This window comes from Halichoeres trimaculatus, unplaced genomic scaffold (genome assembly GCF_033239565.1).
Source record: "Halichoeres trimaculatus isolate MK-OKI-2021-1 unplaced genomic scaffold, fHalTri1.1 fHalTri1_scaffold_17, whole genome shotgun sequence".
NCBI lineage: Eukaryota > Metazoa > Chordata > Actinopteri > Labriformes > Labridae > Halichoeres > Halichoeres trimaculatus.
The window spans coordinates 78,853-150,941 of record NW_027437195.1 but is presented as its reverse complement, the minus strand read 5'-3'; the positions used below and the strand labels follow the sequence as shown (position 1 = coordinate 150,941).

At 41.2% G+C, this 72,089-nt stretch overlaps 1 protein-coding gene and 1 pseudogene across 1 annotated transcript; both read right to left on the bottom strand.

Annotated features, from left to right (window-relative positions):
- Positions 1 to 5,855: 5,855 nt before the first annotated feature.
- On the bottom strand, positions 5,856 to 9,367 carry LOC141806425 (gap junction alpha-10 protein-like). Its single transcript, XM_074691955.1, has 2 exons — positions 7,943 to 9,367; positions 5,856 to 5,894 (listed from the first exon to the last, which is right to left on the bottom strand). Exons 1-2 carry the CDS (start codon positions 9,365 to 9,367, stop codon positions 5,856 to 5,858), a joined length of 1,464 nt encoding a protein of 487 aa, XP_074548056.1.
- A 5,304-nt stretch (positions 9,368 to 14,671) lies between these two features.
- LOC141806699 (ankyrin repeat domain-containing protein 6-like) lies at positions 14,672 to 61,457 on the bottom strand (annotated as a pseudogene).
- Between the last annotated feature and the right edge of the window lie 10,632 nt (positions 61,458 to 72,089).

Below are 72,089 nucleotides of genomic sequence, written 5' to 3'. Positions count from 1 at the left end.
TAATATTTGGAAGATGAGCCCAAACTACATGAATTTCCCTTCAGAGATGAATTAAGTATTTTTATCTTATCTTATCTTATCTTATCTTATCTTATCTTATCTTATCTTATCTTATCTTATCTTATCTTATCTTAATTTATTTAACTTAGGTGCAATTCTGCGGGAGTGAAGAACAATTGGCAGCAGCTAAGGATAAAATATGCACCAGGAGCTGAAAGGTTTTTGCTCTGAATTTAAGTTCCCAGGATTTGGTGGGATCTTGATTCTTTTGTCTCTTTTTTTTCTGGTATACCAGTGTTTTGTCTCTTTTTTTTTCTGGTATCCCAGTGTTTTTGCTGATCGATCAAGTATTTTTGGGTTTGGGCATTTTTTCAGTGTGGATTTAATGGTCTTTTGCGTTGTATGGGCCAAGGACCAAAAACTGATTTAAAGACAATTTACAATAGCTTAAAAAGATGGCACATAGGTTATTTTTGTTTGTTTGGGCCTTTTATATAATTTTGGATTGAAAAAGACTGAGATTGGGGAAGTATTTTGGTTGTGGTTCACTTTGGATTTATCATTATGTGCAGGGTGTGCAGGAGAATGATTAGTTATTGATTAAACATGAAACATTTTTCTTTAAACAGTCTGAGGATTTATCTGGTTTCATCTGTTAACAAACATTATTTTTTTGATTGATAACATACTTCTTACTGTCAAGGTTTTCTACTTTTCCTTAAAGTTCCCCCTTGAGTGTTTTTTACGCTGACTTGATAAAGGTTGTGTTGCTATAAGTATTAAAAAACATTGTTTAAGCAGGTAAAATCTCAGCATAATCTCATGGTGGGGGGAACCTCATTTTTAACATGCTTTATATTGAAGAGTAAATATTAAGTGGCTGTTTGACTGTGCAGTGGTCTTATCCTAAAAATAATGCTGTTTTCACACACATAAATGGCTTTCTCATCAGTATCAAGTTCTGTTAAATAACTAAGCCCAATTAAACTAACACAGACTTCAACTCAGCCAACAGAAAGAAGAGGAAAACTTCAAAGACTGTTAAAGGCCGTTTCATGGTGAGGTGCACACTGTACTGTTCTGACCGCACAGTATGAACACACAATATATGCTGGGACATCAGCGCATGACCTTGAGTGGTAATGGTAAAAATGTAAGGACGGATTAAGCCGCTTTATAAGGTACTGTCTGGAATTGCGAGTACATCTATGTGAGGTCTGATGATTAACTCCTTAAGGAATTTTTAATTCTATGTGCAGTAATGCTGCAACCATATTGAACCAACCATATCAACCATATTGTTAACAAGAGCAGATGCCTGTGCCTGATGAACTACTGACTCTGATTTTTAAACTTTTTTTTAATGACAGGCGGCTAAACAAGGCTTTGTGCCAAAACGTGCTGCTGACTGAATAAATAAGGACATGAAATGGCGTGTGGCTCTGAAAGAGGGCGGAGACAGAGAAAAACCCAGAGTTCACTGAGAAAAACCTGCCCCCGACCAGGTTAGATCCAGAGGCTCAGTTGCCAGGGTAACAGACACTGAGTTTTAGTTACACCTCTCTGTGAAACAGGCTTGAGTTTCCCCTCTTTCTCAGGTTTGATTAACCTCCCTTTCTGAAACCAAAAACCCAGAGTTTCCCTTGTTTCAGAGTTAACAGACTCAGAGCTTTCATTAAACCTGCTTTGTGAAACGGACCCCTGGTGTAGAGGATCTGAAGCACAGAGAAAACAAAAAAAGGTAAACCAAAGTCCAAAAGCACCAAGAAAAAATGCATGAATATCTAAAGTATAGTGAAACTTGGCCTGGATGTCTGTACCACAAAGGAGACTGAATGATCTGGCAGAGTCAGGATGGCTGAACCAGGGTTCAATACTGCCAGGCTTCATTAGAAGATCAGTTGTAGGTGGAGACAATCAGCAGCTGCAGGAAATCAGTTGAGAAGGTAGGAGGAGAGAGTCCACAGTCCACGCCTGGCAACACAGAGACAGGCTGAGACAAACATGACATACTAGGAAGGGAAAACAGGAAACACAAAGGGAGAGGCAAAGTCTAAACCTCCAACAGTTCTCTTTGAAGTTAGTAGGGAACATGGTAATACATTAGTTGATCTCATTATATGGACATCTGGAAGTCTGTTTTCCTCTCGGCTGAAGTAATTCTTGGTCAAATTAATAATGAAGAAGCTTGTTTGGTTTGATGAGTATCAGATGGTATCAGATCTCTACGTATCATGTTGTGTAATCTCGATGTACCAAAGCCAATTTTCCAGCAATAAGATGTTTATTTTTCTCTTTCATGAGATGTGAATGTGCTTATTCCATAACTCTATGGTTATTTTTTACATTACAGTAAGTTTCACTGCATTTTCTTAAAACAGATTGGTTTTAATGTCCTTATCTTGTTTCCCTTTTGTTTTCTAAAGATTACGCCTTTTTTTCTTTACTGACAACATGTTCTGGTTTTCTCTGCTTATTTACACCATCATGTCTAAAACCTGATGAGACAAATTCATCCTTTGTCTGTTATACTTCTACTGTTTCCTACCGGAAAACTTTAATCAACCTAATTAAATATGAGGAAACTGATTTTTTATTTTCACCAAAAAGTGAAAGATGAGTTAAGCTCTCAAGAAAACAACTTAACAGCGAACATGGAGCAGTCTGGAGCGTCAGAGCAGGCCAGAGAGAGAAGGACCGCATACTTCACACAGGAGGAGCAGGAGGTGATCATGAGGAAGTATGACGAGGTGAAACATGTAATTAACGTTAAAAGCAACACCGTCGCCGCTGCTAAAGCACGGAAGGAGTGCTGGCAGAAAATTGCTGACAGTCTAAATGCGTAAGTGTAGTGGTGTAGTGCAAAAAAAAAAAATCTTTTGTGCCATTATCATCCTGAAATAACACTGTTCAACATGCACTTTTACTGTAACATGCAACATACTTCTTAGATGAATTTATTCATTTGTTCATTCCTATCGTGTTAACATTTTTTTTTGTGAGACATGTAGCCCATACGAGCCCTACATGAATTCCTGTCACAATTTTAATACAGGCAATAAAATATTGTCATGGAAGAGAAGTGTTGGCATTGAAGATCTTATTAAGGCAATGAGAGTTCTTCATTCCTTTTAACTAGAAAGTGTCATGTACTACCAACCCCTCCCTGGAAAACCGGTAACTTTCATAAAGGTGGTTATCCGAAAAAGAGAGTGGGTCGGGCTCCGATGTCCACGGGATCCTCTAAGAAAGGACAAGCCATCTTTTCGTGAGGGCTCATTGGTCAGTGGGCGGGGTTTTTATAGTCCGCGAGTTCAATCTGGAACCTAACCTGCCCCGGAGCAGGTTAGCCGTTGCATATGTTGCATATGTTGCCATGGAGACTCGCCTCGCTGAGGTGTGATCCCGTGTCGTAGAACAGGGAATCTGGAACCTATCCTCAAAGCTACCTCGCTAGGCAGTAATCCTGCTTCGTAGAACAGGGCCCTGATCTCATGTTGCCAAAGCACACCATCACACAGAACACAAACAGAACAATGAACAATCACAAAAAAATACAGATCAAGACAGCACTTGACATTGCCTGGCAAGTAGGTTAAGTCAGAAAGGTAGACTGTTCAGTACAGCAAGAGCAGATGGAACAAAACTCCTCTTAACACGGGCCCTTCTGTATTCTAGAGTCCTGTACCTGCGCCCAGAGGTAAGGAGCTGGAAGAAGTGATGGAGAGGATGCTCAGTGTCCGCGACTATTGACTTGGTAAGCCGGGCTATTGCTCTGTCGATCAGTTCTGAAATATTAGGTGTAGGCAAACGGATGACTTTGGATGCTGTGTGGGTTATTTTGAGGAGCTTATTTCTACCAACCAATCACCAACGGGATGACTATTTTTGACTGTTCATCTTGTACTGCTGTTTGTAGAAATGTGTTTTATAAGAAAAAGCATCAGCCAAGTTCGTTTCCCTCTGCCAAAGTAACCAATACACGTAAAGGGTTGCCTCAGACACACAAAAACAAAACGGCACAACTTTTAGCTCCTTCTGAAATGTCTGCACAGCGCATGTGTGTGTTCATTTATCCATGTCACCTCTGATTTGTTGACTTGGTTTCAAAGTGTGCACTGTGGGTCTGCGTAAGGCCAAGCAAAATGCTCATGTCACAAAAAAAGGGAAAAAAATACAGTTAGAGGATATAAAACTACTTTTAGTATTGATGAGTGACTTTTCTGTGATTTAGGAGGCTGAGGCATCTGGATTACAAACCCAGCATGCAGGAAGAGCCCTGGTACAGAAATGACAGTTCACCCAAAGGCTTCGTAATAACATTGTTTAGACAAGAGCTAGAGTCACAACTTCTCCCTCATCTCACTCTGTGCAGAGGTGGGATGAGATGAGATGAGATGAAAACTTAAATATTAATTATGTCATGTCATGGAAGTTTTTGACCAAAATGCTGTGACATTTGATCAGTATCAGCATTCACACAACCTGCCTGCTCAGTTTGCAGCACTTCCAGCTCATGACTCACTCAGCTGACAGTCGGTCGGTTGGTCAGTCAGCTGCCTCACAGTTACCAAAAGAGGCCTCATGCCTAAATCAAAGTATTGTCCAGTAAGCTTGACGCCCACTTGGGGAACATGAAGCATGAGGATTCAGGGATGAGTCTGAAAGCTGTGTAATATTGACATCAAGACAGAGATGACGTCAGCAGGTAAGGCTAGCTGAGGAGCTTCTGCACCACATGAGTTCCTACATCAACTGAAGTGACTTTTCTTCTTTGCTGCCTGTAAAAACATAAAATATGCCATGTTACTGTGACGGATGTTTTTCTTCAATCAGTGAAACAGCTGCGTCACGCTTTCTCTCCATCATCTCATCCTGCAGCGGTGTTCAGCAACCAGATCTTTGTTGTCAGACAACAGGAAGTACAAAGTGACGTTGATCTGTTTACAAGTGACTTTATCGGGGCCACTCCACTCTTTAAAGGTAAATTCTGATGTTTTTTGGTTGAACAGACTTTAAGCATTTTCTACCTGGATGATTCAGCATTCCTCTCCCCATGGGTAACGCCTGTACCGTAGACATGTCAACAGTTTTCTGTGGCGTCCTTTCTAACTTTCTACAGTGGGTTCTTCATTGTATTTGTAGCTTTTGGTGGGACATTTATTTATTCCTTTTTTATTTTTCAGTACCTTCAACATGGTTAAAGCAGCCTAGATTTCCTTTTCTATCTTTGAATGTTTTACTTTTTTGTAAATATTATGTGACATGCCATGTTTTGTTTATCTGATATGACAAAGTTTTTGAAGAAAGAAAGAAAAAAAACGGCCTTTTGTATTTTTGTTGAGAAATAAAAACCGAGTGCATGAGAGTCGTCTATGTGTGCCATCTGTGGATGCTGCTCAAATATCTGTTCACAGAGTGTTGGATGTTTTGTTAAGAAGCATTTAATCTGAGTACAATATAAAGTATCATGACGTGGATATAAATGATTTTACACATTTACACTGATTCTCATCAATTTTTGGACTTAAAAAAAGAAAGTATCTAAAAAGCCTGAGTGCCAAAAGCAGACAGATCCTCTGAGGAGCTTCATTGTGTTGTTTCTGCACAATCCGAAACATTCAGCCGACACATGAAGGACAAGTAAAAAACAGCATCCCATCTCTGAGGACCCACACGTGGACGTTAAGGTGCTTCAAATCCAAAACATACTGGGCTTTGGCACTGAGTCCGCTGTCCCATCAAGACTTGGTGGTGGCCTCCATATGACTTGATGGATCGATGTTGACGGCTGGATTGTTGATACGGTTTTTCCCCAGCATGTGACACCAAGGGCCACAGCGGTGTTTGCCTCTTCACTTCTTCATGATAGAGGAGATATCCAGAAACATGCTCTGAAAGAGACATAGGTTACAGTTAGCTGCTGCCTGAAAATAACACCTCTTCAAAGCCAAGATAGCCTTCCTCATCACCAGTCAGAGGTGGACAAAACAATCTAAAATGAAAGATCAAAATCAAGAATTTTGCAGAAAGGAGCAAAAGGAGGGGTCTTATATCTGTCCCTTCTCTCACAAAACACTAAACAAATAACACAAAATCAACAAAAAAAACTGCGTGAGCGTGTAGACAATCTCAGCCTTCTTACTGATGGTGCTGCTGACTACTGCTTCTCTTTATAAGCCAGTAATGATGTTGTGTCTCTAACTGCTTCATAGCCCGAAACCCATCATGAAACAGAGGACAGACCAGGGAGAAGACCGGGTAACTAGCCCACTCGCTGACCTCAACCCCAGGATGTAGCCCTGCTGATTAAAGCGAAGTGCTCGTTTTGTTGGCCATTGTGTGACGGATCATAAGGTCATGCATGGAGCTGCTTTCACTCCTGTGTTGTCCCTTCATATCTAGGCATTTGTGCTTTTGACATGTCTGTGAGTCGGAGATTTCTCTGTAAAGGTCATGAGCTTCTTCCACCCTCATCTCATCACTCTAAAACTGACACACGGTGTGCTTTTACTATAACTATCAAGAGAACATCTCTGATATCTTAACCTCTTTATCTAAGAGAGAATCTGCTGTCATGACAACCCCATAGCCCACTGATTAACCATACTTAACACGATGTTCAAATATTACCAGAACAGGAAATGTGGCCACTCACCTTTGAACATCACTCTCCATTAATTGAATGTTGTTTGTCTTTAAGATCACATGAGCAGGAGCTTATATTCAGTAAAGCGTGGCCATGAGGGGTGCATGGCTCAGCTTGGAGATTATAGCCATACATATGATTATTCATAACCCTTTTATTCATACTAAGCTGAGTCTCTTATGTTAGATGTCTTAACATCAGGTTGAACAGATTGAAATCAAAAAAGGTGAAGGAAAAATCTTATTGAGCAATATCCTCAGGAAAAAAATATTCATTTATTTTGTGATCCTACTTTTTTCTGCTGAAGAGCCACTGAAAATAAAATGATAATAAACATTCTGACTTTTTTGTTAGGTTTGTAAATATGTGACATCTCCTGGGCTCACTGTCTCAGCGTATCTGATGCTTTCTCTTTTGTTAAGTCTCTGATGTCTGAAAACCACTTCAGAGCCGTTTGATTTCTTTTTCAGCTAAAAACGTCAGCTTGCTGGCAATAGGTCATGGGTCTGTGATCTCCAAGAGTTAAGTCTTCTCTGTCCCTCTCCTGCTCTATTAAAGTAACGGCGTGTTTCGCTGGATTTGTCTCATTTAATGTTCTTGGTTTTTATTTCTGTCTATTTCAGGGACTCCTAACCTTTTCAAAGATTGCTGTGCCTAAGACCGGTGAGCACAACAGCCGATCAAAAAACAGTCAAAAACTAATGAGAAAAAGTCCAAGGATACTTTATCTGCTGTGTCTGAATCAGTCTACCTCTGGTCAAACCTTTGTGTTTCCCAAATGAACCAGCCTCCACTGATAGCGCCATCATCTCAGCTTAGTCACCTTGGACATCTCCAACAAAGACCATCAGCAGATCAAACGCTTTCGACTCGAACTGACCTCTGATTAAACCCTCACTGTGATGCAGGAAATATGCTGCTCCAACTGGCTTTGAATTTGGAAGGCGTTGTGACCCTCCTGTGAGAGTTCCCAAACCCTGGTCTGTGGCACTGTGGTCAGTTTTTCTGTCTTAGACTAGAAGCCTGGGGTGACACTGAAAAACACTGGTAAGGTCAGAAATGGCAGACAGGACCAGCTTTGTTCTTAGATTCCACCCATCTGAAAACCAACCCAAAATTAAAGTTCTAAGGGAACAGGTTATAGTCTCTTTGAGGAAAATACTTGGATGAACTATGTCCAGCTGGTCTTTATCAAATCATGGATGATTTGGGGTAAACTCTTCATAGGTTTAAAGAAGTTTGACAGATGCCAAATTATATCCAGACACGTTCATTCATCTCCACTGGACTTACCATGGACATTCTTCGGCCACCAGGGGGAGGCATCATGGGCATGTCGCCCTGCAGGGAGCCCAGTTCATCAGACTCCTCAGAGGTATGTAAGGATGGGCTGGTGGAGCCAGTCATGGAGGACAAACTCTCAGATGGAGGTCTGACCATAAAGCTGGTCTTCCTGGGGTTTGGTATCATGACCTCACTAGCTGTAGAGTTCCTGCGCTCGTCCTCATACTGTTCTCTGATAGTGCAGGGTCTGATGTTACTGCTGGACAGCAGGGCTTCAATGTGGCATGGCTGGAGTTGGAGTTGTTCCACAGTGTGAGTTGCATTGCTTTGGGCTGTTGTGATCCCCTCCGCATTGGACCAGCCCTGAGTGTTGTCCACCATGGCTGTGTGGACCTCTGAACCATCATAGGTTTGGGGGGCTTGGACGGTACAGTTCTGGCTGGTCGTCAGTGGCATCTTGGGCTGGGGGCAGATTAAGCTTGACTGGACCAGGTGAGCTAAGCTGTATTGTCTCTGTGCATCCTGATTGTTTTTGAGCCCAGTGCTGAAGAAAGGGGACTTCATGTTGGCCTCTGGAATCACTTTGAAGGTCTGGGTCAGAGGCCCATTGTGAGGTGACACATTGCTCATTACACAGAGCTGCGGTAAGGACGTCTTCCTCTTGTTCTTGTAGATCAAACTGTCGTCCTCTGTGTACCTCTCCCCGTAAAGAATCTGTTTGATCTTCCTGATGCCCAGGTGGGATATTTCCAGGATGTTTAGGCATAATGACACACCAGCAATAACGATCATGAAGACCATGAAGATGGTCTTCTCTGTGGGCCTGGAGATGTAGCAGTCCACACTATTGGGGCAGGGCAGCCTCTCACACTTATAGAGCGGCTCCAACTGGACACCATAGAGTACATACTGGCCCAGGATGAAGCAGACCTCCACCAGAGAGCGTGTAAGGATATGGATGATGTAGGTTCTCAACAGAGAGCCTCTGAGAGGAGCCTTCTTCACCTTCCTCTGCTCTTCCAGCCTCCTCAGCTCCTTCTCGATGCGTTTATGTGCATCCACTGCCAGCTCAGCATCATCCATCTCATCCTTCAGCTGGGCTCGTTTCCGGTGCCGCTCTTTCTCCAGGGCTCGGATGCAGTAAAGGGCGTGGCCCATGTAGACCAGCGAGGGCGCAGACACAAAGATGACCTGTAGGACCCAGAACCGGATGAGAGAGATGGGAAAGGCACGATCGTAACAGACTGCCTTGCAGCCTGGCTGGTCAGTGTTGCAGACAAACTCAGACTGCTCATCGTCCCATACGTCCTCAGCAGCTGCACCCAGGATCAGCATACGGAAGATGAAAAGTATGGTGAGCCAGATCTTTCCCACGATAGTGGAATGAATGTGGACCTCTTCTAGGATGCTGCCCAGCAGGTTCCAGTCACCCATGGTCAGCTTCTTACCTCTTCAGTGCCACATGTCCTCAAACTGTGGAGACACAGCATCAACATGTTACCCTCATAAAGCAGGACAGAGAACCCTCTGTTAGAAACAGGTTAGTCACTCAGACAGCAAATACTGGGGCCTGCTAGGATCCAAACTGTCAGCTCTTCAAACAGTCCATGAGGAGGTGAAAGTATGAAGGGAGTGAGACTGTTGGTTTGGGACATATAAAGTCTGCAGGAGTCACATACGTACCATAGCTCTGTGCATGTGTGTGAAACGTGTGGTAAAATGGCAGGCTGCTGGTCTTTTTTACATCCCCTTGGTACCATGAGATTTCATCATGTTTAGAAAGGACACTTTCACTGTCCTGCCCCCTAACCCCCTCCCTTCTCCCACACCAACAGTGCCAATGCCAACCAGTACCGTCAATATCTGCCTCTCTGACAGCAGGAGGTGAGATTTGTTTATGGCCTCTCTTTCACATACGGCCTGGTTCTGGAGCCCTAAACATAAAGATGTAACTGAGCCCACACAGAGGCATCACCACCTGACCACAACGATGATGATGATAATGATGGTGTTGATGATGATATGGTTTAACAGAAGCTACTACTTCCATGCAGCTCTTTATTTGGATGTGCTGTGTGCTTGTACATACATGAGTGGCTAGCATCCCTGCTGTGATTATTCAATTCAACAAAGTCTGCACCACACATCGTTCTGTAAAAGCTTTCATGAGAGAAATCCTCTAAAACACTGGACAAAAAGAGAGATTTATATAAAAACACACCACAGGGGTTGGAGTTTGTTTGTTGTTTTTATTATATATATATATATATACACCCCAGGTTCAGGAGGAGATCCAAACCAGAGCTAAAAACCAGTGTAAGTGTCTTTTAACTGTCAGGCGGACAAAAATATTCCTCTGATCTGATTTTTATTAATGTGCTGATTATGCAGCCAGACTTCCAATAAAGATGGTAATAACAGCAAAATTGATTTAAAAAAAAAAAAAAACCTCTGAACTAATCACACACCAGTTGGCGGACTGTAAATTGTTTTTACTTTTTGAATGACAGTTAATCACATTGATGGTACATGTTACACAGTGCTCTCCTTTGAATCTAACACCTGTGTCTGACAGGATAAACTTTCTCAAGCTCTGAGTTCGTCATCAACCCCCCCTGTGCTCATGGATGTGGGACCTCCATGAGAAGTGCAGAGGTAGCTGCTGGGATTGAGTCTGATGACCTGTCACATCTCTCCTCAGTGTTGTTCTGATCTGAGGTTTACCAACAGAACAAATCCTGTCCTTACCAGAAGTGATTTTTAACAATCTTATCTGACTATCAAACACAGATGAAAACACTTTTACAAGCACGCCAGGTCAGTAGTCGGTGTGCTCAGTCTGTCACCTTAAACACCACAGAGGAGGAGTGATCAAGGATGACTGTAAACTCCTGTCTTTAAGCTTTGGACTAACATCTGTCGACTCTCGTGCTGCAGGACAGTGAAGGTTTCCTTTCTGAACATGATGAAATCTGACGATACCAAGGAGATGTAAACAAACTAGCAGCCCGCCATTTTAGCACGTTTCACACACATGCACAGAGCCGTGGCACGTTTGTGACTCCTGCAGACTTTACATGTCCCAGACCAACAGTCTCACTCCCTTCATACGTTCACCTCTGAGGCGGAGGGCTCCTAGGCCCCTAGGGAATCTGCCGGGTCGCCTTTCAGCAGCACTTCCACATTTGGAGTGAATTGAAAAGGGTCAAACACACTGTGGCACTGTGGTTTCTAGGTAATAAAAGACACACCTACTGTTTAGGGTCTGTGTCTGGATTTTCAGACTAAAGACAAGAGGGAGAGATATTTCAATGGGATGTTGGAGAAATAAAACTGAAACCCAGTCGCACCGATACCTGTAAGAGCTGACTGTTCTCATCCAATCAGCTGCTCACAGAAAGCCTAATGGAACGTGAGTGAAACCGTGAGCAAACAAAGCTTTTCTCTGCACAGGATAAAATGGAGCTCCTCTTCCACACTGCTGGCCACTCTGAGGTTTTCAGGGAACACAGTGCAAACTAACCCCATTTACACGCTGCTTACTCTATGACCAGGGGCAGTCTGGGACTGCAGGACTTGGGATCAGCCCTCCACCTGGCTGACTTTCACTGAGCCTCTTTCTGGCTGCTGTCACTGTTTAAAGCCTTACAGAAAGTTTCAAGCTGTGATCACTGGGTCTCGGCTGGCCAGCACCACCTTTTTGGTCTCCTTCCCTGCATGTACACAGTTGACATACAACAGAAATAAAATTGGGAATAACAGGCAAATCCTGTCAGGGTGGGTTGTCACTCTGTAAGGCAGCAGATGAAACACTGAGTGTTTGCAATGGTGAGAAAACTGATGGAAATCTTGTTTCCAATGTTAAAAGAGTGAGTCATCCGCCATCAAGAACTTCAGCATGAGAAGACAAATGTGGGATGAGGCTTTCTTCCATCGACTTTTAACTCTCCTCTGAATCTGAAAGCTCAGCTGAGGACTTGTTGCAACCGTTTTGAGCAGCACTTACATCTCACTGGTAAGGGGTCCCTCTTTGCCTCTTGATGGTCATGTTTAAAGCATCCCTGGAAATGGCTGAGTCCGTGTGACTACCCCATGGAGGAGTTCTGCAGTCTTCTTGCTTCTGTCCCTGACCCCCAGCCCTCATCCCTCGCCTCTCCACAGTCTTTGTCTCCGTGTATCCGTGTGTTGTTTGGCTGGCTGTGTGTTGGAGTGCTCTCCCGTGTTACATGCAGGGTTCACAGGATGTGACAATCGATCCCCCTCCTGACGGGACAATGCCCCCCAACCCCCTCCCTTCTCCCACACCAACAGTGCCAATGCCAACCAGTACCGTCAATATCTGCCTCTCTGACAGCAGGAGGTGAGATTTGTTTATGGCCTCTCTTTCACATACGGCCTGGTTCTGGAGCCCTAAACATAAAGATGTAACTGAGCCCACACAGAGGCATCACCACCTGACCACAACGATGATGATGATAATGATGGTGTTGATGATGATATGGTTTAACAGAAGCTACTACTTCCATGCAGCTCTTTATTTGGATGTGCTGTGTGCTTGTACATACATGAGTGGCTAGCATCCCTGCTGTGATTATTCAATTCAACAAAGTCTGCACCACACATCGTTCTGTAAAAGCTTTCATGAGAGAAATCCTCTAAAACACTGGACAAAAAGAGAGATTTATATAAAAACACACCACAGGGGTTGGAGTTTGTTTGTTGTTTTTATTATATATATATATATATACACCCCAGGTTCAGGAGGAGATCCAAACCAGAGCTAAAAACCAGTGTAAGTGTCTTTTAACTGTCAGGCGGACAAAAATATTCCTCTGATCTGATTTTTTATTAATGTGCTGATTATGCAGCCAGACTTCCAATAAAGATGGTAATAACAGCAAAATTGATTAAAAAAAAAAAAACCCTCTGAACTAATCACACACCAGTTGGCGGACTGTAAATTGATTTTACTTTTTGAATGACAGTTAATCACATTGATGGTACATGTTACACAGTGCTCTCCTTTGAATCTAACACCTGTGTCTGACAGGATAAACTTTCTCAAGCTCTGAGTTCGTCATCAACCCCCCCTGTGCTCATGGATGTGGGACCTCCATGAGAAGTGCAGAGGTAGCTGCTGGGATTGAGTCTGATGACCTGTCACATCTCTCCTCAGTGTTGTTCTGATCTGAGGTGTATGCAGCCAGACTTCCAATAAAGATGGAAATAACTGCAACATTGTTTTGTTTTTGTTTTTGTTTTTTGTTTGTTTTTTATTTTAACTCTAAACTGATCACACACCAGTTGGCAGACTGTAAATTGTTTTAATTTTGTAATGACAGTTAATCACATTGATGGTTCATGTTTCACAGTGCTCTCCTTTGAATCTTACACCTGTGTCTGACAGGATTAAGTCTCTGAAGCTCTAAGTCATTATTTTAATATCAGAAAAATACTGTGTTTTGAACATCATTAAGTAAACTGTGCACAAATAGAAAGTATGGTCTTTGGGTTCAGGGTCTCCCCCTGATGTTCCCTCTCTCATTTGGAAAATGGCTCTGATGGCCGTGAAACAGTTCCCGCATGTGTTTTGTGTTGATGCTGAGCGCTTAGCTCTCTGGGCCACCGTACTCTGGGCTGTGAGAGCGGTGTGTGTGAGTCCTGCAGACTTCTCTGCAGCTCACGCATTAGCTGGGTTGTGTGTACTCAATAACGTTGTTCGACCAGAAGGCATTGCTGTTTGTCAAAATTCTATTAAACCTTTGCATGACACAGGCTTGAGTTTTAAACATATTGAATGGTGACAGTAGCAGAGCGCCTCCCTTAGCGCTCAGAGTGAAGCAATAGTGCATATCACGGGCTTGATTTGAGAGGCCTGGTGCCTGGCTACATAAAATGACCAGCTGTGCCTGCAGGGCCTTTAATTAGGTTTCCATCGCTCTCTGACAGAGTCAATGGAGCATTGATTAGATTTTCCCTTCAGAAGCTGTGGCTGTGGTCGCTGAGGCCAAAAGCCAGATGTCACACCAGGATCATTGGGTTACACAACAGAGGGCTGCTTCATTGGGAGCTCCGCCCAATCGCCTGATGGACAGCTGAGCCTCGAAGGGGGAGGGCGGGACTTTGCTCTGTTTGTTGACTCCAGCTCTGATCTCATCAACATATTATCCTGTGGGCAGCTCCAGTCAGTCTGCTTACACTCAGTTTTACTCATCACACTAACCGCACTAACATGCTCAGACACTTGCCAAGGACGTTCATGTGCTTAGTGTCAGTGCCAAGTGTGTCCCATTTCTCCAACAACAAGGGTGATGTGCTCTTTATTTGCACTCTATCTGTATGCACTTTAAGACAGCAGCTGCCCAATTATAAGTCCCACAATGCATCCCTTTGTTCCAGTATACTTCTTCAAAATCTTTACTGCGAACTGTAAGGTCAAAACCTTAAAGGGAAGAAAAAAGAAACTTTAGATAATCTGATAACAGTATGGTAGCATAACTGTTTGTACTGGGTGTGCAGTGAGCAGGTCCAGCAGTTAACAACTGTTTATTTCATAAAGGGACATGTTTCAGCTGATCATCTTTAGGGTGAAAATAACCACCTTTGTAAACCAGAGCAAAGACCTCAGTACCTGATGAATACCAGTAAGTACATTCATCCTTTGCTTTAGATTTTTTCTCTGCACTGAAACATCAACCAGAGTAAAAACTTGAAGTGAGAGTGTCAGTAGGAGAGATTTTATTCGGGGTCAGGATGCGTTTGTAGTGCTGCGCTCTCATTGGTCCTTAGCCTTTGAAGCTCCCCCTCCAGCACACTGATTCGCTGCAGCAGCTCCTTCCTGTCCTGCTGGGATCGACGTTCCGTCTGCTGCTCCACCTCTACAATTTTTCTCTCATACCAACGCTCCAGCTGGATGGACACAGTCTCAAAGAAACGCTGAGTCACCTGAGAGGAGATGAAATACATGTGATGTAGCTCCACTAAGCTTTAACACTGAGATTATACACCTATTACACTAACTGATCAACACCTGCTAAGAGACTGGTGACATGACTTAAAATGTATACTACACACTGTACTTTTGGATATATACTGCACACTGTACCTTTAAAAACTTTATACTGCACACTGTAGCTTTGGATATGTACTGCACACTGTCCCTTTTAAAACTACATACTGTACCTTTAATTACAATATTCTGCACACTGTACCTTAAACACTATATACTGCACATTGTACCTTTTAATGTTACATTCTGTATATACTATACTATATAATGCTATATATGAAAAAAAAAAAAAAAAAACAAGTTGGCCGCTGAGGAGGTTGCAGGTTACGATCCTCGCGAACTACCATATTGTGCTTGTGCTGCTCAATCTGCCGTATCTGCTGACTGTCTTTCAACAAAATGTGCATCTTTTGCTCCACTTTTTAGCTTAATATTCCCCAATCGACCAGATGACCGGCTCAACTCTACTTTGGTGGAGGTCTCCTACAAGCGGCTTCTGGACAAGACAGTTATAGCACCATCTACATGCCAGGCATGCTTACTACAGTGTTTTCAGTCCATCAGCGTTTCCGTGTAAACGCAGATTTTTTTCACTGCGTTTTAGCATTGTCAGATGAAACGTTGTCGTGTAAACGGGGCCCTAGACTTAAATGACATTTGAGAGCCCCTCCAGAGCACTGAAACAGCACTTTTCAGAGTTCTTAATGACCTTTTCTTAACTGTTGATGCAGGGATGCCTGCTGTGCTGCTGCTTTTAGACCTGACTGCTGCATTCAACGTGGCTGACCACCAGGTTCTTTTATCTCGCCTCGAGCTATGTGTGGGCATTAAAGGTAATGTCCTAAAATGGTTTAAATCATATTTGTCTGAGAGGACCTTCTCTGAACACGCTTCATTAGAAGCCCCTCTAGTCTGTGGGGTCCCTCAAGGTTCTATTCTCGGCCCTGTAATGTTTTCTTTATATATGCTCCCGTTGGGATCCATCTTTAAAAAACATGGTGTCTCTTTTCATTGCTATACAGATGCTTACAAATCTATCTGTCTTTTAAAACCAATGAATCTATGAATGCATTGTTGTCCTGGCTAGAAGATGTCAAATTATGGATGGTGTTCAACTTCTTAAGTCTGAATGACAAGAAAACTGATATTATTGTTTTTGGTTCTCCTGATCTGCTGGATGGTGTCTCTGTAATCTGGGATCTCACTGCTGTTCCTCAGTCAGGAACCATGGTGTCATCTTTGACACCTCTTTCAAATTTGACAAACAGGTAAGTTCTGTTGTAAAGACAAGCTTATTTCAGCTTAGACTCCTGAGTAAGGTAAAGGCATACCTACCTCCTCATGATCTCGAAATAGTTATACATGTGCTCATAAAATCTAAGTTGGACTACTGTAACTCTTTGTACGTGGGTGTTGACCTGTCATCCCTCTGGCGCCTCCAGCAGATTCAAAATGCAGCTGCGCGCCTGCTGACTGGGGGGAGACAACGTGACCATATAACACCCGTTCTGGCCTCCCTTCACTAGCTTTAGGATCCAGTATAAAGTTGCATTATTGGTTTTTAAAAGTCTTTATTGGTTGGCACCCCCATACCTTAGTGAGTGTCTGAACCTGCATGCTCCAGTCAGAGCACAGGTCAACACACCAGGTCCTTCTCCAGGTACCAAGAGTGAGGCTTAAAACAAGAGGGGACAGAGCTTTGCGGTGGCTGCCCCTACTCTCTGGAACAGTCTGCCTCTATGCATCAAGACTCTTGAGAGCTTCAAGTCCCGACCGAAAACACACCTCTTTGCACTGGCTTCTAATAAAAGTTGAGCAAGACATCCATGTTTTTACTTTTTCTATTTATTCAGTCATGTATTGTCTATTTGTTGTTTTTATTGTTTTTATTCTCTTTTAACATGTTTTTTATTTTTTAAACACTTACTTTTAATTGACTATTGACTATTGACTATTGACTGTGCTGCACTTTGGTCAACCTTGGTTGTTTTTAAATGTACTATATTAAAAAACTTGATTGATTGATTGATTGATTGATTGATTGATTGATTGATTGATTGATTAATTGATTGATTGAAATACAATTTGACACACATCTTGAATGTTTAGCTCCAAATGTTCTCTCACAGCAAATAAATTTGAATGTGATGGTATTATACAACCCCCATCATCCGGTGTTCCCTTTTATGATGAATTGCAAGCTTTGCTGAAGGGGTTTGATACCCATGTAGAAACAATACTAAATGGTGATTTAAACATTAACTGGTTAGATTAAAGAAAGACAACAACAACAACAACAACAACAACAACAACAACAAAAAAAACTGAAACAAATTATGTCAAAATTTACACACAGTGCGCCTGTCTGGAAGCATTTAAACAATTTAAACAATAGATCACATGGTAATAAAGAAATTAAAGAACTGAAGTCAAATGGAAAAATCATTGCTGATAAGGCGACTATGGCTCATTTTTTCAGATCAGTTGAGGAGTTGACTCATAATTTTGATTGTGCAATTTGGATGCACAATCTCTATTCTCCCGGTTCTGTCAAAGGTACTCGAGAAAGTTTGGCGGAGTTGGTCGTACAGAGGCTAATCAACTTTTAAATCCTAAACAGTTCGGCTTCAGCTCAAAATACTCAACAGAAACTGAAAATACTTGTTTTATTGAGAAAATGAAACAATCTCTTTATGGTGGTAATGTTGTTGGGGCAGTGGTTCTTGATCTAAAAAAAAAAAGGCATGTGATACTGTCAACCACAACATTTTTCTGGCCAAGCTGTCATTCATCCAATTTTTTAAAATCAGTTGATAGGTATAAGTCCTAAACTTTTTAGTCTTTTTATAAATGATATACCCAAAACATGTCCAGGCACTGGCATCCAGCTTTATGCTGATGACACCTTCATCTTGTTTTCAATCTAGATAAGACTGTGTCCATGTGCTTCTCCACAAGAAAACAGTGTTTACCTAAAAGTTTCTGTGTTAAGATAAAGAATAGAAACATACAAGTAGTTCATGAATTGAAATTCTTGGAGGTTATTTTAGTTCCACAGCTCAGGTCTGACAAACATGTGAATAAAATTATCAAATCACTAAGGACCAATCTAAATTGTTTTAAATTAAATAGATAGTATATACCGACTCAAGCTGCTCAGATATTTATGCATCTCATCATCTTTTGTCATTTCTCATATTGTATAACAGTTTGGGCTCAAGATTCATAGGGGTCATTTACATTTAAAGAGGTTGTAAATCTTTTTTCAGTAAACTTTAGCATGTCATCATCCGCTTTAATCATGTTGAACATAATTATCCAACAACAAATTGTGGCCAGTGAAAATACTGAGTGGCCAGTAACTAAGGGCTACTACTAGCCACAGTGGCTGGTGAGCAAAAAAGTTAATGTCAAGCCCTGGTTGTAACACTTTTTAAAGATGTGTTACAAACCCACCCCACCCCTGTCAGCCATTGTTTAGCTAGCTGTATTAGCACAGTGGATTGAAATTAGCAAGGGAAAAATGCTTCACATTTTGCCTGAGAAACTACAATTTTTTCTAGTATAAGCCAAATGTTTTTTTCTGGAATAGTATAAGTACTAAACAAAATATAGTCTTGGTCAAAAAATGTACTTTCTTACCTCAATTTCATTTTTTTTCTCTGTAGAATCTGCAAGCACCTTTTTCCAGCCCTGGCAATCCCCATGTGTGATCAGGATAGAAGTGGGTAGATATTAAAATGATCATATGACTCCTATCCTGTCCCTGATTGGTGGAATTGGTAGTCTTACAACTCCCCTAATATTAAAACCATACCCAGTCTCCCCTACCTTCAAATACTACACACTGAACCTTTAAAGAGATCACTGTTTTTCAAAATACCCCATTACTATCTTGAGTACTCCACCCTGTCTTTTTAAATACTGAATGCCTTGCTCACCTCCATGGCGTGCAGGTTATTTTTTTCCTGGAGAAACGTGAGCTCAGCAGGATGGTTGATGAAGAACTCCAGTGTCCTGGTTCCCTCAGCATGGAGTCCTGCTCGCCCGTGGGCACCCATCAGTTCCATGAAGTGGTTCGTGTCAAGGTTTTGGTCCTGATGCTGGGTCAGTCCTGGTGTCTGATTGCTAATGCTGGACCAGCTCGTGCTGCTGCTGGAGAAGCCCTCCTTGCACAGTGCTGGTGCTGTAGCACCGTCTTGCACTCCCTGAGGCTGCAAGACAGGGTCCACAGAGCCAAGCAGGAGGCTGGAGGTGCTCTTGGCAAGCAGTGGGAACAGGGTTGTGTTCTCATAATCATCTGATGAGAGAAAGGATAGGACCGCTTTCATGAGTCGAGAGGATGAAAGAGCTAACTCTGCTGCTGCAAGACAGTAACCATTTGCAGGTTGTTTGGTTCATTTTCTCAGCTGTAGTAGCTGCTTATTGAATGGAAACACAGATCCATGTTAAACAGGGACATGCAGCCTGACAGGGTCCAAACTGCATGTCCCTGCAATATGTACCTGCTGCATGTGCCTGCAAGGTGTACCTGCTTAATGTCCTTGCTGCATGTGTCTGCTGCATGTCTCTGCTGAATGTGCTTGCTGCATGACTGCTGAATGTGCCCACTGCATGTGTCTGCTGAATGTACCTGCTGCACGTCCCTGCTAAATATACCTGCTGCATGTCCCTGTTGAATGTCCCAGCTGCATGTCCCTGCTGAATGTGCCTGCCTCATGACCCTGCTGAATTTTGTTGCTGTGGGACCCTGCCTCATGACCCTGCTGAATTTTGTTGCTGTGGGACCCTGCTGCATGTCCCTGCTGAATGTGCCTGCTGCTTCATGTCCTGCTGCATGTTCCTGCTGTATGTACTTGCTGCATGCACCTGCTGCATGTGTCTGCTGCATGTCCCAGCCAAATGTACCTGCTGCATGTGTCTGCAGCATGTCCCAGCCAAATGTACCTGCTGCATGTGTTTGCTGCATATTCCTGCTAAATACACCTGCTGCATGTCTCTGCTGAATGTCCTTGCTGCAGGACCCTGCATCATGTCCCTGCTGAATGTACTTGCTGCATGTCCCTGCTGCATTTCCCTGCTGAGTGTCCTGTGCAGCATGTGTCTGTTGCATGTCCCTGCTGAATGTTCCTACTGAATGTGCCTGCTGTGTGTGCCTGCTGCATGTGACCTGAGGTCTCCCGTTTTGATTTCACACAAGGTGTTTGTACCACTTTCCTAAAGACAGCCCTGACCAAAACTTTTTAAGGGTCTCTGTTATTACCTGGAGACCTGTCCACCTTCATTTCAGAGTACATCCCCCTCCTGTTCTGCTCCTGCTTTAGGAACTCCAGGACCTCCAGACTTGGGGAGGGTTTGGGTGGCTGAATGTTGACGTAGGTAGCCAGTGAAGTACTGCTGTCTCCAGATCTAACTGACAGCAGGGGGAGGGACTCCAGCTCAGCATCGCCCTCACACTGCTCCACAGATGGGGAGGGGAGGAGTTTACAGTACTTGGGTTTGGCTGGGACTCGGACATCTATGTCTTTTAGCTGAGATAGATACCATCTCTTCAGCTGGTGACTCACTGCAGCCTGCTTGAGAAAAGAAACAGAGCTGCTGAAACAGAACGCAGAGATAGATGGAACTGGATCAGTGATTGTGGTCCAATCATCAAGCAGTATGGGGACTGAATCCATGCCCCTGGTATTATTAGCATCATGAAGCTAACAGCCCAGACCTTCAGCCCTAACTTAGCCTACTTTCTGGTCATATGTTGTTTTTTGATCAAAATAATTTCTCCATTAGTGAAAACTTTTAAACTTCAGAACTGAAACAATCAGTTTTCCTCTGAGGTACATTACATGAGAAAAATTAGTCTCACAGTATGTCTATTTGATTGTTTACTCAAAGATTTTTTGGCTCACTTCTTGTCTGGATGCATAGAGACATAAAATTAATCAACAGCATGTTTCATGAGATGAATCTCTGTCCTTGGGTGTTTTTTATCACTCTGGGTTTCAATCTTGAAATGCCAACACCACAACAACCAGAAATCACATCAGAGATGTGTCAGACTCATCTGGAGCATTGTGAGTGTTTCATCAGAGAAAAGCAGACCAGATTCTTGCAGCTCTGGCTGCACTGAAGTGACTCCTGGGTCAGCTGGAGGTTCGAACCTGTACCTGTGTCATCAGGGTTTCCTCTTTCCCTTGAGTGACTCTCCGCTCAATTCTGTACATTATGTTTCTCCTCTCAGCCGCAGCTCTTTCTTGATTCAGTATGTCCAGCACTTTGATCTGAGCACAGAGAAGAAGAGATTAAGAGGTGTTACAGAAGCTGAGTGAGAACCTCAGCAGGGCCACCTGCACCTTCTTTATGTGTTTTGAATTACCTGACGTCTCTCTGGGAGTCCCTTTCAATCCACTGTTTTTTGGTTTTATTCTCCACATTTCAACCCACCCTTTGTTTTGAGAGGTGTGGTTACCATACAGCCACCATCTTGGGCTTTACTAGTGTTGCTATAGTAATCTAGAGACACCCACCCAGGAGAAGCTGGCTCTCTTCACCCTGGTAGTGTAAAGTGAGGTGAAAAAGGGCACCTGGTGTCGGCTCCTGCGGTCCATGCGCTCCAGCCTGCAGTTGACTTGCTCCTGGATGTTCAGGATGTGCAGCCTCATCTCCTCCTGTGTGGCTTTCAACTGGACCTCCAGTTTCTGCAGCAGCGGCTGGCAGCGACATCCACGGGCTGGAGCCTGCAGAGTGTTCACACCGAGCATGCTCAGAAGTAGAGAAGGCACAGAGACTGAGACTGGTCCAACTTTGACACCAGATCAGGTTAACAGAGGACGCACAATTTTATGCACCTGTTGGATGTTCCCGTACTTGTCCCGATAGAGAGTGTACAGTTGGTATGCTTTTCCATTCAGAACCGAACTGTCGTCCTCATCACCATCATCATCTTCACAGAGCTGATCTCTCTTCCTGTGGAAGTCTTTCCTTTTTTTTCTAAGATCTTCATCTTTGTTTTCAACCTGCAGAAGAGTCAGTGATGATCATGCAAGCACTGTCCTGGTCAGCATAGGAGAGACAGGGGATGTGGGAGGAGGGAGGATGACATACGGTGGCAGGGGCGGAATGGGACTCATTTTCAGCCCTGGAATTTCATACCTCAGACCGGCCCACTTTATATCATGATCTATCGTATTAAAAAAATGTAGTTAAAACTTTACATGTTAAGAGCGCTGAATAAAATATAATCATATATATATATATATATATATATATATATATATATATATATATATATATATATATGTATATATATATATATATATATATATATATATATATATATGTGTGTGTGTGTGTGTGTGTGTGTGTGTGTGTGTGTGTGTGTGTGTGTGTGTGTATATCCTGTGACTGAGGGCGAGCAAAGTAGTCAAAACTATCAACAGACTCATCTTCATCTATCTCATCCCTAACTTGTGGTTCAGGGTTCTGCTGCTGCTGAGCTGCTGTCTCTGAAATCAGTCTCGGAGTAGACTCTGCTCTCCCTTTCACACTTCCTCCAGGTTCCATAAACTCACCTAAACCTGTGTAATAAGAATCAATGATAATAAACAATAAGATTTTGTTCAGTGGCAAAATATGCAGGTCTATTGCATCTAACGTTAATCTTATTCATTTTCAATTGTGTGCTTTGTTTACCATCTTACTTTTGATGATAAAAAGGGCCACTACAAATATTTGGGCACAGACAGTGATTATATTAGAACTGATGCTTGCTTGTTCACACACTCTGTTACAACAGCTCACCTGTTTCTTCAAAACTGACAGCAGCAATCCCTTCCTCATCACTGTCCCCTGTGTCTTCCTCTGACATTAAATCACATTTTAAAAAATAGTGGATAGTCAGCCTTCTGGTCAATGCATGTCAATTTCATTATTGTAGTGCTGAATCATCAAGTATCAATTCTCTCAGGACAATTTTCATATAGAGTAGGTCTACACTATACTCTGATATTCTAATATTCACTCAGTGAACAATCCTACCTGCCCACTCTGCACCTGTGGTGGGCTCATAGCTGGTTGGTGCTGCTGCATCTCACTTCTGAGGGGCTACAAGACAAAGTTTCCCCAATTATGTGGTGTCGTCTCATCACATGGTGCAAGCTGCATTTTATCCAACATCTAGCCTTACCAGTTTCATCGCCATCCTCTGCTGTTACAAACTGCGAGCTCGTTGACGTTTTATTAAAAAAAGATGCTATATTTGCGCATTTTCCAGCGCTTTCCTCTTTTTAATTCTAAGCTTCTCCGAGCCACCCTTGCTCTATTGATCCATCTGGCCGGCAGTAGCTACGAGCTGGCTCGTTGCACAGACTCCGACTGGCGGAGCTAATTGTTTTTAGCCTGCATGGACATGCTGTTACGTCAGGATGCATCTGAGAAAAAAAAAAAAAAGCTGCCGATGGAGACGGCCCACAGGGACAGCAGTAATAACATGTAGGTAACACTCATTCAGGGCCACGAATGAACACCAAACCAAAAAATTATAAAAATATTAAAAAATGTTTATTTCTACCGGCCCTCGCGGCCCAAACTTCAGGCCGGCCCACCGGGAATTGTCCCGGTCCTCCCGATTAGCCACTCCGGGTATGTACGGTGGGGAAGATAAGTATTGAATGTGTCAACTTTTTTCTCATTACATTCATTTCCAAAGATGCAATTCAAACAAAATTTCTACCAGTCATTGGTGTTAACTCAAATAATCCACATATGAAAAGAAATCATGACATTTAAGTCCATAAATAATGATTATGTGGAATTAAGTGCGATAACACAGGAAAAAAAAGAACACACCATGGAAAGGCTGTATACTTTGGCAAGAAAATGCACCATACCACCTTAAAATCTGTTAGTTATTATTACTTGAACTTCCAATTAGTGCAAACCAACATCAGCTGGGCTAGAGCAAATTGATGGTTCTATAAAAAAAAGTTGTTTTTTTCACCAAGCAGTTAAATATGACACACCTCATGGTAGGTAAAGGCACAGAGCTCCCTGAAGACATTCACAACCTGATTGTTGCTCAGCACCAGAATGGAACTAGTTACAGACTTCTATCAAAGCACCTGAATATTCCAGTCAGCACCGTTGCGGCCATTATTTGCAAGTGGAAGAGGCACCGCCAATAGGCAATGCACTTCACTGCCATGGCCTCTATGGACACTCAGCAAGACTCCATTCCTCAAGAAAAGGCATGTTGAAGCTCATTCAAAGTTTGCTAAACAGCATCTTGACAAGCCTGTAGAATACTGGGAGAATGTTGTCTGGTCAGATGAGACCAAAATTGAACTTTTGGGCTGTCATACTACAGACCATGTTTGGAGGAGAAATGGCTCTGCACATCACCCAAAAAACACTACACCAACAGTGAAGTTTGGAGGTGAAGCATCATGGCATGGGGTTGTTTCTCATCTCATGGTGTTGGCAAACTTCATATAACTGACGGAGCAATGAATGGAGCCATGTATGGGGAAATTCTTGATTTGAATCTGCTGCCATCCTCCAGGATGATGAAGATGAGACGTGGCTGGACCTTCCAGCAGGACAACCATCCAAAGCACACGGCAAAGTTGATTCTCAAATGGTTTCAAAAAAAGAAAATCAATCTGTTAGAATGGCCTCATCAATCACCTGACTTAAATCCAATTGAACATTTGTGAAAAGAACTTAAGGAAAGGGTACATCAGAGGGCACCAAAGAATATTCAAGATTTCAAGACAATTTGTGCAGAGGAATGGGCCAAAATCACACCTGAGCAGTGTGGGCCATTAGTTCAAACATACAAGAAGCATCTGGAAGCTGTCATTGTAAACAAAGGCTTCTCCACTAAGTATTGGATGAGTCTCAGTTGCGTGTTCAATACTTTTTTTTCTGTGTTATCGCACTTAATTCCTCATAATCATTATTTATGGATTATTTTAATTTAATACCAATGTCTGGCAAAAATTTTGTTTGAAATGCATCTTTGGAAATAAATGTGTTTAGAAAAAAGTTGACTCGTCAATTTTTATTTCCCCCACTGTACATGCAGCTGTAGCCTCTGTGCACGGAGTGTTTGCTCAAGCACCCAAGCTCAACTGACCTCAGCAAGACTTTATCTGACAGCAGGTTAAACCACAAGTTCTCTGGTCAGCGTGGTGTTTGGGAGTTCACAAAATCTTTCTCTGTGACATTTTCCTTCTCATGTAAATGTTTGAAGCCTATTGATGACCGGGCTGTACTGGAAACGCTGACTCAAGCCAACGTCGGTCAAGAAAGTGTGAAGTAAAGAGGCAGGGCTTTGGTCCTCCTCACCAACAGTTCCAGGGTTTCCCCCTGTCAGTAAGGTGAGCAGTGCCACTAACCTGCTGAGTTTTAAATAGTTTCACTCCGTATGATGTGCTGATAGAGAAATTAGCTTTTCAGACTCCAAGATGTTTTCATTTCTGCTTTAAAAATCAGCCTATTTTTGTCTTGGCATATGGTGTCAGATTTTTGGACTGGGAGTCAAACTAGAATCAACATCCTCACATCTAAGTTGTGGGGATGCAAAAGTTTTGCTGTCACCTGCGGGTGCGTAATATGTCCAAGCAGCTTCTGTCTTTTGAAGTAAAACACACTTGTGGGGTCAACAGAAGACTGAGGACCAGAAATACATGACCGATCAGTGATTTCAGTCAAGAACATTGTTAATTTATAGCTTTGATCTAGATTTTCTCATTTTACTTCTTCACTGTAAAACACTCTTTTAATTAAAAAGAAAAACCTCAACATATTCCAACTCCTGTTTTGATTTCTTATTCTTCTTGTGGTGAGTGGTGGGTGGCACCCTAGCGTCTTCTACAGACTAAAGGCTAAATGGCTTAATAAAACAAGAACTTAGCTTCAGGGCTTCAGGGTCTCTGTAACTTAACAACACAACACCCTCAATTACAAAAAGAAATCTCATTAAGGGTGGCTGTGGCTCAGTGGTGGAGTAGTCGCCTCTCAATTGAAAGGTCAAGGATTTGATTCTGCTCCTGCAGTCACATGCTGAAGTGTCCTTGAGCTAGACACTGAACCCCGGATTGCTCCCACTGTTGGTCAGTGGTATGTGAATGGGTTTGAATGTGTTAGTACAACTGATGGTTCCTACCATAGCAGTTATTAACATCAGTGTGCGAAAGTGGTGCAGATGGGTGAATGAGACCAGCAGTGTAAAGCGCTTTGAGTGGTCAGAAAGACTAGAAAAGCTCTAGATAGGAACTGGTCCATTTACCATTTTCATTAGTAAATACTGAGGAGAGGTACATCTGTTTCCAAACTGTGTGACAAAATTAGGTGCTCCTTCAGAAAAGAAGTTGCTGTGTTGGTGTGACCTCACATGCTAAACAGAAACCACAGGTGTGGATGAGCTCTGTGTCTGACCCACCTGAACTTGACCTCTCCTCCTCTGCTGTGGGCTGCAGCAGTGGCTGACAGTGGTTTGGGTCTTGTGGTTATGCTTCATATGTTTTCTCTGTTGGTGAGGACTCACCTGGGCAGTAGTTTGTTCACTGCTGTGAGTTTCCTCCAAACCTGAGCCGTGGTCCTGCTCATGACACACAGACCAAGAGCACAGCAGAACACAGATACAGGGAAAGGGACATTGAACTTCTGTTAGACTGATTAAAGAGTTCATTACAAACACTTTATGACCCAGACCTGATGGAAAGAAGAACTTTTTTGCTGCTCTCTTACTTTGTTTAGAAAGACTTTCTCCCTTGGGTCAGGCTCGGTCCTCCTCTCAGCTTTCTGTCTCTCTCTTTTCTTCTTTAGTGTTTTTCTCATGAAGCGATGCACCTGACAGAAACACAAACCTCAACTCAGAAAGTGAAGTGAGGATCCTGAAGAAGGACACAGCTCCAAACAGCAACATCTGCACTTCAAGAGACAGTGTCCTATTTGGTAATAGACAGCTATAGTATGATGCAAACAGCACGAATCAAACAGCTGGTAAGCTTTCCCTTCATGTGAACATATCATGTGCTTTTCTTCCATCAACTCTCTGTAAGCACTAAAGAACCAGCAATCCAGTTTCTGGAGTTTAAAGTCAAATGTTGTCCCTCTCCTGCCTAGTACAGGATTTCAGCTGCTCAATAGTTTAGGGGCTCCTTTGTCCTGTTTGTCACTTCATGCTCCAAATGTTTCCATTGAGGGATCAGTTAGGACTGCAGGCAGGTTCCTTTATCACCTGGACTCTTCTTACTACAGAGCCATGCTGTTGTAATCCTGCAGAATGTGATTTGTCAGTGGCTATGTTTGTTGGTTATTGTTGTTTTTTTTTTAAATATAAAGTGGTAAATAACTGAATATTAACAAAAAAAAATTGTGCAGCATTAATCCTTTAGACCACATAGTTCCCATTCTATTTTAAATATTTAACAGTGAAGTCTGTGTAACAAAATGAGTTTAGTTAAAGTATGTTCACAGTATTTCCATCCAGAACTATTTCCATATAATTTTGCTAAGTATTTGTATATTAGGGGGTTTAAATATTTTTCTTACAGCAGCCCTGTGTCATGTGAGCAGGTAATAGGGAAATTAAGTTGTTGTTGGCAGTGTTGGCAAGACCGCTTATTGGCGACTTTAGGCTTGCTTTCTAATGTTTGGTTGCTTATTGGGGCTTGCTTTGCTCTCTGTATGATCCCGCCTGACTTTCTCCCAGCTCTCCATGACAACATGTTTATTTTCATTTTTCAGCATACACTACTTTGCTCATGCGCACTCTGGCCCTCCTCCTCCCCATTGAGTGTTACCAGTGCAATGTGAGCAGGAAGCATGAGCTCCATCAGATAAATGTCCTCTCTTTTAAAAAAGTTAGGGGAGTTTTGACACTAGTTTGTGACCCAAATTCTGAAAAAACTGTCCTTGATGGAGAGTGAAGAAGACAAGCTAAATCACATTATCAGGTGCCAAACACCAGTAGCTGTCAGTCTGTCCAAGCCGGAGATGCAGAGCCTCTGTCAGCGTGTGGTGCCATCGGGGCACAGATATTTATTCTTGTCAATATTCCTTATGTATGAACTGAGTGATCTTTTCCCATAACAGTATCCAACAATATAGAGCTACATGCAGTGAAGTGAAGTCACAGATAAGCATTTACTGCCTGGTATTTTATTTCACCATATGATAACAATTTGTTTGTGTGTTATAGACAGTTTTAAAGCACACCTTGGGAGCAAATAACCACCTGACACAAAAACAAGTGGTTGCAACTTGTGAACCCAAACCATCCAGGTTTCATGTGTGTGAGACAGTCTTAGTGCACACCTGTTAGCCAATTAAAAAGAGTATTTACCCAGAACATGGCATACATTGTTTTGAGGTCCACTCTGTATTTTATTGTAGATTTGAATATACCATAGATTTTCCATGTGTGTTGTATTCTGTTAAAGATAAAAACCAACTACTTTGCTGTTTCACTGGTGTCTTCCCAGATGTTCTGGTATAACTAGTGGCATAGGTGAAAAGTAACACTATATTAATATCAGAAAGAGCATTCAAACAGTTTATGCCTTTCAAAGTAAACAGAAGTTCCCACTTAAGGCTTGTAGCCTTTATTCTTGTCACTTGTTGGGCTGTTGTACTATAGTACAAAGTTCTAAAATGAGAGGGGATATAAAAGTCAACACTAATTTAATTTTGCATAATCCACCAGGATTAATCCTGGTGGATCGGATTTAACCCAGATCTCATCTCGAATTGGGTATTTTAAACAACATTTAATCTTGATAATTTAAATCCAGACTTGGAAATCCAATCCTGCCTTTAATCCAGATTTGAGCCTGTGTTGGGTATTTCAAAACTTCAGTCCCAAATCTGGATCAGGTTTGTCCTGAAAAACAGCATTAAACTAATCCCACCTCAGGCTAGGATCAGAGTGTGATCCCATGTTTTAGTTCCACATATACTCATCCAAAGATAGCTTTTACTTGCATTTCTTGTTATCATTAGTATAAAAAGATATTTTTAATAAATTAAACCTCTTCATGTACAGTTTTTTTTTATTGAACAGAAAAAAAAATCCAAATTTCACAATTGTCAGAAAAGTAATTCAAACAACACACATTTTCTCAACACAAAATTGTACCACCTAAACTTAAAGTTTTCACACTACTTTTCCGTTTGCTATTCCAGTAATTGTATTTTTAACTGGATGTGTTCTTGGTGAAGCATGGTTAGTTTTATTTGTTCTTGAGCAAGTAGAATTTGCTGGTGTGCTTGCTCAGTTTCCATCTTGAGGAAACGTTGGTAGGCATGATCCTCATCATGATACCTCTTCCGGTGGTGTCTTGGTGGAGGTACGGGGGGAACCTCCCCACTGCTCTGACTTGTGCTTGGCTCCCCTTCTGGTCTGTCTGTCTGTGACCCTGAGGGGGGGTTGATCCTAGGAGCTGGATGGATTTGAAAATCTCAATCCGAGAGGATCAGGATTATTCTGATCCTATCTAGCGAAATTTTAAAATACCGGGATAGAAGATCCTCATCCATGGATCAGGTAAGTGGGATTTGGAAATCTGGATCAGTTTAATCTGGATTTAAATTTTTGAAATACTGGGCCCAGGAGATCGTACATGTGAGGAGGAGGAGGACGACTTGCTGGTTCTCAGGTGTGAGCTGGGAGGTGACGACGTGGACCTGTCCTTCCATCCATCGTTGTTGAGAACGTGGGATCTATCTCCGGTGGGATGGACGAGCTAGCCGTGCTAGCCCAGCAGCAGAGGGGCTGCCGGAGGGCAGAGTGGCATCGTGCTGTTCACGGACGTGGCTGACGGAGCTGACATCGGACGCCGGCACCACATTGGAGGAGTTTCGCCTGCTGTTAGCAGACAGGATCCTGGAGACAGAGACTGAACAGACTGCTGAAGAAGCTTAGTCCTGGACCCTGTGGAGGTGGAGACTGGCTGGGCTGGAGAGTGGTGGACGGGCTGTCGTCATCTATTTTCTTGTGGACCTTTTTGCACTTCCGATACACTTTCTTACTTTTGTTTTCTTAAATGCTGCTGTGACTCCTGAATTTCCCCTCGGGGATAAATAAAGTATTTTCTATTTCTATTTCTATTTCAAATATATTTGATATATAGAAACTGAACATTTAACTTTTTATTTCAAGTAAGACTAAATAATGTCAATTATTGCTTTCCCAAGATTATGATGGACAGTCTTCAAGTGATGATGACAGTGTGGTCCAAGTTATTTTGCCATCTGCAGAGAATCCATTTTCTCACACTGTGGTTAGTTTGCATCTATCACATTTTTCCTGAACTCAATTAAATTAATTGTATTTTCACTGAATCTAATTGGTCATATGTGTGTTGTATGCAGGTGTGGGACAGTCCAGATGGCACGAGCACTCCAAGGATCAACAACATTTTGCATGGGTAAAACAACAACAAAACAGGCACATCCCAAAACATTCTAGTGCAGGTGCCAAGCCAAAAAAGAGACAAACATGCAACAAAAATTCCCTGCACACTACAAGACTCATTTTAGATCTAAAGGAGGTGCCATGCTATGTTCTTTTGTTGCATGGGTAAAATATGTTATTGTCAGCACAACATTTTGTGACATAAACAGCATAATGCATCCACCATACAGAAGTTTTTTTTCTTTGGGTATATTTACAGACTTTGCGGAGAGACACAGGGGGCGGCTGTGGCTCAGTAGTAGAGTAGTCTCGACCAGCTCCTACAGTCAAATGCCAAAGTGTCCTTGAGCAAGAGACTGAACCCCAAATTGCTCCCACTGTTGGTCAGTGGTGTGTGGAAAGGTGTGAATGTATTAGATAAAAAAAAACTGATGGTTTCCAATAGGAAATCCACACATCAGTATGTAAATGTGGTGTGTATGGGTGGACGAAAGACTAGCAGTGTAAAGCGCTTTGAGTGGGCTGAGGGACTAGAAAAGCGCTATATAAGTACCGGTCCATTTGGAATGTGCCCCTAGGTGGCTGCAAATTGTAGTACCTCTGTCTTAACTCTTGTTATTTTTTTGTAATATATACGCTCTCATGCCGTCTTTTTTTAATACATTAGCAGTGATTTTTGGTTTGCCCAAGAGGATTTCTGACACTGGTTCAGAGGCTGTGCTACACGGGAGATTTTCTGGATATTTTGTTTTTTTCAAGACTTGTTATGCTGAATCTCCATGGCAACAAGACTTTTTTTTACCACTGGGATCAACTGATAATGCTCTCCAAACTCAAGATCATCAGTGGAATATCACCTCAAATCCAAATGGAGTTGAAAAGAAAGACAAGAGGATGCAGGGCAGGAGTGAGGCAGAGAGAAAAACGGTGGAGATTTAAACCGTTTCTTCCAACTGTTGTGATGGGGAACGTAAGATCAAAGAAGATCAACACCTTGACTGAGTGTGTGACAGATTACATAAACTTCTGTGTGGACAGCATCATTCCAACTAGAACAGTGAGGTTCTTCCCCAATAACAAACCCTGGATCACCAGTGACCTGAAAAAGCTGCTCAACATCAAAAAGAAAGCCTTCAGGGATGGAGACAGGGAGTTATTGAAGTCAACACAAAAAAAATGAAAACACAAATGAAGAAGTGCAAGAAGGACTACAGGAAAAGGTTGGAAAGTCTGCTTCAGCAAAACGTGACAGATGTGTGGTCAGGAATGAAGAAGATCACTGGCTTCAAGATAAAGGGGGATCAAACTGACGGAGGGCTGGACAAAGCTAATGAACTGAACATTTTCTTCAATAGGTTCAGCTCACCTCCTGCCTCAAACCCAACAGGCCACACACCCTCCCTGAATCCACAGCTTTCCTGTCACTGCCCCACTCTGTCACCCTGCAGCTCAGTCAAGGACATGGATAAAGTCTCATCTCCATCCAAATCAGGACTTCCTGAAACCTCCACTGCCTCCTCCTCCACTTTGTCTGTCTCCTGTAATCAAGTCAAGAAAAAACTGGAGAAACTGAACCAGAACAAGGCAGCAGGTCCAGATGGTGTCAGTCCCAGAGTTCTCAAGACCTGCTCAAACAGTTATGTCCGATTCTGCAGCACCTGAGAGCCCACTCTCATCTGGACCAGTCAGGCAGCACTTTGAGGGTCATGTTCTTTGACTTCTCAAGTGCCTTCAATACGATTCAGCCAGCTCTGCTTTGTGAGAAGCTCCATGGATTCCAGGTGGATACCTTCATAGCCACCTGGATTTATGAGTACCTCACAAACAGACCACAGTTTGTGAGACTGAATAGTTGTGTATCTGAGAAGGTGGTCAGCAGCACTGGAACACCACAAGGAACTTTACTTTCTCCATTCCTCTTCATGTTGTACATCTCAGACTTCCAGTACAACTCTGAGTCATGTCATCTGCAGAAATACTCTGATGATTCCGCAGTTATCGGGTGAATCAGTGATGGACAGGAAGCCGAGTACAGAGAACTGGTTGGTCAGTTTGTAAAATGGTGCGGTAACAATCATCTCATCTTGAATACCAACAAAACAAAAGAGATGATTGTTGACTTCAAGACGAACAAGAATACACATAGATGTGTTTCCATCCTGGGAGAGGAGGTGGAGGTGGTGGAGGAATACAAGTAACTTGGAGTTCAGCTGGACAATAGACTTGAGTGGAAATGCAACTCTGAGTACATCTACAAGAAAGGTCTGAGCAGACTCTACTTCTTAAGGAAGCTGAGATCTTTCAACGTCTGTACGAAAATGCTGCACATCTTCTTTAAGTCTGTTGTTGAAAGTGCAGTCAGCTTCGCAGCGATCTGCTGGGGCAGCTGCATCAGAACCAGAGACTTGAAGAGAATCAACAAACTGATCAAGAAAGCTGCTTCTTAGCGGAGCAGATAAAAGCAAAATTTGACTGAAATTGTGAAAATTATGATACAAGCTTGAAACTTGGTAAATTTGTTCTCCAAAGGCTTCTGATCAAATCTGTCCAATTGGACATCTGAAAGTCCAAGATGGTGGCCATTTTTCAAGATGGCTGCCAAGTTAACCTCCAAAATCGCCTTTTTTGATATATTACTGTGTGTAGGTTTTTAATTTGAATTATCTTGGTGTCCATTTCTATGTTTTTCAAGTCTGGTGAATTGGAATTCTTCTCTTTTAGTCGGGCAGAGTCCAACAAATTGATACCGTTAAGCATTTAATGCAATGATTTATTTTTCTTTTGCTCAATAAATACGTACATTCAATTCAAAATGTTTATCTTTAAATTAAAAAAAATCTTTAGATAAAATCTTTGTTCGACTCCAGCCCAGCTAAGCAGACAGAAAACTCTTCAACAAGTGACAGGTGTAATTCCTTTTTTAATCTTCAAATGCTGACAGAGTAAACTGGTGAAAAAATAAACAAGCATTACTGTATTTAAGGTGTAAACAGGATGAAAACCTTAATTAAGTATAGCCACCATGCTGCTTTTCTATTAATAAAACACTGCAAAATATAATTCACTAATAACTTGTAAATTGGCACAAAGTCGTAAATAATATCTTAAAGATGTATAGCTCTCAAAATACTCACAAGCAGTGCTCTACATGAAGCAACAACAAAAAAAGGATCAGTGTGGATTGAAACCCCAATGTCTCTAAAAGGATCCTACTAAACGCGTGGCTCCAACAGAATACATCACTACACACATACGAAAAATGAACACACCCACGAAAAGAACAGCGACGCCCACTGGCGTGGCAGCACAATCTTGAATGAGACTTAAAGAAATAAAGTTACCAAACAAAGCAAGTAAAGAAAACGTGACGCCAGGCTACCATCTCCAAACCAGACACTGGCAGTCCTGCTGACTGGGGGTGGACACAAAGCGGAGAGACATGGCAGACGTGTTGGACAACATTACCTCCCATTGCTGCCAGCTGTCAACAAGTAACAAAGTGCTTGTGCTAAAAATGTTGCAACAAGAGATGCAAGTGCTTCAGATCAGGGCTCCCTTGCACAGCACTTTGCAGCTGCATTTGTGATGTGTAGCAGAGCTCTGTAGGAATTTTGTGTTTTGAATAAAGATATTGGTGTTGTTTTTTGATACTTTCCCAATAAAGTTCATATTTTTTCTCCTGTTCAATTTATTATGTCATTTATGTGTCAATATACAAATACAATACAATGTATCTTAAAGAAAAATGAACACTAATATCATCCAAATTAGTTCCCTACACACATTTCTATGAAAAAACAGAATTTTGGTAGGCTTTTTTTTCACACCCTCTCCACAACACGGTGATGAGAAAGACGAGTGTGTTCAGTGAGAGGCTTCTTCAGGTCGGATGTAAGACCAGAAGATCATTCCTGCCAGTAGTCATCAGCCTCATGAACAAAGTCCAGAATTAATAATTGTTATTATTGTTATTATCGTTATTATTATTATTATTATTATTATTATTATTATTATTATTATTATTATTATTATTATTATTATTGAACACAATCTGAACTACTGCAATCCTGAATTTCCCTTTGGGATAAATAAAGTATTTTTCATTTCATTCATTTTATTTTTCATTCATTTCATTCATTTACAGCCCAATCAAGTAAGGAAATCCTGGTCTGTTGTATTAAATATGTATATGTGACATTTTACATTTTTTTAAATTTGTAAGCCAACCTACACATGATGTGTACTTTTTGGTAGCTAAGCCTAAAGGTAAGCTGTGTTATTAGTTGAACCTCCACAGGTTTGTTTCATAGATTCCCAGAAGTTATTGATTTAAAGATATATATTAGGGAAATATATGAATTTTGGCTTTTGTGATAGAGCCAATAAGAAAACAGTATGATTCAAGTTAGACAATAACTAAATATACAATTTTTTCTCTGTTTCTGAAATTGAAAGCTCCATGCTTTTACCATTAATCTACTACTAATACTGCTTTTTTGGTGTTCACTTTGATAATAATTGTATAGGCCACAGTTTTTAAAGCCCCCTGCAAACATTACACACGTCCAAGTATTTACTGAGTTGTCCTTTCACTGCAGCACATATACAAATGTATATGCACCATCATTATTGAAAGCCAATTTGAGCCAGAGGAGCACAGGGAGCATGCTGCAGAGGCACGGTATGAATTGTTACAAATGAGTTTTTATGTGAATATTATTTGTGCCTTAGTTTAAAATCACAGTACACCTCATCTTCTTTGACAGCCAAGAGGACCTAACTGCTGCAGATACTGTATCAGAACTCTTATCAAAGATTACAACAGCATCTCACAGCAGGTTCAATATTAACAGAGCCAATGTGTGAGACGGTGCTCTTCGTGGCTTCAAGCGTGCTTCATTTGACCCATCTTATGAGATGATAATGAAAATTCCTCACATTTGACAGTGCGGTACTAATTTTCTTCAGATTTGTGTTTCCAGAACTTTAATAATAATGGGATAATAGTTAATTGATGTGGTATTAATTGTAAAAAATATTTATATATCAACAGCTTCAAGAGATGATGAATACTTCCATGTGGGGAGAATGATTGCAACTTCTATTGGTCATGGTGGCCCAGGCCCTGGCTTCTTGTCAGAGGTGCTCTTCCAGCACCTGACAGGAAAAACAATCACTGACATCGAAACCAAGCTGGAAGATATAACTGATGACACAATGAGAGCTTCCCTGCTTCAGGTAGGCTGGTACAACAAAATCCATTTAGTTCCTCAATCACTGCATCACAAAATCAGATTAGCTTGTCATTTGTGCAGTCTTAACCTGTGTTTTTAGGAACAGGAAGGTAAGTAGATCATGAAAAAACTATTTTTTTTTTCAACCTTATATTAACACCACCACACATTGCAATAACCCCAGGGTCCTATTTCATTCCATTAACATTTTTCTTTACATTTTCTGCTACCCTTCACACTGTACCAGGTCAGACATCTGCTGTATAACCCATGATGAATTTGTCTCTTTTTATTAGCAAAATTCTTACTTTAACATCGCTTTTCTTATCCTGCCTACATTAGGGAGAGGTCAACTCAACTTATGTTATCTAATTATCTATCTTTAACTTCAAGGTGGATTTACATTTTGCTTGTAATAGTTATTTATAATGATTGTCTTCCTTAGAAATCCAATGCATGCACACTGGATGAATTACATGCATCAAGTGACAGACATTCCAGCTTGCTGCAGCATGCTGGTTGCTTCTAGTCCCCTGACAGAGTGGATGGCAAAATAAACACCATAAAGGATTTCATGCAATGGTATATCATTTACCGCAACCATTTCTCTATACAAAGGTAACACCTCTGCTTAATTGTTAAGAGAATTGCAAATGCTGACTGGTTTTACATTGAGTACATGAACAAATAAGATTATTATGTTTGGTGGGCCCACTGCTGTCGTTATTAGGACCCCAGATGTAATGATTGCTCAAAATGTTTTCTAGATTCAAGGATGGACTTTCAGCATTGGATGTCATCCATGCTTTGGAGCAGCATGCATCTGTCCTCAAGGCCTTTATATGTGTAAGTGGGGAACAGCTGACATCTGCAAAACTTGAAGAAATCTTCAAGGTCCAGCTGAGTAAACAAGGCAGTACAAGACAACAGAAAGAAAACAACGTTCTAGGATTCTGGAGAGACTATCTTCTTGAAACATAGGGTTTTTAATCTTTCCATCACAATGTTATCCACTATCGATAGCATTTGTATTGAAATACATTTAGTAACTAAGCTCAATACTCTCCCCCTGCAGAAAAACAAACTGGCCTCTTCCTCCAGGACATCCTGATGTTTGCCGCTGGGTTAAACACTCCTCCTGCAGGATTACAGCCACAGCCCAGACTGACTTTTCATGAGACATCGCACTTTCCTGTCAGCAGAACCTGAACAAACACAATCAAAATACCAATGTCCAAAACTTATGAACAATTTCAGAACGACCTGGACTTTGGAATAAAATATTCACCAGGCTTTGGATTATACTAATATAGCCTAAGAGGTTTGAGTTAGAGCTGGGAAATTAATGTGAAAATAACTGAAACTGGAAAAATGTTGACTTTTAACAAAAAAAAACCAAACATAATTTCATCTATTCTTTCTGATATAAAATCATTCAATAAATAACTATAAATCCTTGATCTGTGCATGCTCCTTTCAGATTATTATTTATTTATTTAATTATTTAATTGTATTTTAATGATGTATTAATCAAAACCAAGGTAAAAATAATAATAAAAAAAAATTAAAAAAAAAAAAAAAAAAAAAAACTTAAACCAGGATCTTCAGGTTGCCATTATTGTCCAGCCTTACTCTGAGCCTGTTTGGGTTGTTTTTCAGAACTTTTGATTTGAACTTTATATACCCCATAAATAAAGCTTGAACATACCCATCTTTGGTATCTTTTTTCAGCACAACATTCTGGATATAATAATTAATTTAATATCAATATCACTAATTCACGAACCATTTTAACCTTTAATATTAAACATTGCACACCTAAAATACACAAATCAAATCCAAATTAAAAAAATATATTTGTATTAAAATTTTAAAACAATTTTGTTAAATGAACAGTTATGTAACATAAAAACATAGAATAGTTAGCAAATGTGAACACATAAAGGTAAAACAAATTGAAACTACATCTAAATTTTACCCAAATAGCTATTCCCAGGGATCCAAATGTTGCAAATATAACTGTATTGACTTTGATATGCTTCCTGTTACATATATGCAAAATAATAATAATAATAATAATAATAATAATAATATTGTGTTGTCAATCACATGCAATTTTCAGAAACAAATCATGCTGTAGTACTCTCTGTACATCTCGTCTTTTCCTTCTTTCACTTGCCTCCTTCTTGCATTCTTTCACCTGATGTTTTTCCTGTCCACTTGCCACTTTCCTGATAACCTTAAGACAGTTAGTTCTTACATTTTGAACTAGTTTTATGAAACTCCGACTCCCACTTCTTCTCTACATATCAGCCACATTCTTCTGTCTGATGTAGTTTTCCACACAGGACTCCCAGGTTAATGGCTGTGTCACACCATTCTGTCTTTGTAGGCCCTCAAAGTGTGGCTGGAGATTATCATCTCTATATGGACTACATGATGACCTATCCATAAACTGGCACAGTTCCTCCCGTGAAACAGAGAACCCACAGTTAGTACCACCAAACCTTGAAGTAAAATATGAACATTAGATCTTATTTACATTACTTGGTCTTCAGACAATTTGTATGCAATTATTTTGTAGTGTATGGGCAGCAAATGTGTTTTGTGGTTGTTCTTGAAACTCCTTTCTAATTTCTGCATCATGTATGTCAATAAACAATTTCTATTACACTTCAGATGCAAAGAGAATATTGGTCTAGGCTGGTATAAGGTGAAAACATTATGACAATCTTTCACAGTCATGCGTCCCGTTGTTATGGGCTGGGCCGAGTTGAAGTCCAGGGCTGTTTTTCAGTCCCAGTCCGCCACTGGACAATGGTCAGATGTTGGCCACAGATAGGGCAAAACATGACAGCTTTGAGATAAAAACATGGATATTTTAAATCAGACATCACATGAAAAAAAATAATAATGTAATTAGAAAGATTACATCATGATTATTAGGAGTATGGCATTGCGTCTGTGTGCATTTAGTTTCTAATACCCCAATTTTAGCCAACCTACACTAGCTGCCTGTTGATTTTAGGATTAATTTTAATATCATTAAAATCTCTTTCAAAGCCCCACACAGACTTATGCCCCACAACATTTCTGAGCTTTTAACCCTGCTTGCAGTATGAGACCCTCTGGCAGTACCCGACTGGCTGTTCCGGGGTCTAGATTGTAGACTAGGGCCTGTGAGAGCCCCCCAGACTTTGGAGCAGCCTGTCAGATGAGAAAAGATTTCATTACTGAAGACCTATTTTTAAAGAATAGCTTTACATTTTGATTTATCTCATTTTTGACTTATTTTACCTTGATTTTATCTACTTGCTTGACTGTTTCCCTTGTTTGTTTTCATTGTGAGAAGTCCATTTTATTTGTTTTAACTGCTTATTGTGAAGCACTTTGTTACATTTATTGAAAAGTGCAATAAACATAAAATATTATTAGTGGTCTTAATTTGTAGCATTATAAAGCCAACATTAGATGTTCACCTCTTCTTTTGTTTTACAGTGTTAACATTACTACTCTTTCCTTGTCAGCTCTTCACACTTTTGTTGTTCAAAAGCCCCTTGATGCTCGACTAGTTCTGATTACGGTGCAATTGTACAGTATGATCAGGGCTGCCAGCTGTTACGCATTTGTTCAGTTTCTCATGCTCTCACGCCACACTATCGATTCCTCTCGCCGAAATGTCAGACTTCTGTCACCTGTTACATACCTGCCAACACTCCTGATTTCTGCTGGGCGGCTCGTGGAATCTCACGCTTTGCAAAATTCAAAAGTTGGCAGCTCTAAGTATGTGGAAGTAGTGTTAAGTGCTATCAAAAAACTCAGGTTAGCTAACGCCAGCACTCCGGATACACTGATGTTAACAAAGTTTCTACTACGCCTACGTCAGTATAAAATCAGCTGCTCTTTTATGATATTGTTAAAGATAAGGGCCAAATGCAAAAGAATTAAGAATAAAAATACGTACCTTTGTGGAGTTTCTCTCTTTGCTTACGTTGCTCAAATTTTCCACCTTTACCTTTGTTTTTCTCAACGCTGTCAGTCTCTCGGTGAAAACTTGCTGCTGCCCCCTAGAGGCTGGAGCACTTCCGTTTTGTGAGTGAATTTGCAGCGTTTTCTTTTTGCAGCGTGTTTATCTATTTGCAGCGTTTTCTTCTTGCAGCGCGTTTTTCTGCAGTCTATTTGCAGCATTGCAGCACCTCTCAGCTACCGTAGCTACGGGTATCAAGCCAACGTTAGCGTTTTATATCTCATGGCGTCTACAAATGACCAGTGTCAGCTTACAACAGCTGCTTAACAGTGCCAACGTTTATATCTAATTCAAGTTGTTGCACAGATGTACGTATTTTACAAATGTTAAAATGATTAAACAGCTGTTATATACATTCTCCGTTGACTCGAATGAAGCCCAGCCCACCATCCCCAGGTTATAGCACCTACAGGAGCAGTCACATGCTCAATTTATGATTTTAGGTTTAGTTTTAGATATTTTGAATTGTAGGCTACTGATAATGAGAGTTGTGTTTTTAATGCTGGCTGCATTTTCATTTGATTATACTAATACTTTGTGTATAATTTAGATCCATCGAGGAAGGACACAGAGGAAACAGGAGGCAGTTCCCATCCTTGGACTAATCAGGAGAGGGAATGTTGGGCACAACCCAGCCCACCATCCCCAGGTTGGAGCACCTGCAGGAGCAGTCACATGCTCAGTTCATGATTTTAGGGTTAGTCTTAGATATTTGAATTGTATGTTGCTGATAATGTGAGTTGTGTTTGTAATAGTAGCTGCATTTTTATTTTTTTTGTACTTATATTTTTTGTACAATGTAGATCCATCGAGGGAGGACACAGAGGCCCCTGCCTCTGATGAGGATGATGGTGAGCCAAGCCCACAGCTAGCTTTATCCAGCACTGTTCTTTCCCTTCCAAGAGGACCCAGTGGTAGGTCTACTTACCTGAAACCTGCTAGTTAGCTGGAGTTATTGTCCAATAACCATCTGGATCCCTTAACTGTGTTTCCCTTACCATTTTATTTGTATTCCAGATATTTCAAGATCCAAAGGTCCTGTTCAGCCATGTCTGACAAAATTCCCAAGAATTTAGCATGGAACAAGGAAGAGGTCATTTAACAGTTCCTGGTACAGAGACAATCCTTGGCTGGAATACTCAGTCCTTCAAGGCTATTCGTACTGTTTTGCATGTAGACATTTTTCCCTGCCCAATACACCAGACTCTGCCTTTGCATCACAATCAGGCTTCTCCAACTGGAAAAAAAACATTGTCCAAGGAGTCTGGGTTTAAGCTCCATTCCAAGGCAGAGTTGCACATCAATGCGATGTATGGGTGGAGTCAGTATAAAAAAAGGTACTGAGATTAACACAACAATGCTAAATTCTTTAAATGTGAATCACCAAAAAAAGTGGAAGAAAATCGACATTATGTGAAAACAATAGCAAATGTTCTTCTTTTGACTGCAACCCAAAATATAGCTCAGAGGGGTCTTCAAGAGTCTGAGGACTCTGAGAATAAGGGGAACTTTTTGGCCATATTAGATGAAATAGTGGCATGTGGCAATGCAAAGTACACAAGCCACCAAATCCAAAACGAAATCCTTTAGGGCTTAGCCAAGATGGTGCAAAGTGAAATTATAAAAGAAGTGAAAGAAAATGAAGTGTTCAATGTGATTGCAGATGAAACAAAAGACCTGCAGAAAAAAGGAACAAATGTCTTTGATTTTATGATATAGCTTCCTTTGCTTCCAGGCTGCTGAAAGCCTTGATGCAGTAGGTCTTAGCAAAATGATTGAAAATTGTTTAGAGAGACTTGGTTTGGACTACAGAAACAACCTTGTGGGACAAGGGTACAACGGTGCATCAGTCATGAGCGGGAAAACCTCCTGGTGTATCTGCAAAAATTCTAAGCGATGCCAGATTTGCATTTTACGTTCACTGTAACACACAGTGTTCGAATTTAGTTCTTGTTGATGCTAAAAAAGCGGTGCCTGAAGTAGTTGACTTTTTTGCACTTGTGCAGCAGCTGTATAACTTTGTATCTGGCTCTTATGTGCATCTGAAGTGGCTTGCAGTTCAGGAAGAGCTGTATCCGCAGCAGCAGCCCAGGCAGCTACAGGCACTTTCAGACACAAGGTGGGCATGCAGATACACAGCATGACGCAATCTGAGAGACAGACTTCAAGCAGTTCTGAGACTGTTGCAGGATCTTGCACTTGAAAGACATGGGGAAAGATCAGTGGAGGCAAGGGGTCTCCTTTCTTAGATAGATTTACAGTTCATAGGGCTTTTGACTACCTTTTGTAAAGTACTTGGTGATGCCAAATGTCTTTCTGGCATGCTTCAGTCCAGCACTCTTGATCTAGCAAGGGCCGTGGATCTAGTTGGTGCCCTTACAGAAACTCTCCAGGACTACAGAAGTGAGAATCACTTTGGTGAACTGTGGAAAAAGGTTGAGGAGCTTGCTGAGCAGTGCAAAATCAGTGTACAAGCACACTCTAAAAGAAAGGTAGGATAAAGAAACTGTGATGATGAGGGCTCCCCCATATCACTCTTTTATCAGGTGATTGACTGTCTCACAGCTGAGCTGAAGAACAGAATAAAATAGAATAGAAAATTCTTTATTTATCCCAGAGGGGAAATTCAGGAGTCACCGCAGCATTTAAGAAAACAAAAGTAAGAAAGAGTATAGAAAGTGCAAAAAGGTCCATAAGTGAGAAGAAATTAGATGACGACATCCCGTCCACCACTCGTCCACCACTCTCCAGCCCAGTCAGTCTCCACCTCCACAAGGTTCAGGACTGAGCCTCCCCAGCAGTCAGTTCAGTCTTTGTCTCCTGGATCCTGTCTGCTCACAGCAGATGAAGCTCCTCCAATGTGGGGCCAGCGTCCGATGTCAGCTCCGTCAGCCACATCCGTGAACAGCACGATGCCGCTGGGCTAGCACAGCTAGCTCGTCCATCCCCTGGGGCTAGATCCCACGTTTTCAACAACAATGGATGAAGGACAGGTCCACGTCGTCACCTCCCAGCTCACATCCAAGAACCAGCACGTCGTCCTCACCTCCTCCTCCTCAGCTCGAGGGAAATCATCAAGCTCTACACTAGTTAGCATTGACATGCTACAGACTGCTAACAGCTAATTTCGCATGTAAACAATGCAGCCATGGTTACATGTAGGATCTCCAGACAAACACAGGAGAAAAGTAGTAAAAAATATCGCCAAAGCCACATAAAGTTTGGTGTCCGTGACCAACAATGAACCATACAAAGTGATGATCCACTCCAAAGACAAAAATTACGAAAACGAGACGAAAAAAATTACAAGAAACGGACAAAGACGAGAGAGCTGCTGCAACAGGCAGCTACTTGGGCAGCGCCTAGCAACGGAAAAAGAGGCGCCTTTCATATAAAAGTTGTGAGATCATGCTAGGTGTGCAGTCTCTGAACCCAAAGAGTGCAACTTTCTTAAATGAGTAGCCTCTGTTTGCCTTTGCACAGACTTTTGAGTTAGATTTAGGTGATCTTAAACATGAAGTTCACCAAACCAAGCGACTTCTTGATAGGAGAGTAAAAAGCTGATTAGACAGACCATCTACTTTGCTTGAGTTTATTGTATTTCTTGAACCTTACAAAGAGGTTTTCCATGAGATATTCAGACTTTGCAAGATTGCTGTTCTTGTAAGAGATGCTTCTCTGCTTTAAAACTGATTAAGACTCACCTCAGAACAATAATGGCTGACGACAGGCTAAGTCACCTTGGAACTCTCAGGGCTCTAATTTTGTAGACCAGGCACAAGTGCAGGTGCAACTGCCCTGCGCTGGCCTTCGCCGCGCGGACAGGGTGTGACTGGTGCACTTTGCAAGTTTCTTGCAGTGCCAAGAGAGGCGCACTCAAGGCGCAGAGAGGCGCAGAGGAGCGCATCCATGCCTCCCTCCGTGCAAATGGCAGAGAGGGAGGAGAAAAGCCGTAAGTGGGTTTAACACAGCCGAGCGCTGTCTTCACCAATCAAATGAGCACCTCTCTTCGCCTTTAAATGCCCTGCAGCCGAGGCGCAGTGACAATTTCATTTTATCATAGACGATAACAAAAGCAACAGCAGCTCCAGGCGGCCTAACTTCTCCCAGGAGGAAACTGATGTCGTCGTCCTCACCTCCTCCTCCTCACATGTACGATCTCCAGATGATCTCCTTTATTAGTGTATCTTGGTGTTTTCTTGCTCCAGTTGTAGACCCTGCCGTCATTGAAGTCTGCAGTGTCTCTCTGGAATTTCCTGATCTTTTCTTTTTTGAAACATATTTCAAAAGGTCGTCATTTAAATTCTCTTCTAGTTGTAACACTAATAAAGGACCTACACCAAGAACCCGACTCAGAACAGTTTCCTTCAACTTCACAAGCAGCAAGGATGAGGACAACAGCAGAAACACAACAACTACACAGATCTCACAGAAAAGTTTTTTAGGGTCCCAACAAAACCCAACCAACAGAAACACAGCAAAAAGGGGACGGAGACATGGACGGGACAGAAGCAGAGAAAGAGGAGAACACGAAAGGGGAGAAAGAAACCAAGAAGCAAGATACACAAGGAGCAAAACCAAGTTTGGCCTGTGATCAACATATCGGATAAACCTTTGTCTGAGGACAGCATCCAGCTTCTTTCCAAAGGACTCTCTTTTTCTCCAACCTACTCTGCAAAAGAATTTGACACTAAAATTGACCTGTTCCGGTTCTACAGGACCCTTCATCTCAAGGCCTGGTACCAGCTTCAACCTACAGCACTGCAGACTCAGGTCAGATGGCCTCTTCTAACCAAAGACCACACTTTAAACCTTTTGTCCATTGGTTCAAAGTGCCACATTAAGCACCTTTGCTAGAAAAGTAAATTTTGACTTTGAGAACTTATTTAAAAACAAAAAGCCTCATAAATTTAGCAACCTTTCAAACAAAAAAAAATGTGCTTTGAAATCATTGTCTAATGATGATGAAATTGTCATTAAAAGTGCTGACAAGGGGGGTGCTATAGTTGTTTGGAGATGGGATTCATATGTCAAAGAGGCCCATAGACAACTGGAAAATAATGAATTTTATCAACCTTTGACCCATAATCCTACAGAAAATCTGAAGGCTGAACTACATACTATTCTGCTTGAAGCTAGGGAAAATGGCTGGATTTCTGATTCAGAAATGAAATTTCTATACAATGAAAATCCAAGAATGGCCCTGTTTTATATGCTGTCTAAAATTCACAAATCTCATATCAATCCCCCAGGTAGACCTGTAATATCAGGTAATGATAGCCTCACTGAGCCAGTCTCCAAGTATGTTGACTATTTCATAAAACCTTTTTTGCCATCACTTCCTGCCTACATCCAGGACACAACAGATGTGCTGAGCAAAATTAGACAACTGCACAGTAAAGGTACTGACACCTTTTTGGCTACCTTGGATGTAGAATCACTCTACACCACAATAGAATATTCACAAGGCCTGGCAGCACTAAAACATTATTTAAACACCCGGTCAGAATCTGAAACACCACCCAGTGAATTCTTACTTGCATTAACAGAATGGACCTTAAATAACAACGTATTTATCTTCCAAGACAAGGTTTTTAAACAGATAAAAGGGTGTGCCATGGGGGCCTGCTATAGTCCTTCCTATGCAGGACTGTACCTTGGTAAATGGGAAGATGATTTTATTTTTTAATTGTGAAATGAACAGATTTTTGGACCACATAATCTGGTGGGGTCGTTACATTGATGATGTGTGTTTGTTTGGTCTGGTACAGAAGCAGATTTATTGGAATTCCATGCCTTCTTGAACAATACTAACCCAAACATCAAGCTGTCACTAGAGTGTGACCAGGAGGAGGATTATGAAACCAAATCTGAGGAGATGATGTGCCGCTTCAAGGACAGGGGATACAAACATGCCACACTACAAAAGGCATACAACAGGTCAAAAAACCTGGACAGACACACCCTGTTGGAGAGAAACCCCCTTAAAAAAACAAAAGACAGACCAGTTTTTGTCACCAAATACAGCACTGAAGCAGAAAACATCAAAAAGATAATAAATAAAAACTGGGGCATAATTCAAAGTGATGCACAACTCAACAACATTTTTCCACAGCCTCCACTTGTCAGTTTCAGAAGATGCCCAACCCTACAAGATAAACTGGTACACAGACACCTCAAACCCAACAACCCAACTACATGGCTGGGACACAAACCAAAAGGATCTTTCAAATGCAATAACTGTAACCACTGTGCAAATGTGAAACAGACAAAGACATTTCTGGACTTCATATCACAAAAGGAGTACAAAATCAATCACTTTGTTAACTGCAAGACCACCTTTGTCATATACATGCTGGAATGCTCCATTTGCAAAGTTTTTTGCATTGGTCGAACAAAAAGACGGTTACAGGACAGACTTGCAGAACACAAATATGCAATACGAACTGGAAACATTAACTACCCCATGGCCAAATATTACCTGGAATTCCACAAAAGCAACCCAACTTCATTACAAACCACAGGCATCGACCACATCCCACTGACCATCAGAAGAGGTGACAGACAAAGAAAACTGAACCAAAAGGAGGCATTCTGGATTGACAAACTACAAGCCACAAAATATCCTGGACTTACCAAAGAATAAGATTATACAGTGTTCTTGTAGAGGACTTAGTTGTCTTAACTCAGAGTTATAGTCTCTAATGTACAGACCTACTTTGTGAAAATATTGTTTACCAAAATTCTGATGTGTTTTTAACTAATTTTATCTGCTTTGCTTGATACCATGCAGGTTTTCTGGGGATGGAAACTTTTAGCCTATTGGCCTGAATAGCATCATCTTCTGGTGGGTCTGCTGGTTGACACTACCTGCAGACCTTGCCTTTTAGTCCATGTGGCAGTCTCTGAGTGGTTGAGCAGCCCTTTAAAGGGGGCCTATTACAGCCTAACATCTGTTTGTATGACTTCCTGATGAAGGGTTGATGCCGAAACACATCAAAGTTAGTTTTTAAGGTCCACATGACCATGCCGACACAATAAAGGCATTTTAATAGTATCAAGAGAGTGCCCTGGAGTCTTTTTGTTTCAAGAACCTTTTCAATCCCTTTCCAAAGAGCACCTCAAACTAACTCCGCTGAGTCCAGGGCAGCACTCCTTCTCTTTGTCTTCTGAAATGTACTCCATCTATTTAGATCACGTTCAGAATAAAGATTAATCCAGAGATATATTGGCAATCATAGATAAATCCTTAATAGAAAACTGAGTGTCTTACCATTATTCAGCAAGCAGTCTTTTTTTCTTTTGAATTTCATGAAATAAGAGAAGCCGAATATACTCCCTCTGAGATGATGTGGCTGTAGTTGGCTGAGAGATGTGAAGTCGTTAGTTTGCATCACTGGTCCAGCTGATTTCAATTAAACGGCTTTAATCCGGCATCTGATGTGACGGGACAATTAATATAGATACATATGTATATGCTGTTTCAGACAGTTACATTAAATAGTGATTGCTGTGATTGTTAATTGCATTAAAATGTGCCTGACACTCTGGAAACCTGCCTCTGAGGCTTTGTTGACGTCTGTGCACATGTGCGCCTGTCACCAAATTACAGCTGCGGAGGGAGCTAGCAAGCTTTCAGTGCACTTTCTGCACTGTTTTTGGCACAAAATTGTCACTGCTCCAACATGAATCTGCCAACACCTCCCCCTGGTGCACCGTCAACTCCCCCTGGCGCGCCGTCACACCCATCTCTGCGCTTAGGTCTACCAAATTGTCATATTGGCAGTGCACCGCACGAAATTAACACTGCACAGGGTGCACCAGGCTTGCGCCCCCTGCGCTGCGCCATGAAATTAGAGCCCTCGGTGTTAAGTCAAGGAGGGCTTGTGCCCTCAACATGGATGACTCTGTGAAATGTTTTGCTACTTCTCACCAAAACCTAAGGATTATGCTTTTCTGATCCTGCATAAGGTATTGTTGCACAAAGACAGTATTTCTTGTCAAAACTAAGCTCCTCACTGTTTTCTCCCTAGACCAGGGATAGTTTGGCATTCAGACAGAACTTCTGGTCATAGTTAAGACATGCACTATGTTCTTCATGTCAAAATGGTGTGAAATAGTTTGTAAATGAAGTGATGCCTTTTTCTGTGTGTGAGTACCAGTGAGTGTGACTGCTTAAATGTGGTAGTTGACTGTAAGCGTGAGTAGTTACGGGAGTAACCGTGTGAGTTATTGAGTAACTTAAGGTATCTATCTAGCAGTGATTAACTGAACGTGATTGAATAATTGTATCTATGTGAGTGAGTAACTGTATCTATGTAAGAAAGTAACTGAGTGTGTTTAAACAACTTAGAAGAAACTAGAAAAGTTTTGGAAAGAAGTGCTGATAGATGGCACAATATTGAGCATGTGTGTCTAAAATAAGAATTTAGCAGTGTTGGATGAGTCTTTATGCTCTTGCCGGTCCCTCCTGCCGATCTGTGACGATAGTTTTACCTCCACTGGCAAGGTTTCATCCATCTTAAAGCTCTCTGTGTGTGAAAAACATAACATTTCCCTGCTTCAGTGAGTCACATGACCAGCTGCACTCAGGTCCTAATAAGTGTGTGACATCAAGGAAATGCTGCAGCAGACGGAGACGCAGGCTCAATCCCAAACCACACCCTACACACTACCCCTTCACTACCGAGTGTCACTCCGAATGATGTCACACTCCTGGCTGTGGAGGGCTCTTTATTTGAAGGGGGAGGGTATAAACATGACCGGCAGGAATAGGAGGACCTCTTCACTTCACCAGAAAGCCTCATCGCCATGGCAACTGAAAGACGCTCCCGTGTAAGGCTGTTACGCTGAGGCACAGAATGCGAGTCACTGGGATCACTGTGCAGGGCTGATAAGAGCTGTATGTTTCCAAAATTGACGATTGACACAGAGATAACAGGGACACACATGGATTTCATTGGGATAGGGCAGATACCTGCTTCCCTGGCTCTTGTGTGTGTGAAATGAGAATCATTCTCAGTTTGGAGGCGCACCAGCTGTCTCGTTTTTTTTTCTTCTTTACTATCATAAAAACAGAAGCCGTTACAATGACAGGAGCTATATTATACTTTTAATAATTTGAAGTGATCCCACATGTCTTTCAGTGCTATCACCATCTGACATTTCCAATTAAACAAATGATTCAGTACTGCAAACTGTGCTAACATTTTCGGTGCCAGGGCTGAATGATCAAATCAAACGTCAGCGTTGAGTAAGATTTGCTTGTTTGGTTTAATCATACATGTATTAAATACAATTCATTAATAATGTGTGTGCATTAAAAACATAGCATTTTGCCTGCTTTAGTTAGTCACATGAGCAGCTGCACTGAATTCTAAATTATAGTGTGACATGATCACACAACTGTTGCAGAGCTAGAGAGATTTACAAAAGTTTGAGAAAGAAGTGCCAAATGATGGCACAGTTTTCACCTAGTGTGTCTAAAAAAAGCAAGAAGCAGCGTTGGACAGGTTTTCATGGTCTCGCCAGTCCCTCCTGCCGGTCTGTCATGCAGGTTTTACCTCCACTGTTAAAGGTTTGATCCCTTTTTAATCTGTGTGTGTGTGAAAGACATAGCATTTCCCTCCTTCAGTGAGTGACATGAACAGCTGCACTCAGCTTCTAATGAGTGTGTGACATCAAAGAACTGCTGCAGCAGCGAGAGAGACTTGCAAAAAAGTTTTGCAAACAACTCCTGATAGAGGCCACAATGTTGACCAAATCCCTGTAAAAAATATGATAGTGTAGCAGGCAGTATTCCCTGCTGTCCCTGAGCTGGGCCTTTGGTAGGCCTCATGCTGCTGCTGGCTCTGCTGTTTGGTGCTGTTCCCCTGCTAGGATCCATGGTTTTGTTGCTCCTGTTTCTGGCTTCAAGGTGGTGAGTAGGGTGGCTGACATTTTAATGGTTAGATGACCTTTGTAACAGATTTTAATGTCTGTTTTTCTCTTGCAGATCTGCTGCTGTTGTCCCCCTGTTAGTTTTTGCCCCCATCAGTTTAGCCCCATTTAGAGTTGGTTGTTTTTGCCTCTTTTTGTGTTGCCCTTATTTAGTCTTTAGCTTTGGTTGATTTTCCCCTTTTTCATTTGAGTTGTTTTGTCCCTTCACCCCCTCATCAGTTTACATTTTTGGCCCTTAATTTCTTAGTTTAATAGTGTTTCTTTTGTTGTTTCAGCTAGATAATTTACTTATATAACCTTAGTTTTTCCTTTCACTTATTTACCAACTGGGTTTGCTTTGTTCTCTTCTGTTTAACTATTCTGTTTTGTTTCAAAGGTTGAGCTCATGGCCCTCCAATTGTTGCATGTGTTTGACACTGGGTCACATCTAGCTACATTGCAGTGAGGATTGTTGTGTGTGTGTGTGTGTGTGTGTGTGTGTGTGTGTGTGTGTGTGTGTGTGTGTGTGTGTGTGTGTGTGTGTGTGTGTGCTGTGTTCCACAAGTTGAGTTTATGGTAGCACCCCCCGCACTTTCCTCTGTGTAGATTGCCTCCCTTCTGGTGGCCTCAACTTATTTTAAGTTGGTTTTGGTTGTATAGATTTTTTGGGGGTTATTTAGTTAAATTTGTTTAGTTTCTGTTGGGGTTTTGAAACAGTTTTTAGCTATTTTAATTCTTGTATATCGATTTTAATTATTGTTTTAATAAAATACTTGTTTTATCCCTATTTGATTTGTCCTTTGATTAAATTTTGTCTCTTCCTCCCCCCTCAGGCAAGATTGAGTTATTCAACCTTTTTCAGTTATCTCAATAAACTGTCCGTATTATTTTAAACCACATTGTCTCTGCCTCTTATCAGTACTTACCTGTGTGACCTTTCATTTTAAGGGTAAAAGTCTCAGAGTGTATTTCCTGGGGGGATAAGTCCCCAGGTGGCGTTGCTGGACATAGCCTTAGAAATCCTCTCCTAACAGCTACTACCCTCCATCGCCGCCCACTTGCCATAATATCTTTGTAGGAAATTTTGTCAGGAATCCATCCATGTCATTTTTAAAGCTTTATGACTTTTACTTTTTGGTGTAATAGCCAAAATCCCACAGCTTGATCTTCCAGTCCCATTGATTCTCAATGGAGGAGAGAGGGCTTCTAATGAGTTCACCGACTTTGAGGGCACACCATTGGAAAACAGTCTGAGAAACAACAAAATCCATAAGAACTTTTGTGAAGCTAGATCCAGGCTGTCATGTAAGCGAGTTTCAAGCCGATCCCACTTATGGTTTCGGACACGATAATTTTTGAAGAAAGGGTAGAAATGTGGCAAAATTTTATTTTGAAAGGCAAATAGCCGGCTTTCTGTTGAAAAACAGGTCAGGGGTACCAGTGTATGATTTTTGCGTCTCAATAAGTTGAACATTTTGATGTTGGTTTGTTCCCTGACACGACAGTCCTAGTGGCTGTTTGGGTGACTTTAGTCAACCTAGGTGGCGCTGAAGAGCATTTTATGGAATATTGGGGGTCAAGTTCTTCTCCCGATGTACTGGACTGTCTCCTGGTAGCGCCTCTATGCTCTGGACACTATGCTGGTCGCACAGCAAACCACCTTGCCACAGCTCACATTGATCTGCCACCCTGGATGAGCTCGCTTAAGTGTTCCTTTTATTTTTTTAGCAGTGTATATATAGGTACACCTTGCTAGTTCCTAACCCCCTCCCCGGTTGGACCCCCTTCAGAACTGCCTTAATCCTCAGCACAATAGATTCAACAAGATACTGGAAACATTTCTCGGAGAATTGGTCCATATTGACATAATAGCATCACGCAGTTGCTGCAGATTTGGCGGCTGAACATCAATGATGAGAATTTCCCGTTTCATCCATCTCAAAGGTGCTCTATTAGATTAAATTGGGGACTGTGGAGGACATTTGAGTACAGTAAACTCATTGTCATGTTGAAGAAACCAGTCTGAGATGATTCCAGCTTTATGACATGGAGCGTTATCCTGCTGGAAGTAGCCATCAGAAGATGGGTACACTGTGCTCATAAAGGGATGGACATGGTCAGCAACAATACTCAGGTAGGCTGTGGACTTTAAACCATGCTCAGTTGGTACTGAGGGCTCCAAAGTGAGCCAAGAAAATATCCCCCACACCATTACCACCACCAGCAGCCTGAACAGTTGATACAAGGCAGGATGGATCCATACTTTCATGTTGACGCCAAATTCTGACTCTACCATCTGAATGTGGCAGCAGAAATCTGGATTCATCAGACCAGGTAATGTTTTTCCAATCTTCTGTGGTCCAATTTTGTGTGAGTCTGTGTGAATTGTAGCCTCAGTTTCCTGTTCTTAGCTGACTGGAGTGGCACCTGGTGTGGTCTTCTGCTGCTGTAGCCCATCTGCCTCAAGGTTGGACGTGTTGTGTGTTCAGAGATTCTCTCTGAAGTGGTTGAAGTGGTTATTGGAGTTACTGTTGCCTTTCTATCAGCCTGAACCAGTCTGGCCATTCTCCTCTGACCTCTGGCATCAACAAAGCGCAGAACTGCCACTTTCTGGATATTTTCTCTTTTTGGGACCATTCTTTGTAAACCCTAAAGATGGTTGTGCATGAAAATCCCAGTAGATAAGCAGAAAATGGATCTGAAATAAATCTGAAATACTACCACCAGCCCCTCTGGTACCAACAACCATGCCACGTTCTAAGTCACTTAGGCTACGTTCACACTGCAGTCAAAAGTGACCTGAATCGGATTTTTTGGCTCAAATGTGACCTGTATCTGATTTGTTTCTGACAGTGTGAACAGCACTAGTCGCATTAAATCTGACCTTTTCAAATCAGAGTCAGGCCACTTTCAAATGTGGTACTAAATCAGATACATACCCAATTTTCTTGAATGTGACTGCTGTCTTAACAGCCAGGTTGCATTTAATGCGACTTTGACGTCATTCTACAGCAGCAGTTTACCTCAGGGCAAATGTTTTCAAAGTCACTTAATGGAAAGAACATTATTAGAGACATGATTATTAACAAGTTTATTCTTTTATTTTTAATAAAGAGTTTTAGTTATTCATCCAGCTACAAGCTTGATTAAACAATATATAAAAGAATGAGTGATGAGAAAAAGTGAGAGAGCGCTAGGACATCGACTGGCGTCTCCATTACACACACAATAAAGGATAAAGGTGAATGAATCGTACGTTTGTATTATGATATCTAACAAACTTAGTTTATTATCACTGCGCCGACATTTTGAATGGATTAATCAGGCTAAAATACCAGTTTACAGGATGCAGAGACACCAATGATCCACTGCAGTCCATCTAAAGTCTCATCATAAATAAAGTATTTTCTATTCTATTCTATTCTATTCTATCTCATCCTCGCATCATCGCACTGCTGTACTTTCCGACGAGTTAGCGTCAGTCAGAGATCCGTCTGCTCCTGTCTGATCTGCCCTCAGACAAACTACGAAACATCAGAACAGATGACAAAACTAAGTTTTTGCCGCTTTTTTCACCTGTTCAGCGCACTACGGCTCTGAGATGTAGCAGGGTCGGCCGGAGACACCCTGGTGTGGGAGAGAGCGGTTTATAAGGTTTATAAGAAATAAAACATAGCCATAGTTTCTTTAATTAGAGCTCACTCAAGGTGAGCTCTAATTAAAAGAAACAAACTTAATGGAAACAAACTTTCCAGCATTGTGAAGCACAGTGTTGCTCTGTGTTTGTTGCTACTCATCACACCGTGCTGTGCATGATGTCATTAATGTTAAACTGAGCATGCATGTCACTTCTGAAGCGTGAGCTGTTCAGATCACAGTCTGCAGTCAGGTCACATTTACAGGTGTTATCTGAACAGCTAAACACAAAAATCGGATCAGGGCCAGGTCTAGCCAGGCATGTATGAGGGGGCAGCCACAAATGTTGAGGGGGCATTGTCCTCCAGCACCTTTTACCATGTCTAACTGACAAATTCACTCACTAGGATGCGGGTACAGTGAGCAAGTACCTTGTAAAGTAGTGTCGTCTCAAATGCTTGGCACTTGTTTTATTGTAGTTATTGTTGTTAGACTAAGGCTGGGCGATATGGCCTCAAATCAATATCACAATATATTGAGCACCTCACCTCGATAACGATAAATGGACGATAATTCCATTAATTCCCTATATTATTAGTATCTATGTTATTAGTAACTATATTATTCATATTACTAGTTTTCAACTTGTGAAAAGTAGAAAATAACTGACATCTCTTTAAAAAAAAAAGTTTGCATTGCAGTTTTGAAAAAACAGGCAAGTTCCATAAACATTCAAAAATAAATAACTTACATGTAACACTTTCTCATTCGTCATCAATACAGTGCAGCATAAGGGTCATTTCATAGTCAACGCAAAGGCATGCAAACACGAACACACCACGTGTCAGCCTTCCTGTTTTTTGTACTATGCACTGTTCATATTCATAATTTAACAACATGTAAAATTATTATTTGTTTTAAAAATGTAAATTGCTTATCAAAAAGACTTAACAATTCAATTACCTGTGAATGAGCACTAGAATGCATGTGATAATATAGATTGAAAAATCAGCCGAAGTGATACCTCTCTGAATATACAAGCTAAGCCATTGTGCTGCTGTTAGCCAGTGAAAATAGAGCAGAGTGGCACCTCTTCACTTTGTTACACAAATCTACGTCAGTGCGCTGGAAATTTCCTTTGCCTTTTGGACTCGAACAGTGCCGGTGCAGTTGTTGTAATTTTTTTTTCTTGGTGGTGGCGGTGCAGGTAAAACCCTACTTACCATGTGTAAACACCTTTTAAGACTTTTGAAAGATTTAAGACATTTTAATGCCAATTAAGGCCTTGATTTTAGATCAATTAATTCAATTCCTTTTTAAGACTTTTTTGGGGGGGGATGGGGTAACCGAAATAACCGACATGGGCAGGATTACGTCGGTTAGAGACCCTAAATGTCGGTTTTGGTTAGTTTTCGATTAATTGCCCAGCTCTATGTTAGACTAACCATATTTATTTCATGAACTTGGATTGCTGTTAGGTGTATGTCCCTCAACCTAAACTGATGCACTTTGTCAGGCCTCTACCCAAAGACCTGCCCAACTTGGGTGTCCCTATGAAGACTGGCTTCTGTTGGTATAGCTCTTAGGGTCACTGAGGCACTCAAACCTCCAGACCATGAAAGGTGGCAATCCCTCCAATCGGATTTAAGTAATAAATCGGAATTGAGCATTAAGGGCTGCAGTCTGAATGTAGCCTTTGATCACCTTTCTTCTCCATTCTGATGCTCAGGTTTGAACTGCAGCAGATCGTCTTGACAATGTCTACATGCCTTAATGCACTGAGTTGTTGCCTTGTGATTGGCTGGTTAGAAATTTGCGTGAACGAGCAGTTGGACTGGTGTACCTAATAAAGTGTCTGGTAAGTGTGTGTATGTTTTTTTTCTTATGTGATGTGATGATCAAACATGCAGTGAGTATGTTTTTTTTTTCTTTTCTTTTCTCTGTACTGTATTATTATACTGTTCTTCCTTTTTTACGAGACTTTATTTTAAAATGTGGGATATGTTTGGGTTTAGTGTATATATACATTTGTATTTTTTTTTCTCGTCCATGTACTCTTTTTGACAGTTTCTGTTGATCTTTCTTAGTTTTGTCAACAAAACCATTAAAAGGTGATTAAATATAAAACAAAAGCAGCTGGGCTTCGTCAGTGGAACGAATTGCAGCTAAGATTAAACTGGCCACTTATTCAAGCCACGCTTACCATTGATAGCCCGGCTTTTTTTAGCCAACTTCATGGAATACCCCCCTGGTGCTCCCAGCCCGGCGCGGCTCTAAATCTCGAGCCAGACTCTCCTCTGTTGTTCCTAAATGGTGTAATGAATTACCTAACTTTACAATCCCCAGAGTCCCCTTCTACTTTAAGAGCTGTCTGAGACTCACCTATTCAGGGAACACTACAGCACTTACGCTGACCCTCCTCTTTGTCTTCAGGGCTAGATTAAGTCAGAAGGTCTCAGACCCAGCTCTAAGGGAATTTTCATATTACTGAATCTTGTTGAAGCTTGAAGTATATTGTTGCAACAACTAATTGTGGTTAGTTGCCTATATTATTCTGCATTAAAAATAAAATCAAAATTAAAATAATAGTAATAATAATATTAATAAATCTTCTTTCACTTGATGGCAGCACCTGCAGCCAAATAACTTGTAGCACTTTGTCATACTAATTAGATTTTCCCTTCTGTTTAAATTATTGCTTGAGTTGTCGTCACTTTGGGCAAAAGCGTCTGCTAAATGAAACTGTAGAACTGTAGAAGACTTTGAGGGGTATTATTGCCTTGTGCTCATTTATGTTTGGTTACAGAAATAAGTGGGCTAGCCAGGAATAGGTAGCTAGCTAGAAGTAGCTAAGTTTGTAGTTCAACTATAACTTTTGACTAAATTACTACACAACATTATACCCTAGTCTTTATGATATTGAACCCTAATCACTCACTAGTTGAAACTGATTCAAGAACCATGTTAACAGCTTCTTCTGCACTTATGTTTCTTTTTGAAGCAGCCACCATCATGAAAGCTTGTTATATTGCCCAAGTCACACATTTCATCCTAAATAATCTAAAATTTTGACTTAGGCTAGAAATAAAATGGCCTAAGTCACACTCTTGACATAGGCCATTGTCTCATGGGGCATAAACAGCATGATCCTTTTAGCTGAAGATTTATGTGATTTTACTGGAGATGGCCAGCATTAGTAAGAGATGATTTAAGCCGAAAACCTCATTTTCATCAAAAAGTGACTTGGGCCATTATTTCAGTGGGGGGACGATATAAAAAAGAAAAAGCTGATGGAGTCCAAAAGCTAAGGCTAGAATTAAAAGCCTCATAGATTGCACCCTGAAAATATAGGATCTATTGCCTATAAAACCACGAGAAGACCAACCTGAGGAGCTTGGGCCAGGAGAAGTGCCACGTCTCTGTGGTTGTTTTCTCTGGCTTTGTCCAGAGCTGTTTTTCCTTCCTGTAAGTGAACAAAATTATTCTAAACATAAAGAAAACACACAGACATGACACACCATCCACAGTGAAAAAAAACTCAAAGACTCAGCCATAGTTTTAGGGGAGCTCCTCCAGAGGAATGAATCCTCAGACATGTTTTAATTCTGAATAAATGTTAAAACGCTGGAGCTTACAGGACTCCTGATACCATGACCAGGTGATCATGCAGGGACCAAACCTTCAGCTTGCTCAGGGTACTCACCTTGTTCCTGAGTTTCCCATCAGCCCCTGCCTCCAGTAAGAGCTCCACTGCCTTTTTGTGGTTCAGTGCTGCAGCTACATGCAGAGCTGTGTCCCCCAACTGCAAGAAAACACACACACACACACACACACACACACACACACACACACACACACACACACACACACACACACACAGAGAGAGAGAGAGAGAGAGAGAGAGAGAGAGAGAGAGAGAGAGAGAGAGAACAGCATGTGTTCATATTACAGCTCTCTAAATGGCCCAGACAGAACCCAGAGTTAACTATGAAGAACCTGAGACCATCCACTCCACAGAGGAGAAGGGGAACGGCCTGAACACTTTGAATCAAAAAATGAGTGATGTCATTTTTCATCCAGGTTTATTGAACGGCTCAATCCTTTCTTTTTGAACCAGTTTCTTAGTGAAGACCTAAATGTGAAACAGAAAGTGAAGACTGATTTTATTTTGAAATTTGCTGCATGTGTGTCTGCGCATGCTGTGGAGCTCTGCTGAGGTAGGAAATCTATCTGATCCTGTGCTGACAGAGCGAAACCCGACCGGAGACACATTGTGACGATGGAGGTCTGCAGCCATATTCTGGTATGGCTGTGGCTCAGCAGTAAAGGTGAAAGGTCACCAACAAACACTTAAGGTCCTTCAAAAAGAGGTGGTCTGTACTGAACTCATTGAGGACACGGTAACACTGGCTAACCGTGCCGTGCTTAAGCATGTTTCAGCCCTTAAGCACGTTTTAAATAGCCAGTGTGACCGCAACCGTGCCGTGCTTGAGCACGATTCACACCTCTGCTTTGGCACCGAGAGGTGGGCTTCGGCATGGTTTACTTCATGCAGGAGCACAAGAACACGGACATCTCTTGATCATCCCTGACATATGACCACTACGAGCAAATCTCTAGACAATCATTTTAAACGGAGCAGGGGTGTTAGAGGGCTGTGTCGGGCCAAAACAACTTACTGTAAGTCTAAAAGTCTCTAAAGTTGTAGCAGTGCTCTCTGTGTCTCATTGTGCCGACTCTGATCAGATCACGCTTCATGTAAACAGACACTTTATGATGACGTAGGTGGGCCATATGCTTGTTAGATACCCGCTAAAGTCTGGTTCATCCAGGAGTAGTGTGACTGCTGGACTCACTCCTTCAGCAGGGAAACAGCGCTGCGGGGGAGCAGTCGTGCTGAAGCACGGCACAGTTTGGATGGCCAGTGTGACCGTGCCCCAAGAAGGCTGACCTTTTGAACACAAAGAGTAAAATGCTGCACATGTGTCTGTCCACAGAGGATTGTCATGGAAGAAAAAGGCCTGCTTTGATTCAGTCTGTACATGTGTCAGAGCAGAACTGCATACCTGGTTTCTCTGGGTCATGGAGCACAGAGACCTGAGCAGGATCTTCACCAGAGTCAGGTTGTTGTAACGAGCGGCCACATGCAGACATGTGTCTCCCATCTGAAACCCAAACATAGCGTCTCTGGGAAAAAGAAGCAGCGTGATCCGTGCGATGTGAAAGTGTTCTTATTGACTCCATTACAGAGACACAGCAGAGAGATTGAGTTTGGAGGAAGAGCTCAGTGCATAGTGGGATGCTGGAAGACTCACATTGTTCCTGGTGTCAGGTTTGGACCCTTGCAGCAGAAGAAGGCGGGCAGTCTGGGCATGTGCATTCTGGCATGCCAGGTGAAGAGCTGTGTTACCTGCCTGAGTCCAGATCATACAGTCACTACTGGGCCCTCCTTTGTGGATCAGTGAGCAGATGCTGTGAATGTTAAAACAAACCCCCGGAGCTCCCAGTGTGCACCCTTAAAGACTGTTTGAATTAGAGGGGGGAGACAGATGCTGGAGGAGCCCACCGGGTCAATGAACTTGCTGAAAAGTAAAATGTGTGTGTGTACCAGTGTGTGTGCAGGTGCCACTCTATCACACTGCTGCAGAATGAAAGAAAACACTACAACCAATACCAAAAAAAACCATGCTGGGTGTCAGAACCTTCTGGAGAAGTGAGTTTATGAAAAAGGCTTCAGAGAACGGTTCTTAAACCAAAACCTGTCCCCCTCCTACCTTGTTCCTGATGTGGACGTCAGCTCCCGCCCTGGTCAGCAGTTTGACGCAGTGGGAGAAGCCATGCCAGGAGACCTCGTGCAGTGCCGTGTTTCCATCCTGAAACAGCCTGAGCTTAGTGCCCTTTAGAGGCCACACAAACAGGGTGCTGCACGTGTACCCAGGTGAATCACCACTCACCCTGTTCTGCAGGTCCACAGCACAGCCTCCCTGAATCAGAGCAGCCATCGTGTCACTGTTTCCCAACCAAGCAGCATGGTGCAGGGCCGTCAGGGGAGCCCGAGAGCGAGGCGGGCTGGAAGACAGGGAGTCGTGGACCAGAGCCTGCTCACACATCACTGCTCATACACAGAGAAAATGACATTGATCACAGTGTTAAAGCATGAGTCAGACGAGTTCAGCCCTGCCGAGCTCACACCTGATGCCTCCTTTAATCCAAGAGGAAGAACACAGTTATCTGTGTTTCTGCTGTGCTCACGGGACACGGACAGAGGAACCAGAGCTCTAAAAAATACTGCAGGCTACAATGTGTGTGTGTGTTGTGTGTGTGTGTGTGTGTGTGTGTGTGTGTGTGTGTGTGTGTGTGTGTGTGTGTGTGTGTGTGTGTGTGTGTCTGTGTGTGTGTGTGTCTGTGCACGCTGGTCAAAGCGTGGAGCTGGTGAGCTCAGGTGCTAATGTTTTTGAGTTTGAGGAAAATTTTGTTGTGTTTTGGCTGAGTCACTAAAGATGGATGGACTGGTTCAAAGAGTTTTGTTGTCTAAGAAATAAAAAAAAAAGATCTCTGCTTTCACTAAACGCACCCCTCACTGTGAGTCTTTGACACGTACTAGGAAACATCATGTTCCCAAACACTGTCAGTGATGAGACTGGCAGTGTTTGGGGGTCATACTTTACAGAATAATCTGCAGCAGTACCTGGATTACCATAAAGGTAATCCATGATTAGTTATGTTTTCCTCTTGCCTCTGGTAAAGCATGGTCCAGTTCCTCATATAATGAGACTGTAAATGATGACTGTGTGACGTTAGCTGGGTTCTGAACGAAACGCTTTCTGTGAGATGAATAACTGCAAGGAGCTCTTTGTGAAGCATCAGAAATATCAGGGTGATGTGTTTCCTCTCTGAACACTCTGACCTGAATCTTCTCTGTCAAATGATTCAGCCTCTGAGCGTTTAATGACAAAGGATTTCATGTCAGCACCACAGACTTTGAGCTGACAGGCAGATTATTCTCTATGCCAGGGTCAGCCTTTAATCTGAGCTGGAGATTATAGAAAGTCTTATGTGTGGACAACAATGAACCCCCCCCCCCCCCCCCCCCCCCCCACCACCACCACCACCGCCACCACCACGAACATACACACACGCAGAAACAGACAGACACACACACGCAGAAACAGACAGACGGACACACACACACACACACACACACACACACACACACACACACACACACACACACACACACACACACACACACACACACAGACACACAGACACACACACACACACACACACACACACACATCTAAATAAATGTGAGAGAGATGTCAAGGGAAAACATTTTATCTCCTTGTTGTTCTGATGGTTTCACTCTCCATCTGATTTAACTGCTTGAAAGATAGGTGGCGCTGCACATCCTTTTTTTTTTTTAACTACCACTCATGATTTTAAGATGGAGATCCCTCAGAGTTTGTTAACTACTTTTTAAATTATGTCACAGGTCTACCTCTATATGTCAGGGCACAAGACCACCACTGTGACCCCTGAAGAGGGATCTCTCAGGGCTCTGTTTAAGGACCCATTCTGTTCTGTATTTCTTTGGATACCCTGAATGAGAACATCAGAATTTCTATGCTGATGAAATCGTCCTCTACACCCACATTACCTCTGAAACAAAAGCACCCCAACAGCTTCAGACAGTGCTTCAGTCTCTAAAAACAGCTTCAGACAGCGTTACAGTCTCTAAAAACAGCTCTGGACAATGTTTGAAATGTGGCTTAAAGCTTGTAAAACACAAAGCATCAGACATTTAAGTGAACAGCACAATTTAAACAACAAATGAAAATGAGCAGGAGGCAGAGTTATGTGTTTACACCTGTTTACTATAAGGAAGTCTAAAATAGTCTTGATTGGTTTTCTTGATGCCTTCATATGAGTTTTCTGTAAAGCATGGCCCACTTAGAGTGCTTAAGTACAGGTCTCTCCTCAACGGGAGGAACTTGAGGAGGGAGGCTCAGACGACACACACACTGCAGTGTGCAGAACTGAAAAGCTGTTTGAACTCAGAGAAAGAAAACTTGAGTCAAAACAAAGACTTCCTGAGAGGAGCCTCCTTTTTGTTACAGGGTTTGTTCACACACAAGAAAGGTCAACATCTGCTCAGTTACCTTGTTCTCCATGCAGCCTGCAGAGTTTGGATCCTGAATGGGGCGGGAAAAAAGGAGTGTCCATATAAAATCCCAACAAGCCTTAAAAGTGCTGAATCTTTGTTTGTGCAGAAAGAGAGGAGGAGGATGCTGAAACAAGAGCAGCTTCAAGGGTCGGAGAGTGAAGCCAGAAAGAACAGCAGAGAGGAGGACAGCTGCTACACTGCACCATGAGGGGGAGGAGGGACTGGGCGGGGGGGGGGCAGAGATAAAGAAGATGATTCACACACACACACACACGCACGCACACACATACACACACACACACACACACACACACACACACACACACACACACACACACACACACACACACACAAACACACACACACCCAGTGACCTCAGTGGCACAGGACAATATTTGCACAATTAAAACAATAACCTCACATACCCAAACGAGACAGAGGAGGACTGTTTTAAGACCAAAATATGTTTTTAATGTTCCACTGGAAAAATGCATTGAGCACACGTTCAGCATAGATGTTAAAATGGCTGTGCTGAACGTGCGCTCGCAGAGATAAAGAAGATGATTCACACACACACACACACGCACGCACACACACACACACACACACACACACACACACACACACACACACACACACACACACACACACACACACACACACATACAGACACACACACAGCTGCACTAGTAATGTGATTTCTGAGAGTAGAGGTATTTCTTTCAGTCTGCATGTAGATTAAAGAGGGGAACAGGTGTTCATTAAGTACAGACTGAAGTTTAAGTAGGGGAACAGGTGTTCATTCTTTTCAGTCTGTACATTAAAGAGGGAACAAGGTGTCCATTATGTTCAGACTGTAGATTAAAAGAAGGGGTACAGGTGTTCAGTAAATAAGGTCTGTAGATTAAAGAGGGGTACAGGTGTTCTTTCTGTTTCTTTTTTGGATTAAACAGGGGTACAGGTGTTCATTCGGTTTCATTTGTAGATTAAAGAGGGGTGCAGGTGTTCATTCAAGTCAGACTGTAGATTAAAGAGGGGTGCAGGTGTTCATTCAAGTCAGACTGTAGATTAAAGAGGGGTACAGGTGTTCATTCAAGTCAGACTGTAGATTAAAGAGGGGTACAGGTGTTCATTCAAGTCAGACTGTAGATTAAAGAGGGGTACAGGTGTTCATTCAAGTCAGGCTGTAGATTAAATAGGGGGAACAGGTGTTCATTCAAGTCAGACTGTAGATTAAAGAGGGATACAGGTATTCATTAAAAGCCAACTGTAGATGATTAGGAGTACAAGTGTTCATTCTGATCAATCTGTATGTTTTAGAGGGGTATATGTATTCATTTAGTTCAGACTGTATATTTAGGAGGGGTACGGGTGTTCATTCTGTTCAGTCTGTAGACTAAGGGGGGGTACTGGTGTTCTTTAAATTCAGACTGTAAATAAAGAGGGGATCAGGTGTTAATTCAGTTCATTCTGTAAAAAAAAGAGGTATACAGGTATTCATTCAGTTCACTCTGTAGATTGAAGAAGGGGTTCAGTTGTTCATTATGTTTAATCTGTAGATTAAGAAGGAGTACAGGCGTTCATTCAGTTTGGTCCGTACATTAAAGCGGTGTACAAGTGTTTATTAAAATCAGACTGTAGATTTCCCAAAAAGCTAAACATAACCAAATATTAATAATCCTTTCTGGGATCTTGACAGGAAAAAAAAATCAGAAAAAAATAACAACAGCATTAATGAAATATATAACACTATTAATAAAATAAATAATAACTAAATAACCCTTTTTAGGTTTTTCAAAGAGAAAAAAAAAAAACATGAAATATTGACTTACTTGTAGACACCAGCTCTCTCTCATTAACTTCACTGTGAAAACCAGAAAGCAAGCAAACTAAGTGATACATCACAATCCGTGTATGGTTCGTTCTTTCATTATTCTATTTCAAAACAAAATCCAAAAAAACTGAAAAACTGACTTTTTTTTTGTTTTTTAGTTTCAAAACCAAATCGGAAAAACGTAATAACAGAAAAACCAAAAAAACACGTTTTTCATGTCCTGGTTTTAAAAAATGGAAAAACAAAAAATAAAAGATTGTGTCAAAATTGTTTGTGTAATATTTTGATATTAAATGTGAACATCTCTATATAAAAATTAGACAAATAACTCACATTGAAGGTTTATACAGACATGTTCCTGAGCTTATATATAGATAGATAGATAGATAGATAGATAGATAGATAGATAGATAGATAGATAGATAGATAGATAGATAGATAGATAGATCAACAACCTCAGAGACCAGCAGTCCGAGACTCTCAAGCGGGATTTCACGTCCATGGTTGACCGCTTGTTGGACACGGGGCAGCAACTGGTCATTTCTGGCCCGTTTCCCTGTCCCTCACCGCGTTATGGTGACGTCACCACCAGTCGCCTCCGCCAGCTGCGGCTCAAGGGATACTGCCTGAGGAAAAGTATTCCTTTTGTGGATAATTTTATCGCTTTTTTAAACAGGCCTCCCCTTTTGAAATCTAACGGCCTGCACCCAAACCAGGAGGGGTCGAGGCTTTTATCAGTCAACATTGACCTGACTGCCCGGTCCTGCACCACCACCCCCTGACTCACTACACACAGGCGCTCTTCACCTCACTCACACTCACCTTCACCACCCCATAGGTACACCATACACACACACACACACACACACACACACACACACACACACACACACACACACACACACAAACACACACAAACACACACACACCCAGTGACCTCAGTGGCACAGGACAATATTTGCACAATTAAAACAATAACCTCACATACCCAAACGAGACAGAGGAGGACTGTTTTAAGACCAAAATATGTTTTTAATGTTCCACTGGAAAAATGCATTGAGCACACGTTCAGCATAGATGTTAAAATGGCTGTGCTGAACGTGCGCTCGCTTTCAAACAAATCTTTATTGTAAATGATGTAATTGTGGACAACAACCTAGACAGCATTCTCCTTACTGAGACATGGCTCGGCACTGATGCACCTGTTGTTCAACTTCAACTTCAAAGAACTTTATTTATCCGTTAGGAACTTAGTTTGTGCAGAGCATTAGTGCGTGTACAATACAACATACATTCAAAGTCAACCTAAAAATACTGATAAAAGACAATTAATTAAAATGAATGAATGAGTGAATAAATAGAGATAATAAAAATCAGTTGATTAAAATACAGAAGGTATATAAATAGGTATTAAAAACTCATAGACATAGGCTCCTGCAAACATACATGGAGCAGGCTTTCATGAGCTCATTCCAGAAGTGCAAAGTTACAGTATGCAGATACAGACAGGTCAGGCATTCATGAGCCGGATGGATGTGGGTATGAAGCTGGACATGGCTCGCTTGGTCTTGAATGTCAAGGATCTGTATCTCTTGCCTGAGGGCAACAGGTTGTAGTGACTACGCAGTGTGTGCGTGGCATCTGAGGTTATGTGTGTACCTTTTAGTTTAACCCTTCTGTTGTAAATGTTGGTGAGTGACTCCTGCTCCAACCCAATTATTTTACTGCTCAATGTTATGATTTTGTTGAGTGGACTGCGATGAATATTGGATAGTGAACCAAACCAGGCTGATATATTGAAGGTGATGACAGATTCAATGAAGCATTTATAGAAAGCTGTCAGGACTGATTGGTGAACCTGGAGCCTACGAAGCTTCCTCAGGAAAAAGAGGCGCTGCTGGCATTTGGAGAAGATGGATTCACTGTTGAGGTTTGAAGGTGAGTCCCTGATCAATTATTGTCCCAAGGTATTTGAATGACTCGACCCTCTCATCTGGTTGTTGACTGACAGAGAGGGGATGTTGGTGGGGTTTTTCCGTAGGTCGTCATTTGAGTTTTGTCATACTTAATGCACCTTTGATCCTGAAATGTAAATGTCAAGTCAGTATTGCATTTTCATTTTTATGTTTGCATTTTCATTTGAATTATGTCATGTATTGACAGGAACATTTCTTGAAAATTAAAATGGAAACACCCTTTTTTCATTTTAATTCGAATAATGTTACACAGTTTGCAGTCTTGAAGATGAAAATGAAAATAACAATGGTATATTTGACATTCAATTTTCATTTTGACTCAAGTAATGCACCATTGATCCTGCCTGATATGTTAATGTAAAATCAGTATTGTATATTCATTTTCAAATGTTAATGTAAATTCAGTAAAGCATTTTCATTTTCACATTTGCATTTTCATTGAAATTATGTCTTGTATTGAATGGAGCATTTCTTCAAAATTAAAATGCAAACACCCTTTTTCAATTTAATATGAATTATGTCACACGGTTTGCAGTCTTGAACATGAAAATGATAATGGTATATTTGACATTTAATTTTCATTTTGACGCAAATAATGCACCTTTGATCCTGAGATGTAAATGTTAAGTCAGTATTGCATTTTCATGCTTGCATTTTCATTTGAATTATGTCATGTATTAACTCGACCATTTCTTGAAAATTCAAATTCAAACATCCTTTTTTTTGTAATTTGAATTATGTCACACAGTTTGCAGTCTTGAACATGAAAATGAAAATGAAAATGGTATATTTGACCATTTATTTTCATTTTGAAGCAAATCATGCACCTTTAATCTTGAATTGAAAATGCAATTAGTGTATTGCATTTTCATGTTCATGTTTGCAATGTCATTTAAGTTTTGGCAGCAATACACTTCCATACTCTACCAATCTTATTTTTTGTGACATACTCACTGTTATAAGTAGATCAGCGAACATATCTATGTAATCCTGTGTCTTGAGCGTTTTTGGTGCTGTTTTTGACATCCAGCATTAGTATTGTTGTGATTTCTGTGATCATTTCACATTTCTGCTAGAAATGACATCTCTGTCTTGCTTAGCTCTTTCCTGTCATATTTAGTTATTTTACTGTTTCCTGTTTTGCTTTTCCTTAAATGTGTTTCATTATTCATTATGCGACTGATCACTGTCAGAGCCTGTCTTCAAACATTTATTTATTTATTCAATTCATCCAGCACAGTGATATGCTCTGTGTCGTGATCAATGGCACATTTGTGCTCACTTGACTCATTGCTCCAAAAGCTTTTAAAATCAAGCATCAAACGCTTGAATTACCCACAAAAGCTGAAAGAAGCAATAAAGATGTCTTTAGTATCTTAAATCATAAAATGAATCATGTTATGGTTTTTTTTTCGCTCTGCAAAGCCTTTTATGCATAAAACTGTAATGTGCTCTTTTTTTGTGTATTTAATTTATACATAATTCCTTCTAAGCTCATATCACATAGCTCTTAGTATTTCTTTTTGAATGAGTTGTAACGACATGAATAATGAAGAATAATTTGACCCTTGTACAGTTTATGTATTCAGTCATGTATTTAACCTCCTAACCTTTTCATGTATTTGACTTTATGTAAACCCTGTTCTAATCCTGTCATGTAATCATGCTTGTAATTATCTACTAGCTCATGCTTCTTCTCATACCTACACAGCACGCACCCACATGCCTTAGACATTTCTTAAGCACATGCCATATACTGATTCAACTGACCTCTGTATCTTACCTCGGTGTGGAGACTGTCTTTCGACCTCTAATCTGTTGAGGGACACCTTCCACACCAGCTCAGTCTGGCTCATTCCAAGACAGTGAGGTACGAAGGTTAACACACACATACACTTCTTGACTCTCTCATAAATACCAAGAGCACATAACACTTCTTTAGTTTTCTGCATCCAGCATCTTGTTGACATGTTGTAAACTCAGGCGCTGTATTAAATCTCAACTTTTTCCTTCAGTCGTCTCATGACCATTTTTGAGTTATGTCAGGGGGTTTTGTGGTACGAACCGTCAAAGTTATACTGAGCTCTTAGAATTGCGAAGGGACAAAATTCTGACACTATTTCACTCTGCAGAGTAGAAACTCAGCTCTGGCTTCTAAAAACATAAGCAGTTGTTGCGTTTTATTGAGAAACTTACTAATCAATGCACACAATTTTTTTCATTTGCTTCAGAATACAACATCAGCAAGTTTTACTGTCCTTACGGCACTTGGAACTAAAACGTGAATAGACGACAAACCTGTACATTGTGACCACAAGATGGCAGCATGTGACTATAAGTGAAATCACTGCAAAAAACAGTTTTATCTTCAGTATTCAGGCTGAACAATATTGAATTAAAGATACAAAACCCACCCACCAAACCCAGTTCTGAAATTAAGGGTACAGGCATCATTTTAGTATGTGCTGTCTGATGTGCACGCTGCACAGGATCTCATATGTTCACCTCTACTTTATTGTTTGAACGGTGGCACAATAGCAGCCTTTGGTTTTCTTTTTACGCCCCTAAAACCTTTTCTGAGCATTTTCTGGTTGATTGGGAGATCCTTATCTCTCATTTACCTGCAGGAAGCCTTGTCTCCATGGTAACTCCATATCACATCCTCTGTTGCTGGAGGCGACTGACCTGTTTTCTTGAGCTAAATGTCATTTAAATTCTCTTCACCTTGGCTGCGATAGAGATACGACAGTTCCTGAAAAAATACTTTAAACAATTGTAAGAATAAAATATAATAGAATAGAATAGAATTTCCCCAAAAGGAAACTTGGTTAATACAAACAATGAAAATAACGTGGATTTGAGTCTTAATGGTCAGCGTGTGTGAGTCCCTCCCCTATCCAAAACACAGACAGACAGTCCTCCTCACCAGAGGTGGGCGATAACTAAGACTTTTTGGTATTGATCCCATACCAAGTAAATACAGGGCCAGTATGGCAGATACGGATACAGATACAGATGCGTTTTAATATTAAGGGTTGATGTATCATCAAGCTGCAGACCTTAAGGTGTTTCTGTTTTTTTTTTTCTTTTGATTATGTTGTTAAAACCTAGGACAGAATTTCGGCAAAGTTTGAAGGTGACTACAAATTAATTTAGTGTCATTATAAATTATATGTTCAGAAACAATACAACAGTAATAAAACAAATTTTACCCAAAACATTGGGATTTTTTTTTTTAGGAAAATAAAGTGCAAAAAATTATCACTTGAAGGTAAAATTAAAACCAATCTTCTTTAGGGTACAGAGTTAAAGACTATAATACAAAAAATGAGTAAGTAAATAAAATGTTCCCCCATTATTGCACTCATTTTTTAAAAGAGTAAAGTATAATGAAATACCACACCAGAATAAATGTTGTGAAAAAATTTGGAACAAACCCCTTTTTTTGGAGTCTGCTTTTTTGTTTTTCTGGTGCGGCTGAGCCACGTGACTGTCATCATCAAAAATCAGGAGAGTGTGGGGGTAGGGCGCTGTGACACAGACATAGTCAGGTCTCCACTTTTTTAAAACTGCAGCAGTCAGTGCATGCAGGAGAAAAAAATAAATAAACTACAGTATGGACCTTTTGCAATATTATCAATATTTGTATTGATCTGCACACCTCTACTCCTCGCTCACAGTAGTCTCCTCCTGCATTCACATGAATCACGCAAGTGTGTGACTCATTATGGCCACTTCTGTCATCCCCAGCCCAGATTAAGGAAAAAGGTTGATATTTAGACATTAAAAAAAAAAAAAAATGGACGGAAGACAGTTAATTTGTAGTTGTAGTATTTTGTGGTTGATTATGATGTTGTGTTTTACCTGCTTTCTGTCTCTTCCACGTTATTTCTCTACCCTACAAAGTCCATGACAATTACATGCACATGGATTATTCTGCAAATTACATGCACATAGATTATTAGATATAGCAAATTAGACAGCAGCATCATTTAGTGACTTTTAGTGACTTCTTGGACAGTCAATAGTGACTTTCCTTACTGGGGAGTTGGCATGTTAAAACTGGCAATGTTTCACTCAGCTTTAATGTTTGAAATGGTAAACAGTCTCATTCTTTCAGGTATTTCATGACTACACGTGATATAATTGATTTACAACAATCTGTTAATAGTGGATTATTTGGGTATATGGTAATCTGGGGTGTTCAAAACAATAACAGTTTACACCGAACTGAACCAAAAACCATGACTACAAAACCGTGATAAGAACAAAACCGTGGATTTTGTGAACCGTTCCATCCCTACTTCATCACACATTTCAGTTAGAGCATCCTGTCTCTTATGGAGCTCCTGAGCGCAGTGAGTGTGTGTTGAAATTTTCAGTTGGCAAAACAAAAGTAATTCAATGATACTTGTTCAGTAAACAGCAGTGACTGCATGCAGAGCATTTAATCCTAAAGTGTAAATGAATACAAGACCACATCTCTAACAAAGACATAAAAATTATGAGTGCTTCGCGTTATGTTGAAGAGATATAGTGTAGTTTATAGTGGACTTGAGAGATTAAGTGTTGGTGAACGATAATCATGTGTGAATGATACAGCATTCATTTACAGAAGTCTGTGCTTCAGTGTAAGGAGGCCCCCAAATGAAATACAACAGGGCCTCATACTCACTTGGGCCCTGTTGTATTATTTGTTGTATTATTTGGTCGCAAAGGGAAACTGGTATCATGGAACCAAAAATATGACCCCAATATTGTGCAGATCTACTACTCATGCTTAGCTAAAGGGGTGATTCAGATAGATGTGAAGGAAGAAAAAAGCATTTCAAACAGGAATAAAGATATCACCTCAGCTTAGAAATAGAATGGACCTTCAGAAGTCAGCAGTGTGTACCAAGTGTAACACAGAGATCAGTAGCTTTATACATACTGTGTGGTTTTATGTGTATATACAGGAATTTTTGGGGAAAATTGTTTCAAAGAGTGCTTTTTAACAAGGATTTGAGAATTGACCCTTGTATGCCTTCTGTTGGGGTTAAAATCAAGAACACCTATACTGAAAATATGTGGAATGTTGACCTATGAATTTCCCTTCGGGGATTAATATTAATATTAATAGTATTTTATCTATCTATCTATCTATCTATCTATCTATCTATCTATCTATCTATCTATCTATCTATCTATCTATCTATCTATCTATGCTGCAAGAAAGTTTGTTACTTAGATGGATTTCAGAAAAGCCACCAACCCTCTCAGAATGGCACTAAGTTAAATTTGCCCTGCTTCCCATACAGTATTTGACATATTGGTTCAAAAGGAAAATTGGAGCATTTCATCATATATGGACTCCGTTTCTTGATTATGTGAGACCGAGAATGTGTAAGGTATTCTGGCAGATGAGCTAAAGAGCTAAAAGAGAAGGAGAGGCTCTGTTGTCTGTATCAGTTCATTCCCCGTATTTATCTATGTTTATTGTGTGTAAGTTTTGTCATGTTCATCTGTGCTGTGCCTGTATACAAGTTCGGGGGATTGTGTTGATTGGGTGGGAGAGAATAGAACAGAAAAGAATAGAATAGAACTGTGTTGTCATTGTAACAAGTACAACGAAATTGAAGTCACAGCAGCAATCAAGAAAACAAAAGTAAGAAAGTGCAAAAAGGTCCATAAGAAAACAGATGATGACAGCTTGTCCATCATTCTCTAGTTCAGCCAGCCTCCACCTCCACAGGGTCCAGGACTGAGCTTCTTCAGTCATGCTCCATCTCTGTCTCCTGTATCCTGTCTGCTCACAGCAGGTGAAGCTCTTCCAACATTGTGTTGGTGTCTGATGTTAGCTTCGTTAGCCATGTTTGTGAATAGCATGATGCTACTCTGTCCTCTGGTTTTCCCTCTGTTGCTGGGTTAGCACAGCTAGCTCGGCCATCTTATTATCTTATTGGAGATAGATCTTACGTCCCCAATAACAATGGATGGAAGGACAGGTCCATGTCATCACTTCTTAGCTCACACCTGAGAACCAGAATGTCGTCCTCACCTCCTTCTCCTCACCTCCTTCTCCTCACCTTGTGGGAAGACATCAGGCCTTACACCAGTTAGCATTGACATGCTATGGACTGCTAACAGCTGAGTTCACAAGTAAACGATGTGGCCATAGTTACATGTAGGATCTCCAGACAAACACAGGAGCAAAAATAGTTAAAATATCACTGAAGCCACAAAAAGTTTGGTGTCCATGACCAACAAATGAGCCATACAAAGAAATGATCTACTCCAAATACAAAAATTACGAAAAAGAGATCAAAAAAATGACAAGAAATGGACAAAAAAAAAGAGAGAGAGCTGCTGCAAAAGGCAGCCATAGCCAACAGGGCGGCGCCTAGCTCTGTGTTTCTGACTGTATGATGATCCATAATAGGAATACTTGAGTCCAGATCAATGTGAGAGGATGACAAATGCCCTCATAAAAGTTATGTGGGTGATTTAATCAGTTATTATGTGAGTAAAGCAGGGTCACATTATCTGATGCCAACACTGTTGTCTCCTTACAGCATGTTCTTAGATAGTTTTTTTTTTTAATTATAGACACAACACTTGTTTTAAATTTTTGCTTATTTATTAAACATGTTTACAGGGATTACATTATTTAACGATTGTAATGTTAAGTATAGATAAACTAAAACATTAATTTAAAAGGTTTTATACATGTATCTCATGAGAGCAGGCACAGCGAACTACATATTTGAAACAGTTCATATAGACTTTCACTTAAAATGCAGCTCTTAGCAAACGTAGATTATAGTATATATTTCCTTTAAAAGTCGCCTGATCTAATGTAGGGTTTTCAGTTCCTGGGTTATGTAGCTGTATATACGATGGTTTCTCCTTTATCAGTAGGAAGCCATCACAAGCGGTGCTTACTCGTGGGTAGCAG

Excerpts from the sequence above, each read along its gene's own strand:
- LOC141806425 (XM_074691955.1), bottom strand. The coding sequence starts at position 9,367 with ATGGGTGACTGGAACCTGCTGGGCAGCATCCTAGAAGAGGTCCACATT. Across the intron at positions 5,895-7,942 it reads GTGGCCGAAGAATGTCCATG|AGCATGTTTCTGGATATCTC; the intron begins GTAAGTCCAGTG and ends TGTCTCTTTCAG.